This window comes from Magnolia sinica, chromosome 4 (assembly GCF_029962835.1).
Source record: "Magnolia sinica isolate HGM2019 chromosome 4, MsV1, whole genome shotgun sequence".
NCBI lineage: Eukaryota > Viridiplantae > Streptophyta > Magnoliopsida > Magnoliales > Magnoliaceae > Magnolia > Magnolia sinica.
Genome location: NC_080576.1, coordinates 21587820 through 21648767, shown reverse-complemented (window position 1 = coordinate 21648767; position 60948 = coordinate 21587820). Strand labels below are relative to the sequence as shown.

Genomic DNA, 60948 nt, shown 5'->3' with positions numbered 1-60948 from the left:
ATTCAAACAATTTGATTTTGGCATTGTGAGTTAGCAACTACAGTTCATAATTTCATTGATAAATTTTAAGTTAATACATGTCTCGTGTACAATTTTTTAAAAGCCCGAATTAGGCGGGACTCGAATTGTGAAGTGTAGCACACGAGTGTCAAAGTTTTTTGGACCCCACCATGATGAATGTGTTATATCCACACCGTCCATCCATTTTGCCAAATAATTTTAGGGCATGAGCCCAAAAATGAAGCAGATCCAAAGCTCAGGTGGACCACACCATAAGAAACAACAATAATTAAATGTCCACCATTAAAAATTTATTGGGGGCTACAAAAGTTTTAGATCAAGCTAACATGTGTTTTCCCTTCATCCACATCAGTGTGACCCAATTAACAGGTTAGATGGAAAATAAACATTACAGCGGACCCATGTAACAAAACAGTGCAAGTGCACTGTTCAGCGTGCACCTAAGAACACAAAAAAATAATAATAATAAATAAAAATAAGTGCGTGGCTGTGAAACAGCCACGCAGTCCATTCCATTTTCGATACCGAAATGAAAAAGAAGAGACAAATAGGGAAACCGAAAAGAAAAGAGGGAAAGAAGAGAAAGAGAGAGGGAGAGAGAGAGAGAGAGAGAGAGAGAGAAGAAGAAGAAGAAGAATCCGCAGCCGCAACAGTCCGAGAAGAAGAAGAAGAGGAAGAAGAAGGAGAAGAAGGGGAAAAAAAAAAGTATTTTTTTCCTTTTTTCTTTTTTTTCCTATTTTCTTTAGACCCGTAACAGCCGTTACGCTCACCACTACCTATCCTGTTAGTTGAGTGTAGTTTATATATTTGTTGTTTTTCCCTTGTTACCCACATAGGGGCATACTTGTAGTTTGGCATTTATTAATTGAAGAATGAAATCATGGCAACTGTACATATTATTCCAGCAAAAGAAAGGTCGAAATATTACATGGGTGCTTCCAATCTTGGGAGCTTTTGGTACACGGGCCATCCACAGATCCATCATAACACTGTTTGTTCCTTGAACCGTGGGCCCCAGTTGTACAAACCGTACAACCTTTCCCCCGGGCACAGTATGGGGGTCAGTATTGGCATGTAGCCTCCTCCTTTCCTGAAAACCGACTTATGCAAAAGGTGGGCCTCACCATGAAGGTCGCATGTCCAGCAAATCAGGTCAGTCCGCTCATTTGGTGGGCCACACCTACACGTCGAGCCAGACTGCTGTTTGTCATCCATTGATTACAGTGGTGAGGCTAACCCATCTGATAAGTGGACGAGCCTCAGTTTTGCTTCTCCAGGTGAACTTCATGGCAGGGTCCACCCTTTGTTTCACTGAAACGAAACAGAGACATGCATGTTCATGGGTATCATTGGAGGGGAAGTGTGGAAAAACAAGCCTTTGTAGAGAAGCATGGATTGGGCACTGCTAATGATCCATTTATTGTTCTGAAAGTTGAACTTGATTTATAAACATTTGAAGAGAGCTCAGAGAATTGTATCGGCATCAAGGTTCATCTCTTCAATCTCTAGCCTTTCCTAGCTGGCCTCCTATGCTACCTTTGCATCATTTAAAAAATGGCGTTTACTCTTCAACTGCCCAGTCCAGACTGCAAATCGCTGATCCAATGTGGATGAAGTATCACAGAGAAGTTGCACTGAGGAGATACTATCAATGAGTCACTATTTTAGTTTTAACATCCATTTATAGAAATTAATTGGATGGCTGGGATTTGCTTGATCAGTGTGAATTTAGAGATATCCTACATCCATGATGAGACCCACGATTTGGATGGTCTGGAGAGCTGTATGTAAATCCAAGATGAGTCCTGCAAAGCTGAGGTGCTGACAAAGTAGGACAATGACACCAAAGGAAGTAAGATTATGCAGGAAAAGATGATTCCTGATATGAAAATACATCCACGCTGTACATGGTAGTGTATGATTCAGTAAAAAAAAAACGTATAGCATAAAACAATACCTCAAAATTAAGAAAATAGATCAATCACAGCTTTTTCCTGATGTTTGACTCAATCTCTTTTAAACAGTGGGAAATTTTCAAAAAAAAAAAAAAACCTACTGTTTTATATCATAGTCAGAAGAACCCTTCGGAACTTCTCCAAGCATCTCAATACAAAATATTGTCTGATATTAAGAGTTGTGATATGGCAAGATGTGACACACATGGAGTGAGGAGGTACTAGAGAGAGAAAGAAGAGGCATTATGAGCATAGAGGGTTTTTTTAAAAAAAAAAAAAGGAGAGACAAAGGGAGCGGTGAGCGCAACGACACATGCAGAGAGAGAGAGAGAGAGAGAGAGAGAGGTTAGCGACCCATCCATACTATTTCCCTTGTTGTGGCCTACAAGATTTCAACAGATGTTAACAATGGATGTCACATAGTTATCAAGATAGTTCCCATAAAGCCTTTGTCATATGGCCTCCTCGATTAAATGCTTCATGGGGTCTACAAGTAGAGAAGAGAAGAGATTAGTAAGGGCTACACAGATTAAAAGAAGTGAAAGAAAATGGATTCATAGGGCCTTGTGCGATAAAATATAAACTCTCTTTCCAAGCAGTTACATTTTTAATGACTGTTTAACCTTCTAATAACTAACGTTTCTAAAATAATAATAATAAATGTCTAAAACTACCAAATGCTTTATATAATATAGATAAAACATATGCATGGACGATATACTATTAAGAGAAGTTATATGATCCTCCCCCATCTGATACTCAGAGTGCGTGAGTTTGGCTCCATGGTTTGGTGACCTGGGCTATCAATATGACAGCCCCATCATGGCCATGCCCAAAAACTCTCCCACACAGCCATCTAATATATTTGATTTCTCCATTGAATATGGGTTATTGCTATATATTTATTTATTTATTTCAGGCCCCCATGATGGAGTGGAATGGCATTATTGGATTCATGAAGCCGACCCCAATTAATTGGTATAAGGCTTGGATGATGATGGTGGTGTATATTCGGGCCATTAATCAAAGGTTTTTGGATTTCACATTGAAAACTAATTAGATTGTTCTCTTAAGGAGATATTTGGGACATGCACCATCCAAGGTGGACCATTGTATAAACAGTCTAGATCGTGGGGCCCACTTGTACAAACTGAGGACCCAACCTATCATCGGGTCAGGGATCATATACTTCAGTTCTAAGAAAGTAGGGTGAAACATTTCAAATTGAACAAAATGTACCTTTCGGTTGCTCAAGAGAATGTAAGAACTATTTCTAAGTCAAATTTAGAGCGAGAAACTTAAATATTTTCCCATTCGATCTACATTTCCTCCGTGAATTGAATGCATGACAGTAAACAGACTTTGCTAAATGATCGAGTGCTTTGCCGAACATTGCACTTAAATCTTTATCCACTGCCTGGAACATATTTAATGGAGGAAGCACCTATGTTTCTCTATCCCAATGCAGCAGCAAACAGCCTTGCAACTTCATGTTTCTCTTCGATCTCTGTGACTGTAGTATGCCCATTCCCAAGACCAAATGAATTAAAATCTCAGATACCCTCAACTGGCAACTGATTATCTTTGCAACAACGACTGCATAGAAGCCGGCAGTAACCTCTTCTTAAATCTTCATAGAGTGATCTCACGACGCACTTGCATGGCTTTTTTTCAAGATCAATTCATTTACACCATCGGCTCTTTAATTTGCTGATCCAAAGTTCTCAAGGTGCTGTAGATAGCAGGTCTTAGCGGATGAGATAAATCCGCAGCTACAAATATATGTCGCCTCATCTCCACCTCAATCCAACTGCAGCCAGCTGGCTTTTTCAATTCTTTCGTCTTCATCAATCTCCTCACTTCCTCAACGCCATCCCATCTACTGTCTGCTGCATATATATTTGACATCACCACATAGTTCCCAATGTTCCCAGCCTCAACTTCGAACAAGCGGTTCGCTGCTAGCCGCCCAAGGCCCACCTCATGGTGGGTCTTACAAGCTCCGAGCAATGTCCCCCAAACGTTTGCATTGGCTTCAACAGGCATGTTGGTTATAAAAGCATATGCATCCTTCAGCCGCCCTGCTCGGGCAAGAAGGTCCACCATACAGGAGTAGTGCTCCATGGTGGGTTTAATGCCATGAATATCATCCATGGAATTAAAATGCCTCCACCCTTCATCAACAAGGCCAGCATGACTGCAGGCTGCTAAAACAGCAGTCATGATGACGTGATCTGGCTTTATATCAAATTCCAGCATTTGAGAGAAGACCCTGAGTGCCTCCTCGCCCATACCATGCATTGCATACCCACCGATCATGGCCGTGAACATGACTAGATCCTTCTGGGGACTCAGTTGGAAGAGCTTGTAAGCATTGTTTATACTTCCACATTTTGAGTATGCATCAACCAGTGCTCCTTCCAAGCAAACGTCGTCCAAGCAGGCTCTGATTGCATAACAATGACACTGCCTCAGCAGGTGCGCCGAAACCAAACGGGTACAGACCGGAAGAATGCTCATCAGACTCATCACATCAGGTCTCATCCCTTGAATCTGTAATTCACAGAACAGATTAAGAGCTTGATCACTGCAATCACTTTGGGCATAAACCTGAACCATTAGATTCCACGTGGTGAGATCTCTATCTTGCATCCGGTTGAATATCATTTCCGCATCCTCCTGACAACACTCATGACTCACGTACCCTGCAATCATCGCATTTCCCGTTACAACATTTTTTCCTGACAAGCTCTCGAATGTTTTGAATGCATAGTCCATGCTCCCACATTTCGCATACGCATCAAGTATCGCATTTCCAACCGTCAGTTCATTTATTAAACCTGCCCTAACGGAGTAACCATGAACTTCTTTAACCACCATCATGCTCAATAAAGCAAATAAACGAAGAATGCTTAAGATGGTGACAGAATCTGGTCTAATTCCTTCCCTTTGCATGTGATGTAGATGGTCGACAACCTTCTCCCAACGTCTGCTCTCCACACAAGCAGCAAGCATCGCATTCCATGATATCAAATCTCTCTTCCGCATCGACCCAAACGTCCGAAATGCATCTTCTAATTCACCACATTTCGCATAGAAACTTATCAAAGCATTTCCTACAGCTGTATCATCACATAGTCCTGGGTGCCCGAGAACATACTCGTGTATCTTTTTACCCTCCTTTACATCATGTAATTGGCTGCAGACAGGAAGTACACTGATGAGAGTGACTGAATCGGGTTTCACGCCAGTCGAGAGCAATTCATGAAACAAATCTAATGCTTTAAAGACCCAACCATTCATGGCATATCCCACAATGACTGTATTCCATGAAACTAGATCTTTCGAGCCAAAATTTCTAAAGACAAATTCGGCCTCTTCCATGTGTCCGATCCTCGAGTAAAACGTCATGAGAGCATTGCATACTGAAACCTCTGAATCAAATCCAAACCGCAGAATGTAGCTATGGATCTCTTTTCCACGGCAGTCATCTCCCAAAAACGCACAGAGGGGTAGAATATTCACAATCGTGGCATAATTAGGCTTGAAATCTGCCAAGAGCATTTGATGGAACAGCCCAAATGCTTCCTTAGACAACCCATTTTCGGCATACCCCGCAATCATGGCATTCCACGAGACAATGTCCTGACAGACTATCTGATTAAAGACGCCATGGGCATCATCCCAAATGCTACCACATTTCGCGTACATTGAAACCAGTGCATTTCCTACAAGAGTCTGTGATTCCAACCCACCTTTAATTGCATAAGCATGGATACTCATGCCACATTTCAAAGCTTTCAATCTTGCGCAAACTGGAAGTATAATTGCGATTGTAATGGCGTTGGGCTTAGGGTCCTCACATACATGCATCGAATAGAACAGTCCCATAGCCTCCATGTGTAATTGTGACTGCCCGTATCCAGATATAAGTATGTTCCACATGACAGGATCCTGGTGGCCCATTTCATCGAACAGCCGGTGGGAATCATATAAAGCCCCGCATTTGGCATACATGTTCATGAGCGCCTTATGGACGGGTACATCCAATTCATGCCCTTCCTTAACAACGCAGCCATGAAATGCTCTCCCCAATTCAATTGCCGAAAGAGCAGCGCATGATTTGAGGAGAGCAGGCAACGAGTAATGGTCGGGCCTGACGCCCGCATGCTGAATTCGACAAAAGAGGGACAGAGCTTCGCCGTAGTTGGCATTGATACAGCAGCCTGTGATCTTAGCATTCCATGATTTGAGATGTGGCTGGAGCATTTTGTCAAACATGTTGTGTGCGTCATTGTTTTCACCGTTGTCTATGTACGATGGCAGAGAAGTGATGGGAGATTTTAGGACACGAAGATATGGGTTCCCTTGAAATGGTCTCCTGGTATTGAATTTGAATTGGTGGGCCAATTGGACATTTTGGATCATCAATTACAGCGATCGGACGTTCCAAATAGCGGACCCCATTTTGGAGAGCACAAAGCTCGAAAATTACGACTATCGGATGATCTTGATCGTCAGATATAGCCTAGTTTGAACTGCTGGCCAATTTATTTTCAGCCGTTCATCTGACAGACACCAGCGGGATGGTGAGGATGGTTCGATCGGTCTGTTTTTGGGAGAAGAATATCAGCTGTCTTGCCAATGGGTATGATCCACACTGCTAATATGTCCGTGACAAGATGCAAGAACACGAATGAGCAAGAGGGAATACAGGCGAAGAAGCTCTTCCTGTGGGTCAGCGTAACGGGGATCAAGGCCGATGCGTCTTCAAATGAGATCGAGTTCGAGGTCGGGTTTCTCTCGGAGACGCTTCCAGCCAAGCAGTTCGAGCAGATTCGCACGTGTAAGGCGAAGGCTTTCAGGGCAGATCTTCTTCTAGGAGCTTCTGTTGCGGAGGTGATCTCTCTCTCTCCCTAGATTTCTTGCTTATTTTGGGGGTAGAGATTTTGATAGTTGGCAGGACCACCTGAATTAGTGGCCCGCCCATCCGTCCCTTTCAGATTTCTGGCTGGGTGTAAAGACGGTGGTTGTTGGCTGGACCGTCCGCCCATCTTTGTATAGATTTCTTGCTTATTTTAGGGTTAAAGATTGTGTAGTTGGCTGGACCACCTGAACTAGTGGCCCGCCCATGTTTCTTATTTTGGGGGAATAGATTGATGAGGCTATCCAAAACCGAAGTGGGCCACATCTTTCTCTACTCTATACATGTTTTACATCCAATGGTTCAAAAATCCAGATCATATATCTGCTGAGTCCGACGGTGGATGGAGAATGCCTTGAAAAGACTTCACACATTGTAAGATCCCAGGGTTGATCCTAATCCATCCGTTTGATTATTGCACAGTGGCGTGTTTGATGAGTGATCACTAGTCTGACGAAAACGAGGTTTAGAGTGCGATCATGCAGACCTCCCTATAATTGGTGGGCCTCACATGACCACCACAATAGAATTTTGATAGATGGCGCGGATCCACTCTTTCATGATCTAGAGACTTGCTAGTCCATGCACCTCGAAACGGTGTCGCATGTAATAGCCTGGCCAGTGTTGTGAGACCACTCAAAAACGAAGCATCGACAGACCCTGCCTTGTAGACAACCTGGCAAAAATCAGGCCAGCTTGCTCACTAAGGGCCTGTTTGTTAACTCTGAAAAATAGTATTTAACGTGGAATTGAGAAAATGCTCTGTATCAAGATTTGTTTGTTAAGCCGAGATCAGAAAGCGCTACGTGATTTTTCATTGAATTCTTTCTGAGATACGAGTCTGGCTTAATGGTGAATGCGCTCCATAAATACAGTACTTAATTTTCAGACTTCATGCATAATTACCAAACATGTTTTTTGACTTCAGATTTCGGATTCAGGCTTTAGACTTCAGATTTAACAACCGGGGCCTAAGTTGGCCCTCATGCGTTTAAAAGAGATTCAACAAGTGTAGAATTGGGGCCCATGCAACAAGGAGATAGGCATGAGTTTTGGATGGGTTCATCTACACATTCGGCCCACCCACGGACACTGATCTGTGGCCCAAAGTAGAATGGATGAAATAACCTAGAATCAACACCGGATGTACAGGGGAATTAGGTTTAACTTCTTGCTTGTTTTGGAAACAGCGTACTAATACTCTTTGATCATGAGTATTTTGAGTGGGCCACACCCTTGTTGGCTTTATCATAACCTTGAACTGTGGATGGACTGTCCTCAGATGAATGATATCCAATCAAAGTAGTTATGCTTGAGGGAGGGAGGATTGGGCGGGTAACAGCCAACAATCTGACACAACAAACAGTTTTGGTCCATGTCATGAACTGATCAGTATTCCACCTTATTAGGTGATCTTCATGATGAGAGACAAGAGACCTGCGTCGCAGATGACCAAAAACAGGCAATATTTTCTGGTGAGTCCAACGTTTCCTTCTTCTTTTTTTTCCATTTCACAATAGCCATTATTGTTACATAACAGTGACACCAGTCCGCTGACATAAGGTCATAATGCCTATTTAAATGTGCTCATAATCTATAAGAGGAGAAAGATCAGATGTTCACACATCGCTCCTTCCACACAATTGTAAACCTTCCAACAGACAATCGGTGATCTTGTCATCTTATAGATTGAGCTATCTGACCAACCCAAAAAGTAGCCCATCTTTTATGGACCATCATCTTATGGAAAAGATTGACCTTACAAACTGCACATCCACCAATCTACTACAAGAGGTTCCACCAGCTAATGCGGAGCACACACCACACGGATTTCAAATGAAAATGAAAAACACACATACACACACACACACACACACACAGATTATACTTCACAACCAACCCATGGATGATAGTGCCTTGATACGCATTGGATGGAAGGACGGAAGGGTGTTTTTTTACAGGGATCCAAAATAGTAAATACTATTAAATCAGGCCTGAGTCATCAAACAAAAACAGATCAAATGGAACTAATCCCTGCCTTGAAAGCCATGCAAGCTTAAAACCACACTTTAAAGAAAGGATGACAGATGAGGGGATTTCAGGCTCCTATCAGTTTCATGCATCTTCTGATTTCATACCAGTGGACTGAAGACATTGCCCATGTATCATCATCTATCCCATTCTAAATTTGGGTTTAGCTGAAGCTCAGACTGCTTTGGTTTATTCACCTCAATGTTCGTAGGTGGCGGACTAGTGAGCCGGTCCCACCCCATGATGTGAGGCAAGATGTACTGCACAAAACGAAAATCACTGGAGGTTTACAATTCTTGTGGTGTCTGAATGCATATATGAACATAATAATACTCCATGCATTCAAACATAGTAGGCCCATTAAAAAAAAATGGTGCTTATGGAAAGGTTTAGGCCCTGTTTGGTAGACACTAGACACCTAAAAATGAGTTCACCTCATTTAGTTAAAAATAATGATCTATCAAAGATCTTCGTCTCTAATACAAATTCCATTGACATGAACTTATCACGTATTAGAGATCAAGATCTCTAATTCATTTACTGTTAACTAAAACAACATGAGATCATTTTTAAGTGTCTACCAAACAGGACCTAAGAATTTCTAAACTTTTGACTCCGACTTGAATTGAACAGATTTTCCATCGAATAGTTCTTATACAGGCTAATTGTTCAAGATCTAAAAATTTCAAACATAAATTTTAACACAAATTTAAAACTTTTTGAGGAAAAGGTTAAACCCCTTGAACCATCTAACTAAAACGTACGTTGACTGCAAACTGACGAGAAGTAGCCCTTAATTTCTGACAATAAGACCATAATGCTTTCCAAACTCCACAGATCCTCGCAAATTCGAACTGGCAGAGTCATTCTACGTTGACTTTGGATAAGTAAACACTAACAAAAAATGCAACTAGCTGCAATGGAGGCTGAACCGAGATGTTTGTATGGCATCCCACCCATACACCAAGGTACTCCTGCAATGAAAATGGGATGCCCCAAAAATCAAGTTGATCTAACAATTATATGGGCCCCACATGAATGTGGGGGTTTTTAGGTGGTCGTTCATTGTTTTCTGTAGTGTGGCCGACCTGATAGTTGGTTTTTAGGTTGTCGTTCATTGTTTTATATAGTGTGGCCAACCTGATAGTTGGATCAACCTGATTTTTTGGGGCATCCCATTTTCATGGTGGGATGACCTTGCTAGACAGGTTGGATGCAAGGTGTGTGTTGTAACGGTAACAGTAGGCATAACAATCCCCACCATTACCTCCACACATAACGACCATAATGGGGGGCATAGTGGCCATTACACCCCCTATAATGGTCAAATAAACTCTGCCAAAAAAATCCTTAAAAAATAAAAGAAATATTAGAAATATTTAGAGGATTCTAAATTTGTATTCTTTTGTGGTTTTGAACATGTTTATGATGGTATAACGGTCTCAGCCTATCTAATGATTTTATTAACCTAACAGGTTAAATTGCAAGTTGTGGCACTACCCCACTAATGCACATCCCTAAGCATTCGACATCATTCTCCCAAGAAATTTTAATAAAATGTTGAAATTAAAAATAGTCCCAAAATTCATGTGATGTATGACATTCATCCACTAATGTATATTCCTAAGCATTTGATATCTCTCCCCCAAGTAATTATTAAAAAAATAATAATTAATAATAATACTAATAATAATTAATTAATTAATTAAATTCGGGAAGAATAGTGTCGCCTCTTTTTTCTTTTTTTTTTTCTTTTTTTTGGGGGGGGGACTCAATTGGCTCCAAATTCATACAAGCTATGAAACCCATCCCACTAATACATATTCCTAACCATTTGACATCATTTCCCCCACGATAAATTTTACGATAAAATTGAAATTAAATTCAGATGAATCATGTCGCCGATTTGGGGGACCACTCGATGCCCTAAATTAGCCTCAAATTCATGCAATCTATTGGCACTCACGCCGCTAATGTAATTGGCCCAAAATCGGTGGACATTTATTGGATGGTGAAGAATGAAAAATATCCACCTAACGCAAAAAATGTGTCGGCAAATCAGCAGTTAGGATCGTTCAAACAATTTGATTTTGAGATTATGACTTGGCAACAATGGATCCCATAATTTGATTGGTTAATTTTGAGTTAATGTATGTTGCACGTACAATTTTTTTGGGGAGCATATTAGGTGAGGTAGGGTAACAACTTAGTGGGTGAGGCCCTGAACATGGGGACCATCTTGATATGTGTTGTATATCCATGCCGTCCATCCATTTTCCCAGCTCATTTGAAGGCATGGTCCCAAAATTGAGGCAGGTCCAAATCTCAAGTGGACACACAGTAGGGATTGAATTCCCGCCATTAAAAACTTCTAGAGGATCACAAAAGTTTTGGACCAAGCAGCTATTTGTGTTTTCCCTTCATCCAGGTCTATGTTGACCTTATCAACAGGTTAGATGGAAAATAAACATTATGGTGGACCCTAGGAAGTTTTTAATGGTGGGTGGTCAATGACCACCGTTTCCTGTGGTATGGTCCACCTAAGATTTGTATCTGCTTCATTTTTTGGACCATGCCCTAAAATGAGCTGGCAAAATGGATGATGGATGGCGTGGATATACAACACATACATTGAGGTGGGCCCTATGGTCAGGGACTCACCCACTAGGTTGTTCCCCCATACTCACCTAATCCACACCCGAGTTAATATATGACACGTGAATAAATTTTTTGAGTGCAAGTGTATTAACTGTGATATGCCACCAAAGTATCAAAACTCAAACCCTTTTTAAAACTAGGCTCTTAGGGAGACACATAGCTCCTTTTCTTTAGAAAGACGAGAGAGAGAGAGAGAGAGAGAGAGAGAGAAGCAGCTGTAGAAGAAGGAAAAGAAGTGGCAGTGCAGCAGCAAAAACAACAGTGACAGAAGAATCCCAAAACTAAAATGTAGCTGTTGAAAAGTAACAACAATTTCTCAGGAAATGGGAAACTGCATATTCGAACAATAATTCCATTGTTTGTTTTATAGTGCAGTTTTTCATAGAAATTGAGTCTTGTTTCCATTTCTACTGATTGGGAATGACTTATATGAAGCTTGGATAACTCATGGCAAGATGCCCCTGCATCATCCACTCACGCCGGTGTGGAGACTCGAACAGTGAGCTCCCACTCTGATACCATTTTGATCGTGGGCAACCAACCAGTGCACCAAAAGCTCCAGAGCTGATGGGGAATGACCGCTTTATCCCTATATGCAAGCCCTCCTAGGCAAACCCGGGCGAGACCTCCCCATGGGCAACATCCGCTTCGCATGGATCCCCGAATCGCACTGTCCCATGGTGGGCCCCACCTCGCGGCCATTTTACATCTCACTACCCCACCTCGTGGGCCATCGCATCCCAGCGTGTAGATACGGTGTATAATTGGAATCACACTAAGAGCACTCCAAAATTTAAGAAAGATGACAGTAAAAAATGGTGGATAGAAGGATGCAAAGAAATCGCAACCCAAATCTCTCCATATATTAAACACCAAAGAGATTGGGCGAGAGACTAAGGGCCTGTTTGTTAACGCTGAAAATTTTACTTAATGCATAATCCGAAAAGCACTCAGCGTTTAGTGTTGTTTGTTAACACCAAATGTGGAAAGCCCTCCGTAATTTTTTCCGAATTTTTTCAGCGACAGAAGTCTAGCTTTATGGTGAATCCAGAACGCGCTCCGCAGACTCTTTTTTAAAAATCCCAAATTGCCATGCACGACAGAGATTTTCTCCTCTGTGTAATATAAAACTCAACTTTTAATGTGTGACACTTCTCTGGGCCCACTATGATTTATGTGTTAGATCCACACCGTCCATCAACTTTTCTATATCATTCTAGAGCATGATCCCAAAAATTGAGACACATCCAAAGCTAAAGTCAACCACACCACAACAAGCAGTGGGAATGGAACAACTACTGTTAAAATCTTCCCAGGGTCCACTATGAAGTTTATTTGCCATCTAACCTCTTCATAAGGTCACACAAACCTGGATGAAGGGAAAACACAAAAATCAGCTTGATTAGAGCCTTTTGTGGCACCAAGAAGTTTTCAATGGTGGGCACCCAATTACTACTGTTTATTATAGTGTAGCCCACTTGAGCCTTAGATTTGCCTTGTTTTTGTCTTATTCCCTACAACGATATGGAAAAATGGATGGATAATGTGGCTAAAACATATACATCATGGTAGGCCCCATAAAGCCCTCTAACAGGATTGTCCGTCTCTAGCTAAGATCCTGGTGGGGGAAGTACGCAATCTCCACCCGGATTTGGGGGGAGCAAAGTAGGTGAGACATCGGATCCACCGAGGTGGGTGTGACCCCTAACTGTGGGGCCCACTGTGATGTATCCAACTACATCCACACCGTCCATTTGTATTGAAAGCTCATTTTAGGGCATGAACCAAAAGTTGAAGAAGCTCCAAATCACAAATGGACCATAGTACAAGAAACAGGGGCGATTGACTATTAAAAACTTCTTGTGGGCCACAAAAGCTTTGGATTAAGATGATATTTGTGGGTCTCTTCATCTAGGTGTTTGTGACCTTATCAACAGGTTGGATGGCAAATAAACATTTTAGTGGAATTCATGAAGTTTTCAATGATGAGGATTAAATCACTACTGTTTCTTATGGTGTCGTCTGCCTAAATTTTGTTTTTTTTTTTGAATTAACTGCGATTTCTATTAAAGATCAGGAAAAACGAGGAGGAGAACCCGCTGAGATAGCAGGCCTCACACCAATCAAAAAAGAGAAAAATTACAAGAGGACAAGTTAACTACATTCGAGGCCCATTCCAATATAAATTGATGCACCCTTTTAACTATGATCTCCACCGGATTTGACACATCCCGAAAGCATTTATTGTTTCTTTCTTCCCAGACTGCCCACCACACGACTAGGAGAGCCATTCTCCACACCACAACCATTTCTTTAACCAAGGACAGGTCTGCCTAAAATTTGTTTCAGCTTCATTTTTGGGATAATGCCCTAAAATGAACTTTCAAAATGGTTGGGCGGTGTGGATTTAAGGTACACACATCGCTGTGAGCCCCATAGTCAGGGTCCCACCCACGGGGGTGGATCTGGGTCTGACTCAATCCACTCCTAGATTTTTATTTTTATTTTTTTTATTTTTTTATTTTTTTTTTTGGTGGGGCGGGGGGCGGGGCCCTGATCCCACCCAAGACAGTGCGACCCTTACCGTGGAGCCCGCCTTGATGTATGCATTCTATATCCACTCTGTCCATCCGTTATTCCATTTCATTTTAGGATATTATACAAAAAATGAAGCAAATCCAATTATCAAGTGGGCCATACCATAGGAAACAATGGTGATGGACCATTATTGGGCCACGAAAGTTCCGAGCCGCATGAGATTTGGATCATCCTCATTTTTGGGATCATTCCCTAAAATGATTTGGAAAAATGGATGGACGGCATGGATAAAATACATACATTATGACGAGGGCCACACAACGCCGTCCAAGGGGCTACTAACATCGTCAGTACGCAATCCGGATCCACCGAGGTGGGTGGGACCCCTGACTGTGGGGCCCACCGTGAAGTATGTGATTACATCTATGCTATCCATCTGTAGTGAAACCTTATTCTTGGGCATGATCCAAAAAATAAAGCACATCCAAATCTCATATGGACCATAGTACAGGAAACAATGGTAAATGACCATTAAAATTTTCTTATGGGCCACAAAAGCTTTGGATTAAGATGATATTTGTGTGGTCTCTTCATCTAGGTCTTTTTAACCTTATCAATAGGTTGGATGGCAAATAAATATTCTAATGGAATCCATGAAGTTTGTAATGGCAGGGATTCAATCACGATTGTTTTATAGGGGCAACTAAGTCAAATTAACATATTTCAAACACTTCAAATGTTAGTTAACAAAAAAGTTGTTCTAGATTCAATACTTGTTTTCCGACTTCAAATTCAGACTTCAGATTCAGCCTTTGGACTTCAGATTTAACAAACATGCCCTAAGGCGGATTCGATAGTGTATGTCATCGTGGCTAGAGAGGCTACACCCGAGGTTAGTGCAGAGTAGTCACTCAAGGTGAGTCCGGCACTGGAGGAGCTAGTGATGTTTTTCTTGAGGATTTACCGAATGACCTTCCACCCATGAGGGACATTCAGCATGCCATTAGCCTTGTCCCAAGGTCCACTCTACCAAACCTTCCTCATTATCAAATGAACCGTGCGAAGCATGCAAAGTTGAATAAGCAAGTAGATAAGCTCCTTAGGAAGGGTTTCATTTAGGAAAGTTTGATTCCATGTGTTGTGTCAACACTTCTCACGCCTAAGAAAGATGATAGTTAGCGCATGTGCGTGGACAGTTGGGTCCAATGTTGTTAAATTGCATATGTGATCATGTGCGATCGCATATGCTTATGCGCATATGTGATCGCACAACCGCATATGCGACTACATATTTATTTTTATTTTATTTTTTGAAAAAAAAAATGAGAAAAATAAAAAAATGTAAAAAATATATATATATAAGAAATTAGGGGGAGTTTTCCCAAGTTAATAGATATCTAATTTTACATATTTAAAATACATTTGAGAGAAATAAAATGAATTAAACAATGAATTAAGTATACATTGTCATCAACATTCAAGAATTAGGATTATTGTGTATTTAAGAGAGCAATGTAAATTGTAGAATGAGAGTGCTTGAATCTTGAAAGTTGAATCTTTCTTTAGAGTGCTTGAAGCTTGAATCTTGATCTTCCAAGAGAGAGGGAAACTTCTCTTCTTAAATGAATAAATGATCTTCTTGCTTTAATCTTGTAAAGAACTAGGAACTTGGATGTTGGAAGTTGGAAGTTGGTTGGAAGTAGGATAGTAAATGTGTGTGTGTGTGCGCGTGTGTGTGTGTGTGTGTGTGTGTGTGAGAGAGAGAGAGAGAGAGAGAGAGATTAAGTGTACTTAGAAGTATAAATACAAGAGAAAAAGAGAGAGTTTTTGAGTGAGAATGTTGCAAATGGAGGAGGTTTGGATGCCTTTTTATAGGCAAAAGGTCTTTTTTTTCAAAAAAAAAAATGTGGATGCCAATATGCAATCGCATATTCTCACATTTTGGCATATGCAAAATGCATGAGAGAATTTGCATGTGCAAATATGCGGTCAAATTTAACAACATTGGTCCGGTTATCAACAAAATCACGGTCAAGTATTGGTTTCCTATACCACGACCTGATGATATGTTGGACATGATGGCAAGTGCCACGACTTTCTCAAACATAGACATTAAGAGTGGGTCACTACATATGTATTCGCTCAGGGGATGAACGGAAAATGGCCTTTAAAACGAAGGATGGGCTCTACGAATGGTTGGTCATGCCTTTTGGTTTGGCTAATGCTCCGAGTACATTCATGCGTGAGATGACCCAGGTGTCAATGCCTTTTATAGGGAAGTTCCTAGCGTACTTTGACGATATTCTCATTTATAGTACCTCCAAAGAACTATACCTCCACAATCTGAAGCAAGTTTTCGAGATCCTTAGGAAAGAAAAGTTATATGCAAACCTCAAGAAGTGTTCGCTCATGTCATATGAAGTTATCTTCTTAGGTTTCATAGTTTCATTAGAATGCATGTTTAGGGATCCTGAGAAAATTAAGGCCATTGTGAGTTGGCATAAACCGCAGAACATTCATGAGGTACACAGCTTTCACGACTTAGCTACCTTCTATAAACAGTTCATCAAAGGCTTTAGTTCCATTATGGCCCCCATCACAGATTGCATATAGAAAGGGGTGTTCAACTAGACTAACGTCGCGTCAAAAGCGTTTAAGGAGATCAAAGGCAAGATGATAGAGGCTCCTGTCACGCGCCTTCGTGACTTTTCTAAAGTCTTCAAGGTTGCTTGTGACCCCTCTAGTATAGGTATAGGTGGAGTATTTTGTCAGGAGGGATGCCTTGTTGCCTTCTTTAGTGAGAAGTTGAATGAAGCAGAGCAACAGTACTCTACTAATGACAAGGACTTCTACACGGTAGTCCAATCTTTATGTCATTGGCAACATTTTTTACTACCGCAAGAGTTCATTTTGTTTTCAAACCACAAGGCCTTACATTATCTTTACTCCCAAAAGAAATTAAACCCAAGGCATGCCAAGTGTGTTGAGTTTCTTCAAGAGTACTCGTTTGTTCTGAAACACAAGACCAAGGTTGAAAACAAACCTGTTGATGCCCTTAGCCATAGAGTGACGTTAATTCAATCTATAAGCGTTGTAGTCACTAGATTCGAGAGTTTGAAGGACGAATATCCCACATGACCAAACTTCAAGAAACTATATGCTTCACTTTTGGATGGTCAGTTGAATGATAGTGGGTTTGTCCTGATTAATAGCTTTCTATTCAAAAGAGACAGACTTTGCGTTCCCTACACATCCCTACGGGATTTCCTTCTTTAGGAGATTCATGTCGATGGAGTTGCCGGTCATTTGGGTCGTGACAAGACTATTGCCCTTGTAGAAGACAAGTTTTATTGGCCAGGTCTCAAGCAAAAGATAGCCAAAATTATAGAGCAATGTCAGGCTTGTCAGATGGCACAGCAAAAAAAGCAAAACACGGGCTTATACACACCTTTACCAGTGCCACACGTTCCGTGGTAAGACCTCGGTATGGACTTCGTGCCTGGGCTTCCTAAGACAATCAAGAAGCATGATTCCATTTTCGTAGTAGTGGACCGTTTTTCTAAAATGGCCCCTTTCCTACCATGTTCAAAGATGTCCGATGCTTCCAACATCGTGAAGCTATTCTTTGTGGAGGTGGTTTATTTACATGGTTTGCCGAAAACTATTGTGTCTGACAAGTATGTTAAGTTTACAAGTTATTTTTGGAAGACACTTTGACACATGATGGGCACGAGATTACAATTTTCATCAGCATACCATCCTCAAGCTAATGGTCAGACAAAAGTGGTCAATAGCAGTTTAGAGAACCTATTACAATGTCTTGTGGGTGACCATATGAGACTTGGGACACAGTCTTACCTATAGCCAAGCTTGCAAATAACAGTTCAGCCAATAGGCCAATAGGCATGAGTCCCTTTGAAGTTGTGTTTGGTTATAAGCCTTAAAAACCAATAGACCTTATTCTCATGTCCGTCTCTCATAGGCCTTCAGAGTCTACAGATGCATTTGCACGCCACATTCATGACTTGCATGCGGAGATTAAAAAATGGACTAATGTAAGTAATGAAAAATACAAAGAAATTTGATGACTCTCACCATTGGTTCAAAGAATATCATATAGGCGATAAAGTGATGATAAGAATAAGCCCTGAATAGTTTCCACAGGGGACCTTCAAAAATTACAAGCCCACGGTACTAGACCATACAAGATTTTAAAACGATTGGGTCTCAATGCGTCCTTGGTAGATCTCCCACCTAGTAGGAGTATTAGTGCTACATTCAATGTAGAAGATCTTATACCTCTCCAGGACCCCTCCTGACCCAGATGATGAAACGCCCGACTTGTCTCATTGCACATGCACCTTACCCGACCCATCTTCTCAGCCTTTACCACATTTACCATCCATACATACGAACAGAGAACAAATAGAGGATATTTTGGATGAGCAGGTGGTTTCCACTCGACATTGGGGCTTTCAGAAATATTTAATCAAGTGGAAACATCGACCAATTTCAGATTGCACGTGGCTCATAGAGGCAGATCTTCAGCGACTTGACCCAGATCTTTCGAAGCAACATCGCAGCTTTATTTCACCAGAGGCGAAATCTTCTTAATCGGAGGGAGTTGATGAGGACATCCGACTATTTAGAGTACAGTAACGGAGGAGGAGATCTGCCCAGCCTTCATTTTGGCTCGATGACTTGTACATGGGCCCAGGTGTGCCGCACTGAGGACTTGAAGACCCCACATGCATGATCGTGCATCTTACATTATGAAGATGCATGTAGGTTGCTTCTTTGAAGAGCTTTGGCCGTTGGATCATGAGGACACAACAATCGGACCGTTGGATCGTGTGAATCCTTCGATCGGGCGGCTAGATCATTGTGATCCTTGATCACATTGGTCATTAGTATTAGGATTAGCTGATTTTATGTTTTTTATAGTTATTTATATTATAGGATGAGTTATTTTCAGTTTATTGCACCATGGGATATGAGGTATGTTTTTAATGTCAGTGAGGGATATTTTTGTCAAAACATGTGTTGAGACTATGGGGGGGCGTCCAGCCATAGCCCATAACGGTGGAAAGAAAAACAACTCTTTTGCTTGAAAAAACTCTCTCATGTGATTTGAGATTCTTTTGTGAAAAGAGACTAATTGGAGTGAATCCAAATGTGTAAAGCCTAGTTATCATTTTCATCTCCATCTTATTCTCTTCTAAAAAGTTTTTTTTTTATTCTCATCTCTTCTCTACCACTTTCTTCTATAAACCCTAAATCCATTTACCCTTTCCTTCTAAACCTAAACCCATTACCTAAATCCATCTTTTCCTAGCCATCACTCCACCAAACCCAACCCATCACCACTAGCCCCACACATACGGATAGGGTCGTACAACCGTATGGTCAGCCCCTTCCCTCCGTTTTCTTCCCTTTCTCCAATCCATCTTTCTATCCTGTAAACCCTAGCCTAAAACCCTAATCCCACAATTCCTTACGAAACCCTAATCCCACTATTCCCTATGAAATCCTAAATCCTTAATTCCCAAATCCTAAATCTCCCATTTTCCCCAAAATTCCCAAAACCCCTTGAAACCATAACACTAGAATTATGCAAAATCTGCCCATTGAATTAGAACCATACCTATGCTAATGCGAGAGTTTCAACCTCTCATTGAGCCTTAGATTTTCATGCTTATGTGGTTTATGCTTGTGTGGGATTGTGAATTAACGTAAATCTAAATTTTATTATATATTTAGTACTCTTTTAATCATGTTAGAATGGCATGTTATTATATTTGACTTACTTTGATTATTCGTTAACAATCTCCTGCTTCCAAATGATTAGATCACATGTTCTGCATCAGTTTTTTTCTTCGTTTTCCGAGATACCATGGAAATCAATTTGACACATTGATTTCCATGATTTTCTGGGGGAAACTTGGAAAAGAAAATTTCTTCCACAATGTAGTCTTTGCAAGCAGAGGAGTGGGACTGCACACAGGAATCATTTTCATTTCCAGGGTATTCAACGTCCCTAAATGCTCAAATACCACACTAAAGAAAATGCGGGTGTTGTCATTGATTTCCAATTATTCAGATAATTATCAGGACCCTAGGATGAGATTGCTAAGAAATAGGAACTCATAACTCTAATTGTGCATGCACATGAACACAACCACGAATTATTTCAGCTTAACACCAGGAAAGAGCTGCCAGATGTGAAAGTGTGATTTTGTGCATGCATGTATGTGTGCGCGCGCACGCGTGTGTGAGAGAGAGAGAGAGAGAATAAAAGTGACCAAACAGGTTGACATCAAATCTTACAGCAAAAGATGTGCGCATCACCGCAAATTCGGCCTTTGATACAGGAACAGAAAGACGTTCGTTGGTTTTCAGGTTGGATTGGGCAACACCTGCACAGAGATAGCGCAGAGAATATGGATGAAATCAGCATTCTGCAGAAGGGAGAAGCTATTATCTTAAAATTATTTAAGATCCATGAATTTAGTGAATTCTGTACTTAAAAGGGGAAAATATCATTTATTTCTTTCTTAAATAAATAAATAAGTGGAAAAGAAATATCAAGAACCGTACATTAAAAGTGAGTAGAAAGTAGGTCTGTCAACGGCTCGGGTACTGGCATGCCCATAACTGGACCCACCTAAAGGGGTCAGATCCTACCTGGTTTCGTTCCACATAGCATATTCAAGGTACAGGACCCAAATCTGATCAGGACTAAAGTGCCCGATCCAACCCTGCCTACTATTTAAATGGCTCTAAATTAATGGACCCAAAACCAACCTGATTGTTAAACGAGTCGGATTTTAGGATCCAGACCCGTTTAAATCATGCAGGGCATCTCAGGTACCTATGGAGCTGGGCACCTATTGACAGCCCTAATAGGAAACGAAAGTATACAATGCTGATTAGTTGTAAAGTTAACAGCAACCTACCGATACGTTAGAACTTTGTTGCCATTGGCATGGTGCAAACATGCCGTTTTTTGTAAATTCCACAGGGGGGGGGGGGGTGTGCGGGCAGATGGGATAGGAAGATTAAAAACAATCAGCACCAGGCAGATAGGTTAATAGATTATGTCAATATAATGACTATTGAATCTCTAACAAAGATCATGAGATATATGGCATCAGAAAAATTAAAGGTAATAGATTATATCAATATAATGACTATTCAATCTCTATCAGAGATCATGAGATATATGGCATCAGAAAAATTAAAGACAATTAATCTGGGGATGAATGAGCACTTGGTTCCTATTTATGTAAAGAAATATATGTTCTTTGGGCTTTTCTCAGTTGAGTGTATAATTGCGCAAAATGTGAAGTTAAGCGGCTGCAGATTTGGGCACGAGAACAGGGAAGCATGTGTTTCAAAATGTTAGTGAGTATAAATAGTTTGAAGTGGAAGTGGGAGGAATAATTGAAGCTGGAGCAACAAATGGTTAGATGAGCTCCCACTTTGAATCTTGCATTAGACCCACTCCCACTTTCCTAGCTGTTTATCCCTGCCAGAAACAGATGCTTGCTTGCTTCCTTGCCGAATTTGTTGCTGCTTATGCAGCTATAAGCCAGACTTTTTCCTGTCAAGAACCAACAAAGTTGAGCCACAATCAAGGGGGCAAATTTCTTCAAAATGCAAAGTGAATCAACGCCATCATTGAGAGGTTTAAAGAAGGAGATGCTCCAGTAGAAAGTCAATGGATCCCCATTCATGGCCTTTATGAAAGATGGAGTTTAGGGAGAATATGGGTATTTGGACCCTTTCACATCCCAAATCCGCTCGTCACGTTGGCTGCGGAAAGCATCATTCCCAGACCGACCCTCTATCAGGCGATGTATCACATGCATGATGCATCTTCATTGAATACACCCATAGCATTCCAAAGCTTGAGTCCCCGTAGATATTGAATTGGGAAGAGGGGGTTCAAAAAGTGCTTGGCAAAGAATGTCTTTGAAAGAAATGAAAGAAGCCAGTACTAAAGAGCACAATATAGAAACTAAATACGAGAAAGACAATGAAAGATATGGTTCTAGCCTCCACTTGTTTTTTATGAACAATTGACTGTCTTATCAGTTTTTGTCATTTAATTATTTCTTCACTAACCAGAACACCCTCAGTGCCCATGTTTTATGTTCCACATGCCATAGAAGCAATCATAGATCTAACAAGCATGAGATATATATATATATATTATACTAATAGAATTAGAAACATATATGCCAAGATACCAAATTGAAATTCTCCCTAGCATAAATAAACCAAAGGATAGTAATAGGCTAAGCTTGGGTGGAAAGCTTACTCAAACTAAAGAAATAGCCACCATCATCTGACATTGGTGCGACCGATAAGGTCTTTCTCACTTGACCTTCCAGGCTGTAATATCCAAGGGTCATCAAAACACATAATAAATCATACGTACTCAAACTAGAAACTTGTGACATTTCTCCATATTTTATATCATTATGAGAATATGATGGCAATATGCATTGTTCAGCAGATTACGCTAAGAAGTAAAAGGACACAACCTTGTATTCTTTGAAGGGTCATGGAAAAATTCGCAAGAATCGCCAGGACCTAGGCTCATCAAAGATCCAAGCTCTGTGGCTGATAAAGCAAAGACCTACAAAAATGAGAAGCCAATTAGTTGGTCAGAATTTGCACAAAAGAAAAGAGACTTATTATGACATGTTAATGTGAATTGGTAAACTGAACTTGTCAGGCAAGATTGTGAATATCAGCTAATTAAGTTCGGATAAAGTCATAACTCCTCTAGTTTCACAATAAATAGATCGGCAACAAAACTAAATGCAATGTTGATGACCATATTTTAGGGCTGTCAACAGGCTGGACCAAGGTCTATGCAAGCCCAGCTCACAAGTAAAACCTAGGCCCAAGCCCAACCCTTTACAATTATCCACAGCCCAAACCCGAGCCCAGCCATCTACTTTTGTGCAACATCTGGGCTGCTTAGGCATGCCCAACCATGCATCTTACAAACTATCGTTACAAAATACCCTTGAAATTCTAAATGAACCAGCCTTGAGCCAAAGGCTCCAAGACACAGTCCAAGCCTGGCCAAATTAGTAACAGGCTTTATTTAGGCCCAATTCCTGCGGTCGGGCCTAATATGCCAAGACAAGCCCAGGGCCCAAGCAGACTAGGACCAAAAGCCCAACGGACCAACTATGCCAATCGACAACCGTATTGGATTTCCTCTCTTTCATTGTATTGTGCAGCATGATCCATAAAATCCCTTTCAAAAAGAAAAAGAAAAAAATCCATAAAATAGGATGGAAATCTCATGAGGATAAGCTATTGTTAACTGGCTATTACCTGCCTCTTCTCCCAATCATACTTGCGTTGGCCAATAGCAGGCATGAATTTCAGCATCACCGAGCCCCTCTTATCAACTCGGAAAAGCCCAGACTGGCCAAGATAAAGAACAAATGGGAACACATTCAGACCTTCTCTAGGGCTGTCTAATTCAGAAGCACGGCACAAATATAGTACCAAGAAACAAAAGCATACAGTTATCTCTTTGAACTTTGGAAGCAGTGGTTCCAAAACGAGTGCAGCTTTTCCCTTGAAAATTGAATAATCAGCAGATGTTCTGACCGAGTAACTCCCTGCAGTGCATGTCCAAAAAGGAAGGAGCCAGATGATCCAGACACAATGTAATATATGTACTGTATTAGAAAGATGCTTTAGAAAATGAAATCATACCATCAGTCGCCAAATCCTTTCTAGCAGTTGAAACAGCACGGGATGTAAGGTTATGGAACCATAGACCATGTTTGTTATTATTAGCTTTCTCCACTGATAGATTGTAACCCAGAGTTCTCCTGTTTAACCGTAGAAACTCTTAATGCGAACAGAAGGAACGATTACAACATAATGCAGTCAAAACTCCAAACCTCAAGTCTTACATGTACATGCGTATTTAGCAGTTTGCAACCCCACTCATCTGTAGCCCAGACCCTCTGCATGGTAGCACACATGCCAAGCTGGGCCTGGCACAGTTATGACATCCAAGCCATCCATCAGGTAGAATCCACCATGTGGGTTCCCTGGCTTGGAAATCAGACTGGCCACTCATAAGGTGGGTCACAATGTATGAAAGAAGACGATGTCTGTAAATTTGCTTCATACATGGTGGCCCGCCCTATTTTATTATCCCACGGCATCCCACAAGGTTGGGCCAACGGATGGGCAGCTCAGACCCTGCACACATGTGCTCAATTGTGTGCCAGCATATAGACAGGCTGGTCTATACACACATGTGGGAATTGGCAGGCCTCTGAACATATATCTAAGTAGTACTGCAGCTCGCTTGGGTAATCAAACCATTTGCAGAGACAGTTGAGTTATTTTTCCTATTCTTTTTTCTTTCTTAATAATCAGTTTCATTTTTTTGAGATTCCAAATTCAGTTTGAGGGCCCCTGCAAACAGAGAGTGGGCACAACACTTTTCTAGCTCAATGCTTGTTGAACGTGTTTCAGTTAGTCCAGAAATGCATCGAACGACAATTAGCCCATGTTTAAAAGCCGTGGATTCCATGCCAAACAATGGAAAAGGAAAAGAGTTTTACTTTTGACAAAACGAATTGTGTTATTTGGATAACAAAGAAAAGGGTGGATTCCACCAAGTAATTATTACGCTTTTCCATAATTTGGATTCTTGGCATAAGAAACTAGGTTAGAAGAATATGAAATTTCCATTTTCTATCCAAACAAGAACTCGAAATGGGAATCCATTGTTCAATAGTTCTCATAGAAATCATCGTTGGATAATTATTGGTTTTTCCTTTCTTTCGCCTTGGAGTCCATCTATCAGCATGCCCTTAGCGGCACAATAAAGGGAGAAACATGGAGATCATAATGTGGTTTCCCATCTCCTGCACAGCTGCCCAAATCCTGGCCTTTTGCACCCAAAACTTTGAATTTTTAACAATTACGTAGCAAGGTATTCTAAAACAGTTGCGTAATTGCCGTAACAACCATTACCTAACTGTAACAATGGTAACCGTTATGCATTAAGGGGCCGTAACGGCAGCCACCGAAAAAAGGGCCCATAATGGTCCGTTGCAAGGCCAAAACATTTTTTAAAAGACCACAACAGTTGTTCAGGGGCCATAATGTAACAATAACAGCAGTGGCCATTACAGCCCGTTATGGAATACCTTGGTAATTAAGCTACATTGAACGTGCACTAAACTACCAAAAACATTATTAAAAAAAAAAATTAAAAAAAATCTCCCTTCCTTTGCCTTGGATTCCATGTATCCAAGCATGCCCTTAGTGGCAGAAAAAGGAAGTATGGAGATCATAATGTGGTTTCTCATCTCCTGCATGGCTGCCCAGATCATGGCCTTCTGCACCCAAAACTGTTAATTTTAACAACCACTTAGCAAGGTATTCCAAAATGGTTACTTAACAACCACAACCATCATTACATAACAATAGTGGTGATAACCGTTATGCATTAGGGAATCATAACGGCCGTTATGGAAAAACGACCAGTAACAGTTTGATATGTGGCTGAAACATGGCCATAACAGCCCATATCATAACAATAACAGCAATGGCCATTACAGCTACCGTTGCCGTTATGGAATACCCCGTTGCTTAAGCTACACTGAACATATACTAAACTACCAAAAATATCTCCAAGGGCAGATGCCGGACTTTTGAGTCTTGAATAAATTTGATATCATTTTCATTCAAGTGACAAAGGTTAAAGAGAGGAAGTTGGGAGCTAGTAAAGGATCAAGGTGTAGTGAAGGATCAAGGTGTTGTCAGATGTTTTTAATTTGTCTATAATTGGGTCTGTCGATGGCATCGATAGACCACTCGATCCCATCGAGCAGCTGTCGATCCCATCAACGGCGGATCGACAGCCTACTCGATCCCATTGAGAAAATCCGGTATTTTGGCCTTCGCTCACTGGACAGTTTTTGAGTCCAAATCGATCTGATCAAAGGTGGCTTCGATCCAATCGAATGGCCGTTGATGGCACTCGATATGATCGAAGCTCCCATCGACTGACTTGCACAGTTTTGCAGAATTGCAGGTTTTGTTTCCTAATTCATTTTTAATCCTTTTTAAGGTTTTGTAATCGGGAATTGGGGTATTGGAAATGTGCTAAGGGCTTCAAAGAGAATTCGAAGCTAAGGTTTTTTTTTTTGTGATTTTCGAGGTGTATTCTTGGATCAGTAAGTTCTTCCATATCTTGTAACGTTGATTATCATAGTGGATTCATTGTCGCTCTGTGCCGTGGTTTTTTCCCGCAAGGGTTTTTCCATGCAAACCCTTGTGTTCTTTATGTGCTTAGTTTGTTTGATTCTAACTCGAGGTTACTTCCACGCATCCTCTCAACAAGTGGTATCAGAGATAACATTGGGGTTTTGAGTTTTTTTAATCTAAAAACATGTTTTCTAAAGAATCTAATATTAGGTATGAAATAGAAAAATTCACTAGAAGAAATAACTTTGAACTACGGAAGGTTAAGATGAGAGGCATCCTAATTCAGCCAGGATTGCAACACACTCTCATTGGCAAAGCGAAGCGTCCTGCATCTGTAACTAATGAAGAGTGGGATGAACTAGATAAGAGGGCTACAACCTTAATACAACTATGTCTAGTGGACAATGTTATGGATTAAAAGACCGTCACAGGGGTATGGACGAAACTGGTTTGTACATAAAGAAATCCCTGGGTAGTCGTTTGTATCTTAAGAAGCAATTCTATAATCTCAAGATAATAGAGGGGTCTGACATTAATGAACACATAAGCACTTTCAGCGAGTTGCTATATAAACTGAGGAATGTGGCGGTTAAGATCGAAGAGGAAGATCAAGCCTTGATTCTCTTGAATTCGCTTTCACCATCTTTCGAGAATCTGGAAGATACGTTGATCCACGGTGAGGATACCATCGATGTTGAGACTGTCATCTCAGCCCTTCATGAGAAGCAGTTGAGAAAAAGATAATAGCAGAGGTACATCTACAGATGCATTGGTTGCCAGGAGAATGAATATTGAAAGGAAGAACAACAATTCTCGATCGCGATCCAAATCGAAAGGGAGAGAAAAGATGAAGTGTTGGAATTGTTGGACGAACTAGGAAAGTGTGTTGCAACACACTTTTAAAATGGAGAAAAATCGGAGAATGCACTAAAAGTGGCCAACATGGCGCAATCATGCGAGGAGGTGAATGGTGGTGATATCTTGACCACATGCAAATCGGGTTAACTTAGTGCAATAGGATTTTGGATTTGGGAGCCTCATACCACATGACTTCTCATAGAGATTGGTTCACCACATACAACGAGTACAACGGTGGACAGATTTTTATGGGCAATGACGTTGCCTGTAAAGTTGTTGGAATCAGTACAGTACGCATCAAAATGTTAGATGGGATGGAGCGTATTCTGATAGATGTTCAACACATTCTGGACCTCAGGAAGAATTTGATATCTCTAGGGGCTCTTGAGGCACTTGGTTGCAGGTTCACTGGTTATGATAAGTCCTTAAAGTTTCAAAAAGTGCACTTATTGTGATGAAAGCACAGCGAAGCAGTAACTCATACAAGTTGATCAGAAACACTGAAATACGTGGAACTGCAGCGTTTGTAACGAAATCTACGTCGGCACGATTGTGGCATGCGCACCAAGGCCACATGAGCAATTATGGCATTAAGGGATTTTATAATCATCGCTTGATTCATGTTTTTATTATTATTGAACTTAGTATATGCGTGCATTATATATATGATAAACAGTCAAGGATAACTTTTAAAACTGGAAGGCATGTTTGTAAAGGTGTGCTTGAGTATATGCATTCAGATGTATGGGGCATGTCGCAAATTGTTTCTACTGGGGGGTCATCGTATTTTGTCTCATTCATCTATGACTACTTAAGGAAAGTGTGGATTTATTTCCTCAAAAATAAATCCAATATTTTTGCCACATTTAAAGTGTGGAAGGCGATAGTTGAAAGGCAGACATAGCAAAAACTGAAGGTATTAAGGACTTATAACGGATGTGAATTCACTTCAAAGGAATCCTATCAGTTTTGCAAAGATGAGAGGATTGTGAGGCACGATAATGTGAGGCACAGTCCTGAGCAGAATGGAGTGGCAAAACGAATTAATCGGACTCTCTTAAAGAGAGCTTGAAGCATGTTGAGTAATGCTTGCTTGGGCAAGGAGTTATAAACAGAGGCTGTTAACACGGCTTGTTGCCTGATAAATTGGTCCCCGTCTATGCCGATAAACTGCAAAATTCCTAAAAAAGTGTAGGGTTGTCATAAGGTAGATTACTCACATTTGCGTATATTTGGTTGTGACGTATACTCTCATGTACAATCAGTTGAGAGAGATAAGCCACATACTCTCATGCACCATCAGTTGAGAGAGATAAGCTAGACCAAATGACTAAGAAGTATATTTTTTTGGGTTATGATGATGGTGTAAAAGGGTACAGGCTATATGACCAAGTCACACGAAAGATCATAATTAACCGAGATGTCAAGTTTAATGAAGATTTATTATCCCGCAAGGGCGAATGCAAGGAACCGAAGCATTCAGCGGTCATTGATGTCAAGATTGAAAAAAAATAAAGATACACGAGCAGAGGTACAAGAGCAGGTGGAACAGCCACCTCTCAAAAGAAATCCACCAAGAGATCGCATATTGCCAGTCCAATACAGGGATGACTCAAATGTTGCATTCACCCTCACTGCAGATAAGGGGATCCATCTACCTTTCAGAAAGCATTAGATGATTCTGATGCTGAGAAGTAGATAGTGGTCATGCATAACAAGATGAATTCACTGCAAAAGAATGAGACATGGGAGCTAGTGGAGCGTAAAGCGATCAGTTGTAAGTGGATTTACAATAAGAAACATGATAGATACAAGGCAAAATTGGTCACGAAAGGGTATGCACAAAAGGACGGTATCAACTTTAGCGAGATTTTCGCGCCTATAGTCAAGCAGGTGTCTATCAGATTTACATTGGCATTAGTTGCCCAATATAACCTGGAATTAGAACAGATGGATGTGAAGACTACTTTCCTTCATGAGAAGTTGGAGGAGCAGATTTACATGAAACAACCAGAATAGTTCAAAGTGAAATAGACAAAGAATAAAGTTTCCAGGTTAAGGAGCCGTTATACCGCTTGAAACAGTCGCATACGCAATGGTACAAAAGGTTTGATACTTTTATGATGGGTCAGCGATTTACCAGAAATGAATATAATCAGTGTCTATTACAAGACACTGAATGATAGACAATTCAGCGTGCCGGTATTGTACGTAGATGACATGATTATTGTCAACCATAGCATATTTGATATTGGTACATTGCAGACTCAATTGTCAAGGACATTCGAAATGAAAGATTTAAGGGTTGCAAAAGAAGATTTTCAACATATATATTCACAGAGACAAAGGAGCAAGCTACGGTTATCACCGGCAGAATACCTTGAGAAGGTATTGGTTAAGTTCAGTATAGACAAGACGAAACCGGTTAGCACAACCCATGCTGCTCACTTTGGGTTTTCTTTTAAACAATGTCCTACTATAAATGAAGAAAAGCAAATGATGTCTCATGTGCCTTATTCGAGCATTGTTAGTAATTTATATATGACATGGTCTCTACGAGCCCTAATATTTCATATGCAGTGGGTGTTGTGAGCAGATACATGGCCAACCCCGGCAAGCAACACTGGGAGGTAGTGAAATGGTTACTTCGATATATTCGACGTAAGGTAAACTACGTCTTGACGTTTGAAAGGTCTGAGAACAAGTTGGTAGGCTATGTGGATGTCGATTACGCGGGAAATGTGGATAACAGGAGATCGACTACCGGCTACTCATTTGTGCTAGCGGGTGGAGCAGTCAGTTGGATGTCTAAGCTTCAATCTATGGTGGCCCTTTCCACAACCAAAGCAGAGCATATGACAATGATGGAAGCATTCAAAGAAAGGTTTGGTTGAAAGGAATGATAGATCAGCTTGGGCTTCAGCAGGAAGTCGTGCCATTAAATTGTGACAGCAAAAGCGCGTTCAATTTGGCGAAGAACTCGATTTATCATTCTCGCACCAAACATATTGATATTCATCATCATTATATCCGATAGTTGCTTGAGGAAGGCGAAGTGACTCTTTATAAGATTTACATAAACGTGAATCCAACGGACATGCTTACAAAGGTGGTTCCTACAGAGAAGTTCAAATTTTGTGCAGCTTCTTTAGGCTTGACAAAGGCTTGACAAAAACAGAGTGTACACAAGAAGTGACAACGATGATAGAGCTATGATGGAGGCGATTAGAGATAGAGCTTGGAGTTGTGGTTTGTGATAATTGAAAACATGGTGGAGATTGTTGTCAAATATTTTTAATATGTCTGTAACTGGGTCTATTAATGGCATCGACAGACCACTCGATCCCATCGAGAAAATCATGTATTTTAGCATTTGCTCGCTAGACAACTTTTTAGTCCAAATTGATCTGATCGAAGGTGGCTTCGATCCCATCGATGGATCGTTGATGGCACTCGATATGATCGAATCTCCCATCGACCGACTTGTGCAATTTTGTGAAATTGCAGGTTTTGTTTCCTAATTTATTTTTAATCATTTTTAAGGGTTTGTAATCGGGAATTATGGTATTGCAAACGTGCTTAGGGCTTTGTGAGCAAAGGGAGTTCAAATCTAGGGTTTTTTTTGTGGTTTTTGGGGTGTATTCTCGGATCAGAAAGGTCTTCCATCTCTTGTAACGTTGATTATCATAGTGTATTCGTAGTTGCTTTGTGCCGTGGTTTTCTTCCGCAAGGGTTTTTCCACATAAAACCTTGTATTCTCTGTGTGCTCTTACTGTTTGATTCTAACTTGGGGTTACTTCCGCACGTCCCTCGAACACAAGGTAGCCTTGTCACTTTTTTTTAGTTCCACTTCCAGCGTTTGGTTTGTTTGGTGGCATGTGGATTCTCCCTTCTTTTGCCTCGGATTCCATGTGTCCAAGCATGCAAGGTATTCCATAACGGTAATGGTAACTGTAACAGGCTAACAGCCACGGGGTCGTTATGGGGCTTTTTCTGTAACAGCCATTACGACTATGTAATGTGTAATGATAGCCACCATTGTTGTTACATAACCGCTTTTGCATACCTTGTATGGAGATCGTAAAGCGGTTACCCAACTACCAACAAAATATAAAATCTCTCTCTCTCTCTCTCTCTCTCTCTCTCTAAAATGGCATGTACCTCAGATCCAAACCACGCACAGTGGGAGCCACTGTAAATCAGATACAACCCCCAAATCAAATTGGTTAGGCAATCCAGACTTCTGAACAGTGGACATTTGTTTGGTGAATTTGGACCGTGTACTACTTCACACTCTTACCCTTCCATTGATGTCAACCAATAGATCAGCCTGAATCATACTTCCAGTGTAATTTTTAGCCTATAATCCATCTACAGTAGGTCCCACTATTTGGGCGGTCTGGATTTGAGGTATGAGATCAGCAGGCACCGTAGTCATTAGTCAAGGTGCAATGCCACCTGCACCTTATTGTTAGGCTACCACTGATACAACGTACAAAAACCCCAAAAACCTCACTCTCCAGTATATACTCGTCACTCATGCGAATAGACGACCATACGTATGAAATCCTTAAAACAAGCACGTGCAAGATTTTTCAAGTCCAATCCACTGAAATCTAACACATGTGCAAGAAATTTCGAGAGGCAGAATGATAATCTACAGCACTTTGATTACCCATAAATAAAATAAAAATCAATGTCGAAACTATCGATAGATTGCAGTAAAAAGAGAAGAAATGAGCGCGTGGAGCTGGATTTCTAATTCTGAAATTTGAAGAGAGAGAGAGAGAGAGAGAGAGAGAGGATGAGAAGAGAATGGAGAGAAGCTAGGGTTAGGATTTGGTAACTGGTGTACCTGTAGAGGATGAAGCGGGAGAAATTCTTCATCATCTTTTCGAAAGATTTCGATTTCGAGTTATAGACAAAGGCAGGATGAACGTCCGCGCTTCTTCTTTTTTCGGACAAAATGAGGGAACTGGGGGCTGCTTGTTTTTATAGGGTGTCGTGTAAACTGGACTCCTGTGGCCCCATTTTGAAATCGGTGGGACTCACCTTCCAAACATGCGGCACTCGTGTACAGCTTATCCATACCATCCAAATTGTGGGTCATATCATGGATGGCCATGTCTCTGAATTCTCACTCATCAATGGATGTTTAAATGTAAAATAGTTAGTGGTATGAATTGGAAGATATATAGTTGGTTGATATTATCAGCTCGTGCAAAAGTTTTAGTTGGTTCCATTCACAATTTTGTCAGGCAATTAGATGGTCAGGATTGCCGCAACTATTTCTCGTTTAAGCTTTTGATAAAGTGCAGAACTAAGGGCCTGTTTGGGAGTGTGGATTTGGAAACACTTGGATTGAGGTAGTATTTAATAATTAAAAAAAAAATCCTAATTAATATAGTAGTGGGTGGTGGGGGCCACTTTTTGGAAGGTGAAGATTGGCAGGCGACCTTAATTAGGACAACCCAATCTAAAACCTTTAGATTATTGAATTATAGATGGGCAGTTAATGAAGAAATTAAACAACAGTGGATCTTCCTATGGGGGAGACTTTATTTTTGGGTCATTCTAAATTAATTATAGGACAACAGATGGAGGGTCTGGATTGGATACCCGTGTACAAATGCATCAATCACGTGTCATATAATTCCTCCTCTAAAAGCATGGGTGTAAACAGGTCGTGGGCCCCACTTAAATATGGCCCCATGACCCACTTAATGTTTGAAGTGCATGGAGAATCCGTCAGAGTGGAGCAGGGGATCGGAACTCAGGCAACTGACTTCGAGGTGGCCAAATAGTGATTTTGGTGTCAAAATTTTGACAAAATGGACTTTGGTGGAATCCTTTCCACCGTAATTAATGTTTAGGTAAAATTCACCCATACCAACAGGTGTGTGATACCATTTTACGCCCAAGGCTCAAATTTCAGCCATGTCCGTAATTTGGGTGGACCACAAATTGGAAATAGTATAGAGGCAACACTTATCCTTAAAAATTGTTTCCCTTGGCATAGATCACCCGAAATTTTGGGCCCTATCTCTAAATTTTGATTTGGTATTTAATGGTTGGAGTGTATTTCATATCATCATGGTGGGCCCCGTCAAAATTAAAGGTGAACATCCGTCTCCTTACTATTACCTTTAGTGTGGCCCACATGAATCCCAGGTTAGCCTACATGAATCAGAAGTCAACCTTATTTTTAGCCCTAGGCCTAATGTAGGATAGCACAGATAACGGTCGGAGTGGATTTCACATGCATATCATGGTGGGTCCCAAAAAAATGATGGGCCTTTATGAAGCTGAGGTTTTTAAGGTATGAACCGAATTCTAATTGTGTGTTTGGGAGAGGAGCATCCCTTTGATTTTTTATGGACCCACTGTGATGTGTATTTAAAATCTACTTCAACTATTAGATGTGTAATCTTACGATTGTTGTTAAAAAAGATGTCTTAAATTTAAAAAGTGCTGAAAAAGTTCGGCTCGAAGTCCAACAACAATGTATCTGAGATTTCTGAGATCCTTGACTAGTCGAAGGGGTCCTTCGATGAGTCGAAGCCCTAACTCGACGAGTCAAGTGTTACGTAGATTGTGCACGGATTGCGTAAATTTGATATAGTTTCAGGGAGGTACGTAAGTGAGGTTTCCTAAACTATAAATATGAGTCTCTAAGGTTATTCTAAAAGATATTAATGCTTTCTAAAGGTATTCAAAGGGTTTCTAGAAGGGGTTCTAAGGTTGCAAAGGGTGTAGTAAGGGTGAGATTCGAGGTTGTTCGAATCGGGTAAGTCTTTTCTCTTTATAATTTATGCTTTCATAGTGGATCTTTGTCACTTTGTGCCGTGATTTTTTCCCGAAAGAGTTTTCCACGTTAAATCTTTGTATTATCTTGTGTTTGCTTGGTGTAATTAGATTAATGTCCTAGATCCATCTTTGTGTAATCCCGCATAACAATCTCAACAAATGGTATCAAAGCAATCGTTGGGGCACAATTTTGAATATGAGAGATTAGTATCAATGGGAAGCACTAAGTTTAATATTGATAAGTACTCGGGAAAAAATAAATTTGAGTTATGGAATATTAAGATGATTAGTCTATTAACCAAACAATGTGTAGATGGTGCTCCTGATAAGTAAAAGTCAACTATAAAAGATAATGAATGGAATACTCGTGATAAGAATGCCTTAGCATCGATCCGTTTGTGTCTCGCAGATGAGGTTCTCTACAATGTTTTGGGGGAGAAAAATGCGGTTAAGTTGTGGACGAAATTAAAAGATATGTATGTAAAAAAAATCTTCTGAAAATCGGCTACACTTAAAGCTATAGTGGTATAACTTCAGGATAGCAGAGGGTGGAGATCTAGAGGCCCACATCAGCAACTTTAATAAATTTGTTTGCAAACTGCTGGATATGGAGGAAGTGATCAAAGATGAAGAACAAGCATGTATGTGGTTGAATTCTCTTCCAACATCGTATAAGTCGTTCAAGGACTCAATGTGCACCGCAAAAAAAAATCTGAGTGTTGACACCATTATCTCAGCCCTTAAACGAAAGGTTATTAGAAAGCTTAACGGTGATATGGGGACATCTTCTAATGCACTGATTACGAGGGGCAGGAATTCTGAGCAAGATATGGGATCTTCGAGGTCAATATCTAACTCTATGAGTAAGAGCAAAAGTGAGTTAAAGTGGTGGAATTGTGAGTTGCAACGACACATGAAGATGGATTGCTCAAATCCTAATTCGAAGGGAGAAGAACCTGAGGCTTCGTACAGGAAGGCCAACGTCGCCGCGTCTGATGAATGTACAAGTGGATGTGAAGGTGATGTTTTGTTTGTGTCTATGATTGGACGCTTATATAATGATCATAGGGACAAGTGGATTGTAAACACAGGGGCATCTTATCACATAACCCCTCATCGGAGTTGGTACACCAGCTACAGAGAGCGCGATGGTGGACAGGTGTTTATGGGCAATGACATTGTCTATAATATTGTGGCTGTTGGTACAGTGCGCATCAAGATGTTTGATGAGACAGAGCGTACCTTGACTGATATGAGGCACGTTCCTGATATGAAGAAAAGTCTGATTTCTCTTAATGTACTTAAGGCAATAGGCAGCAGGTTTACGAGTATTGATGGTGCCCTTAAAGTATCTAAGGGGCACTGGTAATCATGAAAGCAAAAAGGCACGAGAATCTTTACAGGTTAATTAGGAACACTTTAACAGGTGGAGCTGCAGTAGATGTATCGGATTCTACCTCTGCACATGTGTGGCATGTTGGGCATGGCCACATGAGCAGGCAGGGCATGAAGGCTGAGACGCGCAGTCAGAGATACAAGGTAGGTGGAATAGCCACCTGTTAAAAGAATCACACAGCATAATCGTAAGTAATCGACGAGATACATGGACGACTCTAATATTGCATACGCTCTTGTTACAGACAAGAGGGATCCGTCTACTATTCAAATGGCTCTTGGTGAGCCTGGTGCTGAGAAGTAGAAGATGATTATGGACGATATGATGGACTCGTTGTACCAGATCATCTCATGGGAGCTGGTGAAGCTTCCAATGAACAGGAAAGCGGTTAGATGCAGGTGGATCTTCAAAAGGATACAACATAGATACAAAGCGAGCCTGGTGGCAAAGGGTCGTGTTCAGAGAGAATAGATCGACTTCTCAGAGATATTCGCACATGTGTCTATTAGATTCGTATTGGCGCTTGTTACCTAATGTGATCTCGAGCTAGAATGGATGGATGAAGAGACTATACTTCTGCATGGGAAATTGGAAGAGTGGTTCTTCATGAAGCAACCAGAGCGGTTCAAAGTTTAAAGGAGTTGAGAAAAAAGTTTTGCAGGAGGTCGTTGTACGACCTGTCGCCTAGGCAGTGGTATAAAAATTTGATTCTTCATGGTGAGTTAGAAATTTTACAGGAGTGAATACGATCACTGGGTCGATTGTAAGACACTAAGTGACGGAATGTTCATCATCCTGAAATTGTATGTTGATGACACATAGATCGCTAATCAAGATATGTCTGAAATCAATGTACTAAAGACTCGGTTAAGTGAGACATTCGAGATGAAGGATCAGGGGGCTGAAAAAATGGTTCTTAACATTGATATTCATAGAGATTAGAAGATGAGCAGGCTTTGGTTATCTCAAGCAGAATACCTTGAGTAGGTATTGATTAATTATGTGATGGACCAGGCAAAGCCGGTAAGCATTCTCTACGCGGCTCACTTCAAGTTTTTCTCATGACATGTCTCAAAACAGATGAGGAAAAGTAGGATATGTCTCTTGAACCTTATTCAAATGCGGTTGGTAGTGCATGCAATGGTCTGTATTAGACCGGTTATTTCACGGGAAATCGGTATTGCGAGCAAATACCCCGGCAAGTAACGTTGGATGACGGTGAGATGATTCATTCGATACATTCGAGGTATAAAAGACTACGTCTTATTTTTTTGAGAAGACATGAGAAAAGGCAGTCGAGCTTGTGGATTTAAATCTAATAGACATGCTCACCAAGATCATTCATTTAGAGAAGTTCAAGATATATGCAACTTCTCTGGGCTTAACGATGGCGTAAAAGAATGACGAAGTGTGCACGAGGAGTATTGATGAAGCTATGATGTGACGTAGAGATAAAAAAACTACACGTTTAAAGATTGAAGACATGTTAGATATTGTTATTAAAAAATGTCTTAAATTTGGAAAGTTTTGAAAAAGTTTGACTGGTCGAAGAAGTTCAACTCGAATTCCAGCAATGATGCATTTGAAATTTCTGAGATCCTCGATCGATTGAGGGACAGGCTCGACCATTCGAAGGGATCCTTCGACGAGTCGAAGCCCTGACTCGAAGAGCCAAGGGTTATGCAGATTGTGCGTGGACTACGTAAATTTGGTGCGGTTTCAGGGAGGTGCGTAAGTGAGGTTTTCTAAACTATAAATAGGAGTCCCTGAGGCTATTATAAGAGATATCAAGGCTTTCTAAGAGTATTCAATGGGTTTTTAGAATGGGTTATAAGGTTGCAAAGGGGTGTAGCAAGGGTGAGATTTGAGGTTGTTTGAATCGGGTAAGTCCTTTCTCTTTGTAATTTATGCTTTCATAGTGGATCTTTGTCGCTTTGTACCGTGGTTTTTTCCCGAAAGGGTTTTCCATGTTAAATCTTTGCTTTCTCTTGTGTTTGCTTGATGCCATTGGATTGCTATCCTAGATCCGTCTCTGTGTGATTTCGCAGAGAAAATCCCAACAACGATGAGCCCAAGCCCAAAAATAAGTTGAAATGTGATTCATATGGGCCACATGGAGAGAGACACTCACCCTTAACTTTTACAAGGCCCACAATCACGATAATATAAAATCCAATACAACCATTAGATGCCGCAACCAAATCTAGACATGGGGCTGACGTAGAGTGGGTCGCGGACACTTTCATGGCCAAGATGGACCAAAGAAGGCCTGATTGTAGGTGGAAGTGATTAGGACCGTCAGAGCCTTATAATAGTCATATCTTGCAAACCAGAATGAGTTTTTGGACATATCATATATAATCTTGGGGTTGGAGAAGCTACTTTAACCAGCCAACCAACCCACTATGTCGGATTGCCCATGCCGAATTTTTGAGATTCCATCACATGGACAATTGAAAGTCCATTTATTTTTCTTTTTACTATAAATAGTAAGTTTTAAATCGATCATAACTTTTGATCCTTTACGTTGCAGGAGTCTGCCCAACATAAAAATGGCTTAGAAAAATTAGGAAAACAAAGTGGTTAGGCCAATTGGACACTTACTATTTTTGGCCGAAAACCATAATTGTCTATAAATAGCAAGTTTACTATTTATAATAAGTCACGTTTTTAGGGAGTTTGAGTCGAAAACTCTATCCTAGGTTTGAACTCATTATTTAAAAGATTGTAATTTCATTTTTTTCATAAATCAATTTATTTTTGAAGTTGTTAGAATTTATTTCTATTTTTATCCTCATGGATTCGAGCAAATTCTATGAGTAATCCAAAGAGCTCCATAGATTCGTTGTAGTTATGATCGACCTCATCACGTCTCTCTCTCTCTATGTCAATGGCCAAAATCTAGACCCATACGTGAATCAAGTGGGCTACACTAAGTGAAATAGATTAAAGGGTGAACATTGGCCTGTACATTATTTCCAATCATGTGGTCAACATGAACCACGAATGGGGCTGGTACTTGGGCCATGGGCCTAAAATGGGATAATGAACTTAGTGGTCAGGTGAATTTCATGTAAATATTATGATTGGGCCCACCCAAGTTTTTCTTAAATTATCTTGCAAACCTAATCATAGGTGAGCTTGAATTTTAAGCCCGAGCGCAATCCTTGGGCCTGAAACTCTAGGCAAAGTTCAACCCATGGCGGGTCTGGCCCAATATCATAATGAGCTACCCGGCCCATTGACAACCCAGGAGGTTTGGTACCTCCGCATGCACCTTAACAGCCTCACACGTGGTAAACTGCACGCGTGGGAGACGTTTGAGCTGTGAATACTGACAAGGTGGGTTACACCGTGCAGATGATTAGAGGCACTATCAGATGGCTCTAAAAGATCCCAGCGACCGTCCATATTCAAGTTCGACGTGTGGCCTGAGCCTCACAAGGTGGGTCCCACTTCATGCACGGTTTCGATGTCCCACGCGAACGTGACACGTGTGAGGTGATTCTAGTGCTGGCAAACCTCCCAAAATTATTGCTGGAAAGATTGAAAGAGAGCTTATTGTGCTGTGTGGTTGTAATTTTACGTTTGTCGGCCCACTGGGCCCACATGTTGCGTAGTTCAATGATAGGAACCGTCCATTTTGTGAGTGCTCCAATGATCTGAACCGTCTATTTGGCGGGCTCAAGGTCCATCCTAAGAAAGCTACACTTGAAAGATGCTTGAGACAATCACTATCTGTTGAAGAAATAAAAATAAAAATAAAAATGGAAACAACAATTTTCAATGGCTCTCAATCAACTCTAAAAATCAAGAGACATCCAATTATTGAATAATAAAAATTCAGGTTTGTAATGAGAACATGAACAGTTAACTTGATTAATGAGGTAGGTTACTGAAAAGTCAAATTGAATAGGTATGTGTATGTAAATATCATATAAATGGGGAGTATTATTTTAAAAATCCTGAAATATAAGAGCAGATTTTAAAATATTGTATTTTTATTACTATATTAACTTAAAAAATATTAAAACCCTCAAGGAATTTGTTCCATAAATAGCTATTTTAAAATAAAATTTTATTAATTAATGTGTAATAAATAGTTTTAAAATTTTTATTTTTGGTGAGATTTGGCTAAAAATTTATTGAGAAAAACCTTAAAAAATTGAAAATCTCAAAATCTCCTAAGAAATTGCCAAGACTGTCATTTTCAGTAGGGTATAGTCATGTCATGCTTAAAATCCATGTATTCACTTGTAGTGGCTCATCTAAATTTTGGAATAAATTGGGTTTATCTCCCTCAATCTTAGTGGGACGCACCCAATTGCTGTGGTGAATCATGTGTGGGACTTGTCTTATATGTGGAATTGATGCCATAAATGAAGAAGTAGAATGCCAGAATACCAAAGATATAACTCTTAGATCTTCCTCTCCTTAACACCTCTTTCGAGAAGACGCGATGGGATTAAACTTCTGTCGGTGGTGTAGGATTGGGGGCCTAACTCTGTTATATATTAATGCGGGTAGAGGAGTTTGAAACCCATCAAAACTCCTCTCCCTGAAAGGCTCCGGACGAATGCCTTATCCCAGTTCCCTTAGGATACTAAGTGCGTATCTCAGTAGTAGCACACCACCCCTTATATGAATTCCGGATGTATCACAACTTAGTGGGGTCCACTGGTATACCCGATCACATTATGTAACCCTTAGGACAATTCAGACCGTTGATCAATAAGGCCCGCCTTATAGAATTCTTACATCATGTACAATGGTGGACCACACAGTCTATCAATAAGTTCTTATGATGGGAATCCCTTGGGGAGATCACATCCAATAGATAGGCCAAAACTTTCTCCGAAGATTTTTAAATTATTATGTTTTTCTTGATATGTTATCAGGAAAATCTCATTGAATAGAATGTTTAAAACATATTTATTATAAATTATTAAATAGATTTAAATTTTAAATATATTTTTAAAACATATTCTGTGAAAGAGTAAAATGTCTATTTTTCTTAAGTTTCAGATTTCAGCTTAGGGGATTTATACATTACAAGCATCAAGCTTCCGACCCAAGTTGAGCCATTATAAGCACTTTCTTGGTTCACCAGCCGCGACGGGCATCAAGCCCAATGAGACGAACATTATTATATAGTTTCGGAACTACTAGCCTACTAACGAGCGATATAGAACTCGTTTGGATAATTAAGACATTTCTGGAATGACTTAAGTATCGAGATTTCTTGTGTACAATGATTAGAGTTTGGATTAACTATGTTCAAAATATGGCATATTCATAATCATAAAAAATGACGATTCAGTCATAATCACTTTATACCATTGGTTTATAGGTTAAATGGATAATTAGGTCACTTTGGTTTGTTAATTAAGATCGGACCCCTAGTTGTCTTGGCTTTGGGTAGATATTTAATTTAGTTGTAGTCGTCTTGATTAGTCAGTGATAGGTCGACTAAATTTGGGCCATATGTGAACAGATTACGAGGCTAAACTCGATGCTTAAGTAATCGGGCGGATTCGTTTGCCTTCTACGGTTGATTAATCGAATTTGTGCAGTTCTTTACTGGTACCACCCACGCATAAGCTAACATCGAGGGTCAAGGGTCAGTAAAAAAATTTCATGGATTTTTGTTAATTCAAAATAGCAAAAATCTAAGACGTTATGCTACTAGAAGCACAATTGTATAATAGAAAATGCAATCACAGTCGCTTCCAAAGCGAACACTCCATGCCCATAGTTATCAAAATGTCATATGGACAAAAAAATCCAGAAATTTTTTTGCTTCCATTACTAAAAGGAAGGTAGAAAAATCAGACAAAGAAACCAAAAGTCACAAAATGGAAAACTAAAACCCTCTTGAGTAAAAAGATAGATTGATTTTTTTTTTTTTTTTTTAATGAAGTGAAAAACAAACCACTACATATCTATAGTGTGTGTATTATATATAAGTACAGTTGACTTAGAAAATTCTAATTAAAATTATTACAATTTTTATAGGTAATAAAGTGTGTAGGTAATAAATGATTAGTGAGTTATTATCATCTTTGAGTCTCTTAAATCCTTCATTTTCAACTGCTCTCCATATAAATCAATTTATCTCTACTAAAAGTTTTCATCTAAACTATATATATATATATATATATATAAAGAAAATGCAATGTGTAAAGGGTAGACATTAAAAGATTGCTTAATTAGCATACATGTAAATTAAATCAAACCATTCATATTGCGGTTTTTAAGGGCCCGCTTGGATACCACCAAAGAAGTTACTTTTTTCTACTTACAACATTAGATAAGTGACTTATTTTAGATAAGTTTGTTTATAATTAATTATAAGTAAATTTTGTACTTAAACACTTTGGGTAATTTTTTCTAGCTTTTTTACTTTTCATAAGTTGTCGAAGAGAGACATCATGAGAGATGAAAGAGAGGAGAAGCTAATAAGTATATTGTTTGCCGAACATACTTATCTTCTTAATGAGTAGAAACTAAAATAGGCTACTTGTGGAATAAGTAGCTTATCTCAAGCAACTTACGATCCAAACAGCCCACATCCCTTAAGTGGCTCATAAACTGAAAATGCACTGATTTATTTTTCCAAGTAGTTGATTGACTTGCACATAGGCCAGCAGGCATGAAAAATAGTTAGTGGTACAAATTCAACAAAATTAAAAAATGGCAATGGAGTATAGGGATCCTTCAATCTTAATATTAGATGATGATCAGATCCATAGCACATGTCGAAATATGAATAGATTAATTTGATTTATCTAAGCCACTAGTATAATTTCTGAGGCCTGCATTTCAACCATTGAGTTTCTTCAAAATTTCAGATAATGCCCCATTTTAAAACTTGAATGAACATTTAAGACATAGTTTAGCCGATACGGTTGAGACATAATGAGCAGCTGAGATTTGCTAATTCCACAGCTAGCTGTTAAGGGGCTAGGCTTGAGGATCAGACTCCTGGGCTTGACCCACTTCACGATAAAGAGAAATGTGGCCTGAAGGCTAGGCTTAGGCCTAAAATTATTGTCCATTTATTAATTAGACTGGGTTGACTATGATAAAGGCTTGTTGGCCCAACCAAGTCTATCTCAGCCTGCTTGTTTACTTTTTTTCAAAGTATATTAAAAACTTTTACCTCTTTTATTTTTATATTAAAATATTTAATGATTAATTTAGTAATTTACTGATAATGTATACAATACTTAAATTATCGATAGTAGATGCTACATAGTTGGTTCTTGTCCTTCAGAGACTCTAGTAACTATTCTATATGGTTGGAGTCTTTAGCAGGTCTATTGATAGAGATCAATAGTTTATTCCTAAATGTGTTGGCGTTAGTTCCCTTTGTTTTTTTCATAATAGTTAATAAAATGGGAAGAGATACATGAAGAAGATTAAAGATACAATAAATTATCCTCCCCCCTTAATAGAATCACTTATTGGAACTTTGGACTAGTGTTGGGCTCATCTATGCTCATTTCGGTGGACATGCCATTTTAGTAGCCTATCTCACTGCTGAAGTGACATCGCCAAGTTCCATGAGCCTGACCATGATATATGTATTGTATCCACACTATCCATTTAGGCATGAGCCAAAGAATGAGGTAGATTCAGAGCCCATGTGGACTCCACCAAATACAACAGTGGGGACAGTGATGCCCAATATTGAAACCTTCTCAGGGCCGCCATGATGTTTATTTGTAGGTGTGAAATCCCTCCGTGTGTGCCTACACGCAGTGGAATGAAGCCCCTACTTTCTTGGTGCTTTCCATCTATCGGTTCTAGCTTTGATTTGATTTAAATGTAGGTTTGACTCAGATATAAGAGTATGTTTGACTTAGATTCACCACTAATCAAAAGAAACTTAGAATCTACGATTGACTAGAAACTATAGAATCGCTTAAGAGTAGGAGAATCATAAGATTTTTCAACTCAAGTGACTTTTGCGATTGGTGTGCAACCGGACATTCCAAGTAAGGGCATCGGTTACAAGAGAGGAATTGATTAAGCACCATCTCCTACATGCACTAAGTGCGGTTTCTAATTTAAGAGATGTGTGACTATCAAGAGAATTACGGTGCATGCAAGTATGTTAATCATGTAGCCATGCTAGCCCCATGAGAGGGCCAAGCAGGCAAAAAGAAAAATAAAAGAGATCTTAGCCTTGCTTCGTAACGTCAAAAGACAATGAGCATGTAAACAAAACAAAATAAAATATGCAAGAAAAATAAAAGATTTTAGCCTTGTTTAAGTAAATAAGTAATGCAACAAAAGAAAATAAAATATTGTTTGTAGAAAAGGAAATGTACTGAATAGACCACTTCATAAGCTTGATTGATATGTGAAAAAGAGAAAATGGAAATCAGACACATTTTTCTTGAATAAAAAAAAGATAATTGGAAGGGACTAATTTTGACTCTATTAATGACATGACAAGATTGGCTTTGCTAAGTCAGATTGTTATAACTGACCGAGACAGAACCTATGCGCAAGTATGGTTATTGTAGAGCATCATAGGTGACAAAACTTCTGCATGGTGAACGAAAGACAAGAAAATTTGAAAAAACTTCTATGGTATTCATTTTGCCATTTCTACCTCAATTGGACAAGAGGCGAGTGTTGTTTAAATAGGCTAGGAAACTGTTGGCCCGCCAGGTGCCGACGGACACGTCATGAATTTTTTGTGCAGGATGAACACTTGTTAAGAACGAGCCACGCAAGGCATAATATGATCGTCAGCTGATAAATAGCCAATAATATGCCCTTTTGCAAATGTTGCACAAGTGGGGTGTTTATAGATGCCTCCTTTTTGCGTGGCTCTAGGGCTCTTCCCACGAGAGCCACTGGCTGATGTGTATAAGATTGGCTATGACTAGTGACTGAATTGGTCGTGCAAGACGCGCCCTTATAGAACTAGTGGTTGGTCCCACAATTGATGTCATTGTAGACTAGAGGGCTGGCTTGTGAGTTTTTCCTTAGAGGATCAACGGAGGAGGAAGTGGTGCCCCTTGTAGGATGGAAATGAGAAAGCTCTTAGTTGTAACTCACGATTAAGTTTGCCTAAAAGATATGGGGTGGATAATGTAACAGCCCACGCCCACACTGTATGATATTGTTCGCTCTGGGCCAGCCCGCACGGTTTTGTTATCGGGGTCGCCCCAAAAGGCCTCATACAGTATAGGGTGACAACTCCACATATAACCACTACAACTTCAGACAACACTTCTGATGTGGGATAAAGTTTCACTTTCACTGTGTGCACAGTAGCCTGCTAGCACAGTAGCCTGCCAGCCACCTTGGGGCCCGCCCACACGTGACCACAGTGACGGGGCGTCACAATATCCCCCACCGAGGGCAGAGCCGTCCTCGGCTCTGATACCATTTGTAACTGCCCATGCCCACACTGTATTATATTGTCCGCTCTGGGCACAGCCCGCACGGTTTTGTTCTCGGGGTCGCCTCAAAAGGTCTTATACAATATAGGGTGATAACTCCACATATAATCACTACAACTTCAGACAACACTTTCGATGTGGGACAAAGTTTCACCTTCACTGTGTGCACAGTAGCCTGCCAGCCACATAGTAACCTGTCAGCCACCTTGGGGCCCGCTCACATGTGTGCCCGCCCACATGTGACCCCATTGACCGGGTGTCATAGATAATCTCAAATGCATCAAGCAATTGATAATTGATCCATGAGCAATAAATTCATCTTCATTGAAATTCAATAAATAATCAAAGCATGTTGATCTGAAAAGTTCTTTCCGTATATCATACTTCTCAAAATCATCCTTCAATGGAGTTAAAAAATCTACCGAACACTCCGAGGACTCCTTTGCTGGAATATAATTGAAGCAATGACCTGATTTTCTCTCATACATCGAAATTGTCATGCATGACAAATAAATTATTAGCATAGATAAATTAATAGAAAATAACTTGTGAATTCTCAAAGGCTAGGTGTGATGATAGAGGCCAAGTGTGATCCATAGGGGCCATGTGTGATCCATAGTGTTTAAGTGCGATTGACACAAGCCAGGTGTTATCCACACAGTGGCCAAATGCAATGTACAATGCACTAAGTGTGATCGACAATGGTCAGGTGTGCTCCACACTAGTTAGGTGTGATCCACAATGGGTACCCTTTAAAAATAATAAAAAATAAAATAAAAAAATAAAAATCATATTCCTTCTACAATCTTACCTTTAGTCGCCATATTGGGGACTATATGTGGTTGTTGGTGAGTTCAAACAATAGTTGGAGGGTGAAAGAAGTCATTTTACAGCTTGAAAAGTCGATGTGGGTCCCACAACGAAGTGAATAGTTCACTAAAGGCTCACTAGAGAGTGATCAAAGAGTGTAGTAGCCCCGCATAACTACCTTCCAACCGTCAGAACTTTTATAATGATTGGTACCGGTCTTCCTTTTTAGGGAAAAAAATTCAAAAAAAGTAGCTAGAAAGAGTTCTAGGTCCCACAATACACGATGAAAACTTACTCGAGTGGGTCCCACAAAGGTGGCAACAACGGTTGGAGCAACTTCTAAGATGGTGGTCCCCTCTTTCTGAAAAAAACCAAATGGGGTTAAGATTCAATCTTGGCCCAATATTTTCAAATAGGTTTTGTGAGGCCCGTTTTGAGTTCTTATTGAAATCCACTTCAACAATGCAAATGTTGATTTAATTTTAGAGCATGGTTCTAAGAATGATGGAAGAAGACATTAAGGATGGACCGCATAAGAAGAAATAATTTAAAAGAACGACCATTGTTATCTCCACACAATGGCTTAGATCAAAATGAAATTAATGCTTTATATGATTCAGGACGCTCCAAATAAAATGAACGGATTGAATCTCATATAAGAAGCTGGCCCAATCATAATTTAGTGCGATATTCTTTTTTAATAGAAAATAACTTTTTTACTTTGGAAATAAGCAACCATTCAAAAAAGCTGAGTTGGTGGTAAACAAATAAGAGTCAGAAAGTAAGGGTCAAAACTTTACAATGGTCAAACTGTAGGGTCATTGTAATAAAGGAAAACCCCAGGCACTACAGAGAAAATTATTCGCATTAAAACCAAACCGCAATCAAAACCGTAAACCGTCGCTGCCGAACGTACTCTCTTCTGCTTTGTCATCTTCCCTGCAACATCACCACCCGGGGCCCTCTGCCCTAGCCCAGCCACTGCCTCCGATCCCGGTGCCGTCCATCTCTGTTTGAAACCCTAACCCCATTGCCGCACTATTTTCCGCTGTCTTCTTCAAGATCCGTATTATCTCCCCTGCAACATCACCACCGGTAGCCCTCTGCAACAACACTCAGCTTCTCCAGCCACCGCCTCTGATCCCAGTGCCGTCCATCTCTGTGCGAAAACCCTAACCTCATCGCCGCATTATCTTCCGCTGCGTTCTCCAAGACCCTTATCATCTCCCCCCGTAACATCACCGCCGGGAGCCCTCTGCAACAACCCTCATCTCCTCCAACCACCGCCTCTGATCCCAGCGCCGTCCATCTCTGCCACCGGCAGTGACTCCGGCCCCGCCTTTGGTCTCCGCGCCACCCCGTATACCAGCGCGGGTCACCCGTCGTCGATTCCTGCATCATCGTGCTGCGCCCGCGCCCCTTACAGCCGGGTGTAAGTTCTTCTAACAGTTCTTCATTTTTCAAGGCTCTATTTATAACTGAGGTCAGTCAGGATTTTTTTATTTTTATTTTTATTTATTTTTAATTTATAATAGAACTCAGAATCCAATGGCGTCCCAGACTCGCGGCAACGAGCCGATCTCCAATGAAGGTGGCGCTACGGTTCACCGGAATGAGATTTCAGATCCTGTTGATGCGAATCGGAACCTCAACGGTGAAATAGGCGGGGAGGCATCTGGGGGCCTTCAGGTCGTCGTTCCAGTTCCCGGTAACCCTGAGATTGAAAATAGGGCGCAGGCATTTGGGGAGCGTCTGGTCGAGATTCCACATCCCGTCCCCGACATTGAAAATGCCATGCCAGCGGCTGATCAAGCTAGGAACAGACCCTCAACAAGCACCGTGTTATTATTTGCAGGGGGTTCCATAGTCCTCATCAGCGGAGCCTTGCTCTTCATTGCCATATTTAACTTTCCCTCATCGCATGAATTCTTTGCGGTCTTTTGCATTTTCTGCATTGGGCTCATCATCATCTACCTGGGGGTGGTCTGCGGATAGGCACCTGTTGTGTCTGTATCAGTTTGTGATTAAAGAATAATCATCAATGGTGGATTAGGTGGTGAAAACCTCGCATTCTCAGTGATATGTGGTGCTGTAGAGAGATTCAATTGGTGGGGCCGTTGATAATCTTGCACCAGAGATGCAAATTAGCTCAGACCCCATCCCTGAGAAAGCACGGGGCCTCACCAGTTGAATCTCTTGCCCCTTCACCACACCACCTCTAATCACCTAATCCGCATCTCAAACTGTATTCTTGATTTTTGGTTTGCCTGAAACATAAATATGAGTTTTTTAATTTTTTCTTTTCTTTTTTTATTTAAAATTAAAATACTACATTGGGGTTGTAACTCTCGCAACATGAGCTCTACACTGGTTTACATTGGAGTTGTAACACTCACAACATGAGCTCTACACTGGTTAAATTTACCACTTATATGAAAATAGATTTTTTACTTGAAAGTTCCTGTTCATAATTAACTTTATGATGAAATGCCTTTTTGAGTTACCATACAGATGTTTTACCTTGTACATTCTCTCGCTTTGAGGCCCGCGATACATCCTTGGCATATATATAATCCTACCTATGGATGGGATCCGCCATGATGTGCTTCAAATATCCACTCTGACCACCAGGTATGCGATCTAATTTTAAGTGTAGAGACTACTATTATGTTTGTGTTTTATGCATGCCATTCATCCATTTTAACAGATCATTTTAAGGCATGAGCTCAAAAAGGAGTCAGATCCCAGGCTCAAGTATGCCACACCATAGGAACAAGTGGGGATTAAACGCCTAAGTTGAAAACTTGGAAGGTTTCAGCAGTGGCGTAATTATCACCACTAGTTCCTATGTTATGGCCCACTTGAGCCTTGGATTTGCCTTTTTTGGGCTCATGCCTTAAAATGACCTATTAAAATGGCTGGACAGTGTGGATAGAACACATACACCACGGTGGGCTCCCCTGCCAAGACTGATTCCATCTTGGAAGGGGTAGGACGCAACCTGCATCCGAGGGCGGACATGGATTGCTTCCTACTCTTGTGAGGCCAGACTCTGTCTTAGCAGGAGCTTTGCGGGGCCAACCTTGATGAATGTGTTTTATCCACGCTGTCCAGCCATTTTAGCTGATCATTTGAAGTCATGAGCCTGAAAAAGAGGCAAATCCAAGGATCAAGTGGGGATTGAATGCTTATGTTGTTGAAAACTTCTTGTGGGCCACAAGATTTTGATCAAGCTGATACTTGTGTTTTCCCTTCATCTAGGCCTACATAAGCGTATGAATAGGTTGGATGGCAAATGTGGGCCATAGAGGAAGGTTTCAATGGTGGCAATAAACATTGGCTTTTTGCTTTTTTCGTACTTGATTGGAGCTTGTCAATAACAAAAGGAAAAAGGAGAAGATGCTAATTGAGTTGAAAATAAATTAGACATCTGATTTCCAATAATTAGAGAAGTTACATTAAGCAATTTGTCTTGACGTCTCACACTCAGGCACAAGTGCTGATATACATGGATTAGATCATGAGCTTTCCATCTGGTTGGAGATTTAACACTTAGTTAGATCTTCCACCTTAAAAATTAGGTAGTTTCACTCTTCCAGTGGGGCCCCGTTGTACAAAGTAAACCGACGGCCAAAAACCTTTTCTTTTCAGTCATTGCACCAGACTATTAGACCTAAAGGTTGAAATGGTCCCACAACTCCAGTCTTCTTTGGTTCCATTGCTTAGGTTTAGGAAGGTTTGGGTGAAGACTAGGTTTAGGTTCAGGATAATTGGCTACTAATATGATTGCAACAAAATTCAAGGTGTCATGAGAAGGACCTTCCATGGGGGATGTTTGGAATAAATGGCCAGGATTTCTTACGAAGCTGGGGTGTCAACCAAAGTAAAATTCATTTACTTGTTCATCGACAGTTTGTTTGAAAGATTCAAACCATGTCGGCTGTTTGGAGAAGGGGCGAGGGTGTTGTGTTCTGGAATCTCTTCTTCTTCTTCTTCTTCTTCTTCTGTTGTAGTGGGTGGGAAAGAGAAGCAAATCAAATGGTTGATTTGTTTCCTCAGTTGAAATTTTCCAGCTAGGCTACATTCCCACTAGGTTGGAGATAAGATATGGATAATTTGGGTTGATGTACAACTATGCTAGTGAACGTTCCAATAGTGATCACCACCATGTTTTAAATGGACAAAAGGACATCATTTGTGGAAACCAGATTTTGTGCGATCATAAAGGTCAGAGGACGCAGATTGTGCCCTACCCTTGCCAGGACGGAATCGGTCTTGGTAGGAGCTCCGTGGAGCCTACCGAATGTTTGTGTTTTATCCATATTGTCCACCCATTTACACCGATCATTTTAAGGCATGAGCCCAAAAAGGAGGCAGATCCAAGCCTGAAGTGCGCCACACCATAGGAACAAGTGGGGATTGAATGCCTACATTGAAAACTTTTTGGGGGCCACAAGTTTTTGATCAAGCTGATATTTGTGCTTTCCCTTCATCCAGGTCTCGCATGACCTTGTGAACAGGTTGAATGGAAAATAAACATCACAGTGGCACTAGGAAGATTTTAATGGTGGCATCATTACCACGGTTGCTTTCTGTGTTGTGGCCCGCTTGAGCCTTGGATCTGCCTCCTTTTTGGGCTCATGCCTTTAACTGATCTGTTAAAATAGATGGACAGCGTGGATAAAACATATACAGCCATAACTGTCTCAATTTTTTTTAATTCTTCTATTTAAAAAAAAAATAAATCTAAAAACCCTTTGTCAGTACCGTAATGGATTGTTATGAGGTCGTTACAGCCTTTATGGGAGTGTAACCCGTAATGGGCATCATGGCACTGTAATGGACTGTTATGGGGTCGTTACAGCCTTTATGGGAGTGTAACCCGTAATGGGCATCATGGCACTGTAATGGACTGTTATGAGGCCGTTACCGCCCTTTTGGGATTGTAACCCGTAGCGGGCGTCACGGTTGTTATGACCCCATAACGTGTGACGGTAGCCACCTTCACCTTTATGTAAGGGCCTTTATGGCTCCATGACAGCTGTTATGGCACACCATGCTTCTTTGGGTCCATTGCCTAGGTTTAGGTAGGCTCAGGTGAAGACTAGGCTTAAGTTACAGGTACTAGGCTCTACTAATATGATTTTTGTAAAATTCAAGGTCATGAGCAAGACGGTCCACTGATGATATTTGGAATAAATGGGCAGTATTTGCCAAATTGAAATTCATTTACTGGCTCCTAGACGGTTTGCTTCAGTACCCAATCTGATTTCTTGATTGGAGCTTGTCAATTTAAAAATAAATTAGACATTGATTTCCAATAATTAGAAAATTAAGTTACATTAAGCAATTCATCATTGTATTAATTAACATGTTTCCCTTTGATGTCTCACACACAGGCACGTATGCTAGTATGCAACACTTGTACTAGATCTGTAGCTTTCCATTTGGTTAGAGAATTAACACTTAGATCTTCTGCCTCAAAAATTAGGTGGCCTTACTATTCTAGTGGGCCACTTTGTATAAAGTGAACAGATGGCCCAAAAACAATTACTTTTCACCCATGGTGTGAAATGACCTGAGTTTTGACCTAAATATTGAAATGGTCCCACAACTTTCAGTCTTCTTTGGGTCCGTTGCTTGGGTTTAGGAAGGTTTGGGTGAAAACTAGGTTTAGGTCACGGATACTAGGCTACTGGCATATGATTACTGCTCCACTGGGGATATTTGGAATGAATGGCCAGGATTTCTTACACAATGTGGGGTGTCTACCAAAGTAAAATTCATTTATTTGATCATCATTGGTTTGTTTCAGAGATTCAGTGGTGGTGCTGTAAAAATTTTGGGAGGTGTTTGATCAACATATGGATGCATGGCCATGGTGATGGGGTGGCCAGCAGGGGACAAAAGGTGTTGTGTTGTAGAATTCTTTCTGGGTGTTTGTTTTGTGTTGTGGAATCTGTTCTCTCTTTCTTTCTTTTCCTGGACTCAGTCTTGATAGTGGCCCCTCCAGTGCCCTGCTTTGGAAGTGATTGACACTCACCATTAAAAACTACCAAGGGCCCACTTTAATGTTTATTTTCCATCTGGACGCACTCCCACAGAACTGGCCTTTCATGGCTAGAGACGGGCAGGGGTAGGACACAATCCGCGTCCTCGCCATCCAACCTGTTTATGAGGTCATGCAGATGTAGATGAAGGGAAAACACAAATATCAGCTTAATCCAAAACGTTTGTGGCCCCCAAGAAATTTTTATTGGCAGGCATTCAATCACCACTGTTTTCTATGGTGTGGTCTACTTGGGACATGGATGTCTCATTTTTGGGGGCCATGTCTTAAAATGATATGGAAAAATGGATAAATGTCATTGATAAAACACATACATCATGGTGAGGCCCATATAGCTTTTCACAGCACCCCGCAGAGCAGCCACTATTGAATTTGAATCCTTTTTTAAATAAACTTTTTTCTTGTTCTTGTGATCATCCCACTGTTTCCTGTCGTGTGGTCTACTTGAGCTTTGGATCCTCTTCATTTTTTGGATTCATGTCCTGAAATGAGCTAGCGAAATGGATGGACAATGTGGATATAAAACACATAAATCATAGTAGGCCCCACAACATGTGCCACCGGGGATATCCTATTGTCTCAGGGTCACCGTGTTATATGTGCATTCAGTGCTTTAGAAGTGGCCATTCTTTATTTTTTTATTTTTTTGTGATGATGTTGTCTCCAGCTTGTTTGGAGATGATCTGGACCTGATACTCAAATTTGTGGCCCTTGGTGGTTGTGTCAAAGGCATTTATTTATTTATTAAAGGTCCCTCTTGAGGATTGATTGCCATAGATGGAATGTCTGTCTAGCGATTGAGATTGTGCTTGGGTCTAGTGTGTTTGACACCTGGATGGGGAATCAACTTTAATCCAAAAGTAGCTATGCATGGTATATTTACGTGGGTTTGAGTATAATTACTAAATCAACTTTAATAGCTGTAATTAGTTGCATATATAGTGTTTGACACAATTGTTGTAATAGGCCTGCCAAAATATATGCTTTGCCCAAAAATGATGAAACTCCAAGTCTCGGATGGGCCACAAGCACAAGGTCATGTCCAAGTGGCTAACTAACTATTTTAACCGTTGGTTTACATGGACAATGTTTGGATGGTGCTAATCATCATATTAAAGTAATTAATGGTGTTGCCATTGATAATCTAATTGTTTTTGGATATCATTAGTGGCTATTTGAATAATAGTATGGTGACACACATGCTACTCGTGCAACTATTGAAATGATTTTAGGTGTAATCCAAGCTCTCACGGTATATTTCAAACCACCTCTTTCAGGGATTTGAAACCACCAGGTACTTTATGCTACCAAACAACCATGGGATTTGAAACCCCCTCAAATCCATGTGCCAAACAACCTCTAATATACAAGTCTGGCAGCCCATGAAGCAGAGAAAAAATATTTAAAAGCTTGCTGAAGCAAGGGGCAACCTCTATAATTGCCATATCCGTCCATACAAAGACTCCATTTCAATTTCGAAAATGCAAGTGAATGATCCATTACTAGCATTTTATGTGCTTGTTTACATAAGAATTATGGCTGATAAATTAATAATCAAATACACTTATAAAGAAAACAAGTAAAGCACAATCATTATATTTTTACATTGTAAAATTATTAATTTTATAATAATGATTTCTAGTTGAAGCAAACAATACAGCAAAATAGTCGAATATAAATGATGTCACCACACACTTACAAGAGTAAGCAATCGTTATTTATTTACAGCCATTCCATTGTAATTGGAAAGCCCTAAGGGTAAGCTCTTTTACACTACTTCATTGGCCGAGAAGGATGATAGACAGCTTGCAATGGGTGATTCTAACATCTGCATTGGGAACTGATCCACTGCAGAGTTTCGAGGGATGAGCTTTACTTCCAAAGAGATGTGTGGGGCTTGCCATTATTTTTGGATTTACATCTGTTCTCTCCATTGCATGCACCCCCTAACTCATCAGTCCCAAAAAAAAAATTCAGGTGATCCAAAAGTCAGGTTGGCTGCACCATTTTAAATGATGCCTAAAACATTTGAGATCGCGTTTGGGGGGGCCACGTAGGTTTCGGAGTGGCTTATTTTTTGGGTGTATTCATCTTATAAATTGATTGGATGTGAAATAGAACATGGTCTCCACATACAATTTGGAAGGTTTTTTTTTTTTTTTTTTTATAACGGTGAGTGCCACCGTCTCAATATTGTTCCCTGTGGAATGGCTCACCTGAGTTTTGGATTGGCCTGATCTTTTTCACGCAGGCACACATGATGGATGGATTGAATGCCATTTACGCATCACAGCAGGCCCATCTAAAAGTTTTATAGGTTAAGCTCATGCAGCGAAACTTTGTAGTGGATGTAACCTTTTTTAAGATGAGAATGACACGCCGCCATCCACTATTTATGCCCAGATTAAGAAACTACTTTTCCAATGAATTGACTAAACTTATTTTGAGTTTGGAGCCACTTGAATCCTCTAAGTAGACAATTCAACCGATTTTTTTAAAAGTAAAAATTAGTTTCATCTTGTCTCTTGCACTAGATTTAAAACCTTTGGGGAGTAATTCTTCTATTGCCCTTTGCTGTGATTCTCATTGCACAAATTGCAAATCCACCACCAATTACTGAAGCAAATTGTGCAAACTGAGAGAAATTAGCAATTGAAGACCAGACCCATCACAAATGGTACTAATTGGTAATCAGACATTTCCATCATAAGCTTAGCCTGTGAAATGAATGAAGGTGGAGCAACATGATGGATGGTTTGGATTAATGGCTATATCTTTTTTATATGTAATCAATTTGGGGAACATGATGGACCGCTCTGACTTTCAAAACAAGTGTTGCCTAAAAAATGTATGATGGTTTTCTAAGAAAGACAATATTGCTAACCAAGCTCCATTTCAAACCATCTCTACTGTGTACCAGACTGATAACTTTGGACATATTTGCATGGCAATTAGTTATAACTATACAAGTCAAGACAAGTAAATTCACAATAATAATGCAGTTGTTTGGCAAGAATGATTAAGATTTTATTGTACAAGGGATGGCATAGATTACACCCACTTCATTCCCCTTCTCTCAAGGCACGTAGCCTACACCGACCTCTCTTGTATTTGATTAGACGGACAAGGCACCTAATTAAGGATACCATGAGACAAAGGCTCTGTAGGGCCCACCCTAATGGTTGTGTGACATTCTACTTTGTATATCTGATGCATCAGCCCTATGTTGGGACATCGACATAAGAGATTAGGCAGATGGAGGACTCAAGTGGGGCTCTATAAAAGGAATGATGAGAATGTGTTGTCCACTTCTCTCCTCTCCTTCTCCTGGTGCAGAGGACGTTTTGTATGTTGATTTCAGACCATTGAATGCTTTTTCATTTCAACCATTCACTAAATGCCCACCACTCCTCATAATTACAAAATCAAATCTAACTCTTGGTTTATGGTTCATCTAAGTTGGTTCTCATTATTCGTACGTCTTAGCTCGATTTGCATGCTTCCGTCGTACTTTTTGCCTAGCATAGATGATTGTATCATTATATTAACCACCATGCCTTGAAAACAACATTGGCAAGCATATGCCGAGGCCAAATATTCATCCATCAGCCATTGCTATATGCAACAAGTACCCTAAAAGTAACATCGAGGACTAAAAATGAGAGGATATAAAAGAATAGCAGCAAACGTATTCTTCCCATGGGCAAAGACCTTTAGTTATGTGGCTAAAACTATCTAACCACTCAAGTTTTAGCACATGGACTATCTATAACAAAAGCAATGGATGTGCAACTTTTTTTAATTTTTTATTTTTTATGTGCATAAATTGAATGATTGCTAGTCAGTTAAGCATGGAACGTTTAGATACATAAAATTTAAAGAAAAATAAACTAATGTCTGTTAATTATAAAACCCTTTGGTGTAATATATAAGATTGAATTAAATTTTATAAATATGGAATTTTTGAATGTTAACCAAAAATGACCCTAAAAATAAAATTCCAATGGTGTTGGTACAAATAATCAGTAATTTTTCACATCCACGCTTTAGATTTAGTGGAACCCATAAAGCCAAAATTGCTTGAATGGTATCAGTGAAAGCAATCGTTACACAATTATTACATTTTCTATGTCCATGCCTTTCATTCGCTGCATTCTAGATTCAAGTTCTCTGTCTCGGCATGAAGTTTGCAAATGTGAGATTCATGGTTAGGTGATCCAAACCATTGAACTCGTGATGTTTATCATTGATGGTTCATGGCAAAAAAACATCCTTAATATAACAACTCCATCCCTTTGACTGTTGGTGTGCAAATACACGGTTAATAACATATGTAGTTATGCACCTATGATCCACGTTTAAGTTGTGTGGGAAAATAGGCCAGATATTGCATTGCCAGGATATTCTAATTGAAGAGTTTTTGGGGCATGGTGTATCTACGATGGCCATGATATTTGTTGATGCAAAAATCTGGCTCACCCCCTCTGAGCTCCAAGCACTTGTGCCGAGCCCTGTATGCCTGCATAGGAGGAAGACAAGGGACACCCTGGCTAGAGCAGGGGACCCTCCGATGCCAAAGGCAGGTAAGAAATCTGGGTCTAAGTAGTGTAGATGGGGGTTTGGGTGAGAGATTTTGTGTACCTGTCTATGCAAATGAATCTCCTATTTATACCTTTTGGATAGAGTGACTGTGTCCGTCATTCTCAGCACAACTTATGCCTTTAGCAAGAACGACGCATGCACTAAAGTTGGCAATTACCTTGAGATCGTGCGTCGGATATTGCTCCATACGTGCGATACTGGAGTTTAAGCCTCGAGCGTGATTGTAAAACATATTTTCGTCTGAGCCGGCCTTATTATCCAAGTCCTTCCTGTAACAGTCTAGTCGTGTTGTCGATGAACACCTATTTAGAATCGGTGGACGAGGTGTGTAATGGCTTCTTCTGGGTTCCAAGCTGATGTGAAAGCTTTACAAAAGAACTTGGACAACATAGTACAACTTGCTCTGGGCCACGGGTTGGCTTAACTTGCTCAACTATCCCTTCTCCCCGACGCGGTCGCCCAACTGGCCGAGTCGAGCTTATCTTAATGGGAATCGGCTCAAATTCTTCCATAACAGAAGCCCCCTACTCTCTGAGTCCAAGCTCAGACTCAGGGAGTAAATGCCTGGGGAGATGGTTCGTTGCGCCTTCCACGATGAGGAATCAGTAAAATCGAGGTAGATAATCATAATCATGATTCTCCGTTACTGAGGCGTTGTACTACAGCGGCAACTTTTCTATCTTGAGCATGTGGTCGGCGAACACGTGGCGACGGTTAAGGATTTGAATCGTTGAGTGAACGGGGAGCTGCCGCGTGGACTTCAGGAGAGGAGAAGACGTCTGCACATTAATTCTCATTAAATGCAAGCAGCGCGTGGCTTAGTGGACGTGAGTCTGAATCAAAGTTTTGCTGCCACGTACACCATAGGGTTCGGCTCTGTGGTTTTCCAACATCGGGTACAGCTGTTTGTCATCATTACGGATGACCGATTGAGGCTATAAAAGCTGGTTCCTCCCCTCATTTTGAATCTCAACTATATTTCTCTTGAAAGATGCTTGCTACTAGCAAATCCCTGGAGCAAGCGATTTCTGGTGAGTTTTTTTCTCTTTCCGGTTCCCTTTTTCTCGTCTCTTTCCTTTTCCGTTCATTCTGCGATGTCGAATGGGTTGGGTGGAGCTCGTGAAATCTATGCATTTAAGGAAGATTTAGAGCCAGAGAGTGCAGACTCTAGGAGTGAGGCTTAAGGTCTACTGGAAGTGATACCCCTCCGACCTCGTGCCAGAAAAGATAAGGGCACTAAAGCTGGAGCTCGCTCTAAGGGCTCCGAGAGAATACCTCAGGATCCTATGGGAAGGGCGGTTGCTGGACCGTTGGGTGACCGACCTGCCGTCGTCGCCGGGGGATCGGTCTTGGTGGAATCTCAGATGGATGAGATTCGAGTGAATTATCAGATTTTGAGCTCAGTGCATATCCGTGCTCCAGCTCCTCTGGATGCCCCTAGGGACCCAGCTGAAGGTGATGTAGCAATTTTCATCTACACCCTCCAGTGCAGGCTCCAATTTTCGATTCACTCCTTCGTGCGCACCATGATCGCACGTCTAAAGTTGGGTTTGGGCCAACTCGTCCTCAATGCTTAGAAGAAGCTGATATCGGCCTACCCGATCTGGCATCGGCTCAAAAATCAAGAGTTGACGCCTGACGAGTTCATGGCCATCTATCAGGCCAAGCACGACCGCCACGAGCCGTGTTGATATTATTTCTCGACGAGAGCTCAGTAGGGTTCTGGCCTCGTCACTATGCTTCCCTCTTCCAATAAGGATTGGAAGAATAAGTGGTTTTGGGCCTCGGGAGAGTGGAGGCGCCCGCAACCGAGCTCAGTGGTCTCCGAGTCAGGGTCCCCACCAAATTTTCTACTCCAGGTCGGATTTCTTGAGGCGTCTGTTCTGTCATTAACTTTCGCATTGTATTGTTCTCATCTAACTTTAACTATTCTTCGGCAGATTATCCGAAGCGCATTCCCGAGCTCTCCTCCCCTCTTCGGGCCCAGGTTGCTAGGGCGCGATTGCTTAACGCCAATCAACGCGTCTGGGACCACATTATCAATGCGGACGACCTTTTTCAATCTGGATTTTGTAGATTTAAACCCACGCCTTTCGCTTTAGGTCGGTATCAATACACGGTTCTGTTAGTCGTGAGTTTTTTAATAAAGCTACCTCCTTTAACCGAGCTCTTTTGTGCAGGTATGGGTGAGGCATCGGGGTCAAGGAAGAGAAAACCTCCTCATCTTAGGAGATGCTGCGCTCCGAGACCCAAGTGAAAGTCACTGTTCGGAGGAAGGAAACTCCTTGGGTCGAAGCCGATCCAGCCACCGCTGCCGAGGCTAGGGTGGTCACCGCTCCTGCCCCTGCCCCCGAATTGCCCTCGACCACCCCTCCACTCCCGCTTAAAGTGGAGAGGAAGGCAGTTAGGGAACATGCTATCGCCGTCCCCTCCTCTTCAGAGCCCAGAGAGGAGGCTCCGACGGGTGACAAGGACATCGTATTCGTTCCCGCCAAGGTTAACAGCTCGGTCGAAAGAACTCATTCACCGCCCAGGGATGGGGGCGAATCCTCTATTTATACCTTCTGGATAGAGTGACTGTGCCCGTCATTCTCGGCACAACTTATGCTATTTAGCGGGAATGATGCATGCACTAAAGTTGGCAGTTACCCTGAGATCGTGCACCGGATATTGCTCCATACGTGTGTTACTGGAGTTAAGACTTCAGCGTGATTGTAGGGCATATTCTATGTCCGAACCGACCTTATTATCCGAGTCCTTTGATAGTTTAGCCGTGTTGTTGATGAACACCTATGTGAAGTCGGCGGACGAGGTGTATAATGGCTTCTTCTGGGTTCCCGGCTGATGTGAAAGTTCTACAAAAGAACTTTGACAACATAGTACAACTTGCTCTGGGCCACAGGTCAGCTTAACTTGCTCGACTATTCCTTCTCCCTGACGTGGTCGCCCGACTGGCCGAGCCGGGCTTATCGTAATAGGAATCAGCTCAAATTCTCCCATAACAATATCAATAGCCCGGGCCTGATTGATTGCATTACAATGAGATCGAGTGGGCCACGAGGTGGGGCTCTCGGCCTGGACCCATGCTTGATTTGCTGGTGGTAACAGATGGGGTGGCTCGGTCGTGCTCCCGCCGTGCACGGAACATGGTAAGATAAAGAAAAATCCTAACCATTTGATTTTGCCACTTAAAAGCTGACCACACGTTTTCCTTCGTAGATACCAAATTGGGGTGGCTGGGATCATTTGATCAATGTGATCTTCAAGATATGATCCCTTGATTGGGCAGCTGCTCCTGCTTCGCATTACTCCAAATTTAAGAGAACTCTAGATGACCCGAGCCCTCTATGAATGGATGGATGGTTTAAAAAGAGCAACGGCTCAAATATAGTGGCAAACTTCCCAAGTATCAGAAGTTCCAACCATTGCTATCTGGGTTCTGTTTGTCATGTGGTGGTCTACCAGGCCAACGGCTATGATCACTTTAGAGGGTGGCCATAACAACAATGGAGCAACTAGAGACACGAGCAACTGTCTCGCCCATTGCTGGGAGGGGAGCGGATGGCCTCAACCAAGATGGTACGCACCTTACCGTGCGGTCCACTTTGATGTATGTATTTAGCATAGACGCTGTCCATTCGTTGTTTTTTTTTTTTTTTCAAAAATTATTTCATTACATTATCCCAAAACTGAAGCAGATCCAATTATCAGGAATACCATACCATGAGAAACAGTGGTGATTGAACATCCATTATCCCAAAACTGAAGCGAATCCAATTATCAGGTATACCAAACCATGAGATACAGTAGTGATTGAACTTCTTAAGGTGCACTTTAATGTTTCTATAGTGTTTATTTGCCATCCAATCTCCTAGTAAGGTCTCGTAAGCCTAGATGAATGGAAAAATAAATATCCGCTTGATCTCAAACTTTTGTGACCTAGCCAATTACTAAAGTTTTCTATGGCATGACTCACCTGATAATTGAATTTACTTCATTTTTAGGATGATGGGCTAAAATAATATTTAAAAAAGAAAAAAGAAAAAAGATGGACAAAGTGGATATAGAATACATGCATCAAGGTGGGCCCCATGGCAAGGGCTACACCACTTTTGGTGAGTCCGGGCTCTCACTTAATCCATTTCCCCTTGGGAGCCTTTGTTAGCTGGGTATGGATTGGGTAGTACGGGATTAGGTGAGACTCTGGCCTCACACAAGACAATGTGGCCTTTACCATAGGGCCCACCTTGATGTATGTATTATATATTAATGTTGTCCATTGGTTTTTTCAAATAATTTTAAGGCATTATTTCAAACATGAAAGAGATCCAATTATCAGGTAGACTATACTATAAGAGAAGGTAGTGATTGACCATTAATGGGCCACACAAGTTTTGGATCAATCTGATATTTATTTTACCTTTATTTGGGCTTCCGTGACCTTATCAACAAATTAGATGATAAAAATACACTGCGAAAATATTAAGGTGCGCCCTAAAAAGCTTTTAATGGTAGGAAGGTCAATCACCACCATTTCTTACGGTGGATCTGCTTAATTTTGGGATAATGCCCTAAAATGATCCGCAAAA

The 60948-nt window shown here is 40.8% G+C and overlaps 3 protein-coding genes across 5 annotated transcripts; 1 reads left to right on the top strand and 2 right to left on the bottom strand.

Moving 5' to 3' along the window:
* Window positions 1-3200: 3200 nt before the first annotated feature.
* LOC131242737 (putative pentatricopeptide repeat-containing protein At5g08490) lies at window positions 3201-7226 on the bottom strand. Its single transcript, XM_058241571.1, has one exon. It carries the CDS (start codon window positions 6402-6404, stop codon window positions 3663-3665), a length of 2742 nt encoding a protein of 913 aa, XP_058097554.1. The 5' UTR covers window positions 6405-7226; the 3' UTR covers window positions 3201-3662.
* Window positions 7227-8803: 1577 nt separating this feature from the next.
* Window positions 8804-32266, bottom strand: LOC131242738 (single-stranded DNA-binding protein WHY2, mitochondrial). 2 transcript variants are annotated; one of them, XM_058241572.1, is made up of 8 exons: window positions 32108-32265; window positions 23875-23993; window positions 23680-23777; window positions 23485-23577; window positions 22677-22771; window positions 22451-22524; window positions 20455-20543; window positions 8804-9191 (listed from the first exon to the last, which is right to left on the bottom strand). In XM_058241572.1, the coding sequence occupies exons 1-8, from the start codon at window positions 32140-32142 to the stop codon at window positions 9069-9071; spliced, it is 726 nt and encodes a 241-aa protein (XP_058097555.1). In that variant the 5' UTR covers window positions 32143-32265; the 3' UTR covers window positions 8804-9068. The 2 variants fall into 2 exon arrangements, with proteins under 2 accessions (XP_058097555.1, XP_058097556.1); XM_058241573.1 differs by having other exon boundaries at window positions 9076-9210; window positions 32108-32266.
* A 14280-nt stretch (window positions 32267-46546) lies between these two features.
* LOC131242736 (uncharacterized) lies at window positions 46547-48144 on the top strand. 2 transcript variants are annotated; one of them, XM_058241570.1, is made up of 2 exons: window positions 46547-47119; window positions 47230-48144. In XM_058241570.1, exon 2 carries the CDS (start codon window positions 47236-47238, stop codon window positions 47680-47682), a length of 447 nt encoding a protein of 148 aa, XP_058097553.1. In that variant the 5' UTR covers window positions 46547-47119; window positions 47230-47235; the 3' UTR covers window positions 47683-48144. The 2 variants fall into 2 exon arrangements, with proteins under 2 accessions (XP_058097553.1, XP_058097552.1); XM_058241569.1 differs by having other exon boundaries at window positions 47223-48144.
* Window positions 48145-60948: the final 12804 nt, after the last annotated feature.

What these genes read in the sequence shown, in the direction of transcription:
- LOC131242737 (XM_058241571.1), bottom strand. Translation starts at nt 6,404, where the DNA reads ATGATCCAAAATGTCCAATTGGCCCACCAATTCAAATTCAATACCAGG.
- LOC131242738 (XM_058241572.1), bottom strand. Translation starts at nt 32,142, where the DNA reads ATGATGAAGAATTTCTCCCGCTTCATCCTCTACAG. An exon ending in TCCCGCTTCATCCTCTACAG is followed by an intron (nt 23,994 to 32,107) that starts GTACACCAGTTA and finishes ACGGTTAAACAG; the next exon opens with GAGAACTCTGGGTTACAATC. An exon ending in TGATGCGCACATCTTTTGCT is followed by an intron (nt 9,192 to 20,454) that starts GTAAGATTTGAT and finishes CGTTTTGTGCAG; the next exon opens with TACATCTTGCCTCACATCAT.
- LOC131242736 (XM_058241570.1), top strand. Translation starts at nt 47,236, where the DNA reads ATGGCGTCCCAGACTCGCGGCAACGAGCCGATCTCCAATGAAGGTGGC.